At 41.2% G+C, this 72,089-nt stretch overlaps 2 protein-coding genes across 4 annotated transcripts in view; one reads left to right on the plus strand and one right to left on the minus strand.

The window, feature by feature from the left end:
• Positions 1 to 2,013, minus strand: part of babam1 (BRISC and BRCA1 A complex member 1) — a 4,621-nt gene extending 2,608 nt beyond the window's left edge. For all 3 annotated transcript variants that reach the window (XR_007968416.1, XR_007968415.1, XM_052101724.1), the window contains exons 1-6: positions 1,895 to 2,013; positions 1,077 to 1,481; positions 572 to 630; positions 367 to 487; positions 197 to 275; positions 49 to 73 (exon numbers count right to left, since the gene is read on the minus strand). Coding sequence is in view for 1 of the 3 variants with exons in the window: in XM_052101724.1 (XP_051957684.1) it covers positions 49 to 73; positions 197 to 275; positions 367 to 487; positions 572 to 630; positions 1,077 to 1,475 (683 nt within the window). In the remaining 2 variants the exon portion in view is untranslated. The remainder of the gene's footprint in view (positions 1 to 48; positions 74 to 196; positions 276 to 366; positions 488 to 571; positions 631 to 1,076; positions 1,482 to 1,894) is intronic.
• Positions 2,014 to 19,836: 17,823 nt separating this feature from the next.
• Positions 19,837 to 48,913, plus strand: ushbp1 (Usher syndrome 1C binding protein 1). Its single transcript, XM_052101895.1, has 14 exons — positions 19,837 to 20,008; positions 21,848 to 21,966; positions 23,092 to 23,240; positions 24,453 to 24,613; positions 24,919 to 25,128; positions 31,954 to 32,174; positions 32,578 to 32,718; positions 33,171 to 33,238; positions 33,355 to 33,466; positions 38,917 to 39,139; positions 44,746 to 44,904; positions 45,882 to 45,979; positions 46,084 to 46,206; positions 47,958 to 48,913. The coding sequence occupies exons 1-14, from the start codon at positions 20,000 to 20,002 to the stop codon at positions 48,121 to 48,123; spliced, it is 1,959 nt and encodes a 652-aa protein (XP_051957855.1). The 5' UTR covers positions 19,837 to 19,999; the 3' UTR covers positions 48,124 to 48,913.
• The last annotated feature ends 23,176 nt before the right edge of the window (positions 48,914 to 72,089 follow it).

Here is a 72,089-nt window from a genome sequence, read left to right on the forward strand (position 1 = left end):
AACACATGCATACAAATTAGGAGATGAGCAGTTAGAAAAGTTACTCACATTACATTGAGGAGATCCTCCAGATCTATTGTTAACAGTTAGGAAATTAACAGTGATCATTACAAATTCTTTGTTCCCAGTCCAAACGATAATGTATAATAAAAAAAGAAGAGATAAATATAATACTCTAAATAGACAGTGAGGATACTGAAGGACTCGCAGACGTTGGTCTCAAGGTCATACAGAAAGCTGCAAAGCTCTCGTGGATCAGAGGTGAATCCTGATAACTGTGAGAAAAAGATTCAGTGTAAATACAGATGAAATGCAAAGTGTAAGAGAGAAATAAAACAGCTCCATCCTGCTGTTTTGTCCACTCACCCACATGGCATCATCATTAATCACCACCAGAGCAAACTCATGCCTCTTGTCTATCTTGTGCTTGGTTCTCACAAACATCTCGATCATTTTCTGTGAAATATTTAACGCATTTGTCTTGGATCTGCAAATAGAAATGATTTACAACACATTAATACAAACATCAATTTGTCTACCATAGAAAGAAACTTGAAACATGCTAAATTACCCATTGAAGGACTCCAGTTTTTGTAGAGACATCTCTTCTGAAAGGTCTAAACATATGATCTGTTTAAATGAGATATTATAAGGTAAACTAGAATGACATTAAAATGTAAAATGAAACCAAAACCTCAAAATGTAGTATTCTTATAAAATTTGTATGAACTGTTTATATACATGACTCACTGTCATGCCACTCCAAAACCATATAATTTTACCCTTATGAGAGCTACAGTAGGGAACATATTCTGTTAATACCAACTTAAATGTCTCTCTGTTCCACCTCGTATGGCTTCAGACAACAAGAGGCATATGGACTAGTTTTTGGTGCTTTGGTCATTATATCTTTTCATTTTATGGAAAGGAGCTGGTTTGGAATGACAGGTTATAAATGATGGCATAATTATTTTTTTTTTTGATGAACTAACCCTTTTACAAGCATACATTCCCTTGTCTATGAGACCAAATCTCAGATGGATGTATTGTGCAGCTGTGTTTACTGACTAACATACCACTTTCTCTGGGCAGTTGACACGTGGTGCACGCAGGTGCAACTCTGCAGACGGGGGTATCTGGGTGGGCAGGGATGGCTGAGATGGTTTAGGTCTTTCCTTCGTTGTAGATGCCATTGCAGGCATGCTGATCGTGGCGTTTCCTGCCGCAGAGACGAGGGCAGGTGCAGTGGTCGTGATTGCGGTGGCAGAAGTCGGGGGGGTATCAGAGCTGGCTGCCTCTCCCTCCCCCTCCACACGACTGCCCACGGCCGGCTGCGGGGGGGACGGAAGGCTGTTATTGAGGCTGCCATTGCTGCTGCGCCGGTCTTCTGCGCCCTCTGGGTTTGACCGGGTTCTGGGCCTTAGATCCATCATCCGCTCCTCACCATCTGCCTGACTGGGCTCAGGGGTCTCCATGGCAACCTAACAACATCACACAACAGAATGTGACAAATCTTAAAAGCTCATACTACAAGCAAACAGTTTAACAAGAACATACAAACACAAAAAACCATGTATATGCATATAAGGAGCAGACTGTACATACATTTTCCATGCAATATTTGAGAACTCTGCAATATTCGACTGAATTACAGCAAAAATTCTTGCAGATTCAGCATGAGATATATCGATAAATATACAATAAGATAATGTTTTAGCATTCAAATACAAGCAAATAAACAAAGCTATCATTAAATCCTCTAAATCTGTTTAGAGCATTCGGGTATATAACTGAAAACATCAAGAATCGTGATTTCTCAGGAGTGCAGATTTAATACATATAAAATACCTCTTCAGACAAATAATACAGGTAAAATAGAAAAACAATAACTTACCAAACATTCAACAGATGCAAATATGAGTTTATTAGAAAATCTCGGATCTAATTCAATGATTCGACAATATTATTTTCCAGCACTTCCTCATTCGATTCTGCTTCTGTGACAATCAAAACCACGTGCTTATGAGGGTTTGTAATCATCAGCGCCTCTAGCGGACTGACTCTGCGACTCTACATTGGAAATTAAATGAACTGTTTCATAAACCCTTGTATTCTGTTCTAAAGGTTACAGTACGTGCTACGTGTTAGAGGTCAGTTTTGACCCCAACACACTAAGAGTGTAATTTGTACCAAAATCATGATTTTTTTTTTTTAAACAAATTGTATATAACTAACTTCAATTATTTAAAAACTTTAAAGTAGTGAAGTATTTAGATTAAATTCACTTTAACTACGTCACAATTTTCTTCAGAGATATATTGTCATGCATTGGGGCATCTGCCAGCTGTTTTTTGTAAAAACTTTAGACATTAAATTACATCATATAACCAGCAGATGGATACAGAGGTCAACTAATTTGCCTGATTTTAGCTAATTGATTTTAGTTTTCAGACCTTATGACTTGTTGTGTATTTCTATATATATATTTAATATTTAAACATTAAAAAAAAACATTATTTTTGGCCTTATTTTGTCCTGTGTTCTTCATTGTGGACAGAGTTGAGAGGGTTACTTTTGAAATGTATTCCACTACAGATTACAGAATACATGCTGTAAAATGTCATTTGTAATGTATTGCGTTAGATTACTCAAGATCAGTAACGTATTCTAAATACTTTGGATTACTTCTTCAGCACTGGTAGATTTTTTTCACTTGTTTTGACTATAAAATACATGTTAAAAATACATTCTCTGAAAAACATAAATATCATATGCAGTGTAGTTTCTAAAGTAAGATAAATCAAATTGATTTTTAGATATTTTTACAAGAAAAAAATAAATAAATTATTATCAGTAATAACAGAAAAATTGAAATTATGATCCAACATGAATTTTCTTGATAAAAAATATGATTGTGCCTGATAACATGTGCATATAAAATGTCTATAAAAAGCATTTTATCTTAGCATAAATATTTACACAAGGTTTATTTCTATTTCTTCTGCTCCAAACTTACTTCAAACTTACTTCTCTGTCTGCTCGTATGAATGTAACACATCATAAGAAAGTGTTTCACTGCTGTTCAAATGCACTTTGGATAGCATCATTTATATGTATAAATGTTTTCCATCTGAAAGGACTAAATATTAATTGAAACAAATAACAATAAAATGAAAAGTAATCTCTTCAGTAATCAAAATGATTTTTGTATGTAACTGTATTCTAATTACCAATGATTTAAATTGTAACTGTAGTGGAATATATTAAATTGTAACTGTAGTGGAATATAGTTACTTATAATTTGTATTTTAAATACGTAATCCTGTTACATGTTATTCCTCAACCCTGATTGTGGATGTGTAATGTCTCACCCTTTCATTTCTGTGTGTGTGCATGTTCTTCGGTGTTGATGTGCAATGTCTCACACTTTCATTTGTATGTGTGTTTTTTTCATAGTGGATGTGTAATGTCTCACCCTTTCATTTCTGTGTGTGTGTGTGTGCGGGGTTCTTCATTGTGTACGTGTAATATCTCACCCTTTCATTTCTCTTTCTCTCTGTGTGTGTGTTCTTCATTGTGGACGTGTATTGGTCTCATGCTTTCATTTCTGTGTGTGTGTTCTTCATTGTGAATGTGTAATGTTTCACCCTTTCATTCATTCATTTCATTCTTTTTCCACTCCACTACACATCCAGATTCCAGCCCTGTTATGTGTGTGTGTATAGATAGTAAACGTAGGAAAAGTCACCAAACCTCATCACACTGAGATGAAGGGAACCATGTTTTCAAAAGAAGCAAATTTCAAAAGGGTTAAAAAAAGACAGAAAATCAGGGTGAAGGCTGAAATAGATTTTCAAGGGATTATGTTTTATCCTCCAAAAATAAATAATGACTATTAATATATAATGAATATTAATATATATATATATATATATATATATATATATATATATATATATATATATATATATATATATATAATAAATACTTTGTTGTAGCACCTTTTGGCACTAATTACTGCCTCAAGTCTTTTTGTGTATGATGCTACAAGCTTGGCACACCTATTTTTGGGCAGTTTCTCCCATTCTTCTTTGCAGGACCTCTCAAGCTCCATCAGGATGGATGGGGAGTATCGGTGCACAGCCATTTTCAGATCTGTCCAGAGATGTTCAATCAGGTTCAAGTCTGGGCTCTGGCTGGGCCACTCAAGGACATTCACAGAGTTGTCCCGTAGCCACTCCTTTGTTATCTTGGCTGTGTGCTTAGGGTCGTTGTCCTGTTGGAAGATGAACCTTCGCCCCAGTCAGAGGTCCAGAGCGCTCTGGAGCAGGTTTTCATGAAGGATGTCTCTGTACATTGCTGCATTCATCTTTCCCTCGATCCTGACTAGTCTCCCAGTTCCTGCCACTGTAAAACATCCCCACAGCATGATGCTGCCACCACCATGCTTCACTCTAGGGATGGTATTGGCCAGGTGATGAGCGGTGCCTGGTTTCCTCCAGACAGAAGAATTCAATCTTTGTTACATCAGACCAGAGAATTTTGTTTCTCATGGTCTGAGAGTCCTTCAGGTGCCTTTTGGCAAACTCCAGGCGGGCTGTCATGTGCCTTTTACTGAGGAGTGGTTTCCGTCTGGCCACTCTGTTCCATACAGGCCTGATTGATGGAGTGCTGCAGAGATGGTTGTTCTTCTGGAAGGTTCTCCTCTCTCCACAGAGAAACGCTAGAGCTCTGTCAGAGTCACCATCAGGTTTTTGGTCACCTCCCTGACTAAGGCCCTTCTCCCCCGATTGCTCAGTTTGGCCAGGTGGCCAGCTCTAGGAAGAGTCCTGGTGGTTCCAAACTTCTTCAGTTTACGGATGATGGAGGCCACTGTGCTCATTGGGACCTTCAATGCTGCAGAAAGTTTTCTGTACCCTTCCCCAGATCTGTGCCTCAATACAATCCTGTCCCGGAGGTCTACAGACAATTCCTTGGACTTCATGGCTTGGTTTGTGCTCTGACATGCACTGTTAACTGTTGGACCGTATACAGACAGGTGTGTGCCTTCCCAAATCATGTCCAACCAACTGAATTTACCACAGGTGGACTCCAATCAAGGTGTTAAAACATCTCAAGGATGATCAGTGGAAACAGGATGCACCTGAGCTCAATTTTGATTGTCATGGCAAAGGCTGTGAGTACTTATGTACATGTAATTTTTTTCGTTTTTATTTTTAATAAATTTGCAAAGATTTCAAACAAACTTCTTTCATGTTGTCATTATGGAGTATTGTTTGTAGAATTTTGAGGAAAATAATGAATTTAATAAATTTTGGAATAAGTCTGTAACATAACAAAATGTGGAAAAAGTGAAGCGCTGTGAATACTTTCTGGATGCACTGTATACACACACACACACACACACACACATATATATATATATATATGAAAACACACAAAGTGTTGTCCATTTAAGTAAAACTTAATTAAGTAATTAAAATAAATTCTCAATCTGAACTTATTAAACCAAATTATTATCAAATCCAAAAGTTGCTGTATGTAATGCACAAGATATTGTAATACAATAAACACTTTGCTAGAAGAATACATTTGAAATAATCAGGCCAGTCCCTATATTAGATGAATTCACTATGGGAATTTTTGTTCCAGTTTTGACTATATTATTACCAGCAAAGGATAACTCGCTGTGGACCCATAAGAAAACTTTCTTATCATTGCTTACACAAGTATCCTAACCAGTGGCAAGTGAATACTTCAGTATTACAGACAGTACATCAGGGTCATTTTCAATATTTAAGTTATATCATTCATAATTCTAACACCATGTTTGCATGTTACATTTTTGGAAATCCAGCATGGCAACATAATTAATTATTCATAATTCACAGAGAAAAGATTTTACTTTTATATAATTGTTTAAGGAATAATCTGACAAGGGGGTCACGTGATGCCATGCGAGGTTCAGACGTTTGAATGGCAAGCTCTGCGCACTTTGCTTTTTTTAACACTATTAATGTCATAAACCGGTGAGATTCGATACACTCTGTTTCATAACAGTTCTAGGAGGACAATATGTCAAAGAATTATCCGCTAGCGACCAAGGTGGATTTAGAGCTTGTCTGGGAGAAGTTGGAGGACTTGGAGAACCGTATCTGGCTGAATAATGTCCGTATTGTTAGAATTCTGAGGCCAAAGAGGGTCAGGATATGGTGAAATTCCTGAAAAGGCTCTTTCCGAGTCTGCTTGACATAACAGGCCATATGCTGGAAATCAAGCGAGCTCACAGGGTTCCGGCTTGGCGATTCACTGAGAGATTCTAGTCAAATTTCTTAGATCATCCAATAAAAACCTTACGTTACGCGAGGCAAGGAATAAAGGAAGGCTTTCTTGGAAGAACCACAGCATTTTCTTGTGTACATTTTCTTGCACTGAAGTAAAGCAATTATTGTTAATTTACACTTTACAAATTGATTCTGTTATTTAATTACATTTAATTTAATTATAAAACTCCAATTTTATATTAATTTGACTCATTTAGTCATGTACATTCAACTTACTAAGACAAGCGGTGAGCAGTGACTGAGAGTCTTTATATGGCTTTTATTCCTACCCGGTTGTCCTAGGTGGCTGTCCTACCTGGTTGTCCTGGGTAGTTTTCTCCTATATTATAGTTAATGAAATTCATATCCTACCTGGCTGTCCTGGGTGGCTGTCCTACATGGTTGTCCTAGGTGGTTTCTCCTATAATGAAATATAAATCCTACCCGGCTGTACTAGGTGGCTGTCCTACCTGGTTGTCCTGGGTGGTTTCTACCCTATCACAATGATTCCAGAGATATTCAGAATAAATAAAATAATGACAATTTATTTGTCAGGTATGATATACCTTGTTACAGAAATTCAAATCAAAGCCAATTTCACACATGATCAGAATAAACAAGCATTACTATAAATAAGATGTCAACCTGACAATGGAAAAACTACATGAAACGGCAAAGCATGGGAGATCTGGCATACAGATTCCACAAGCACTGGGCCAGCTTTCCTTAAATATCCAGACAGAATAAACATTGTGTACCAAATAGTTTTATCCTTTGAACAATGAGAATTAAGGGTTGAATGGGTTCTTGGCTTCCTGGGGTTTAACTTTTTTCTTATTAACATACAGGCAAGGCAAGGCAAGGCAAGTTTATTTATATAGCACATTTCATACACAATGGTAATTCAAAGTGCTTTACATAGAAGAGATTAAAATAAGAATAATAAAAAAAAAGAATAATTGAAACAGTTTAGAATATAAAATAAAATACAGTACAAACAGAGGGACACACAGTGGCACAGTGCTCATTCAGTAAATGCACAGCTAAACAGATGTGTTTTGAGTCTGGATTTGAATGTGACTACTGTAGGAGCACATCTGATCTCTTCTGGAAGCTGGTTCCAGCTGTGGCTGGCATAATAGCTAAAAGCAGACTCTCCTTGCTTAGAGTGAACCCTTGGTATTTCTAGCTGATGTGATCCTAATGATCTGAGTGATCTGTTGGGTTAATATTCAGTGAGCATATCTGCAATATATTGAGGTCCTAGCCCATTGAGTGATTTATATACCAGTAATAATACTTTAAAATCAATCCTAAATGTAACTGGGAGCCAGTGTAAAGACCTGAGGACTGGTGTGATATGTTCAGGTTTTCTGGTTCTGCTCAGAATCCTGGCAGCAGCGTTCTGTATGAGCTGCAACTATCTTATGGTCTTTTTGGGAAGGCCAGTGAGGAGTCCATTACAATAATCCACCCTGCTGGTGATGAAAGCATTCACAAGTTTCTCCAGGTCTTGACTGGAAACAAAGCATCTAATTCTTGCATTATTTTTCAGATGATAGTATGCTGATTTAGTTATTGCTTTCACATGACTACTGAAACTAAGGTCTGACTCTAGAGACACACCAAGATTCCTGACTTGATTTTTAGTTGTTTGACCCCTAGCATCAAGGTAAGCATTCACCTTGAGAACTTCATCTTTGTTTCCAAACACAATGACTTCAGTTTTGTCTTTGTTTAACTGAAGAAAGTTTTGGCACATCCAACTGTTAACTTCATCAGTGCATTGGCACAGGGAGTCAATGGGGCTGTAATCGTTAGGTGATAGGGCTAAGTAGATCTGTGTGTCGTCTGCATAGCTGTGGTAAGCAATTTGGTTCTTTTTCATTATTTGGCTCATTGGGAGCATATACAGTTTGAACAGGAGTGGCGCAAGAATTGAGCCTTGAGGGACTCCGCATGTCATGGACGTCCACTCAGACTTATAGTCTCCTATACTCACATAATATCCTCTCCCTTCTAAGTATGACTTGAACCATTTTAGGACCATTCCAGAAAGCCCCACCCAGTTTTCCAGCCTGTCAAGAAGTATGTTGTGATCGACAGTGTCAAATGCAGCACTGAGGTCGAGTAGTACCAGTACTGATAATTTGCCTGTATCAGTATTTAAGCAAATATCATTTATTATCTTTATGAGCGCTGTCTCTGTGCTGTGATGCGATCGGAAACCAGATTGAAAATTGTCAAAGTATCCATTTGAGTTCAAGAATTTGTTCAGCTGATTGAAGTCAACTTTTTCAATGATCTTGCCTATGAAAGGAAGATTTGAGATCGGTCTATAGTTGCTTAATATGGTCTTATCCAGATTGCTCTTTTTCAAGAGGGGCTTGACAACTGCAGGTTTCAGGGAGTTTGGAAAACTCCCAGAGAGAAGTGAGGAGTTTATCACTTCTAGGAGATCTGCTTCTAAACAGTTGAACACACTTTTGAAAAAAGATGTGGGAAGTGCATCAAGGGCACAGGTTGAAGTTTTAAGGTGCTGTATGGTTTCTTCCAAAATTTTGCCATCAATTTCTTTGAAATCAGACATAGTAACTACTTTCTCAGGTTGTGGTTTGATTTGTCTGACCCCAGCACAACTCAAGGATGTGCTGATCACCTTTCTGATATTATTGATTTTTTCAGAGAAGAACAAACTCACTGCACTTGCTGTCTGACAGCATTTCACTGGGAATCTGGCTTGGGGGGTTTCTCAGTCTCTCTACAGTCGCAAAAAGAGTCAGTGTGTTGTTTAAGTTGCTGTTTATAATATTCGAGAAGAAAGTCTGTCTAGCTTTGCCTAGTTCCATATTAAAAGCATGGATGCTGTCTTTGTAGATGTTATAATGGACTACAAGTTTTGTCTTCCACCACATGCGCTCTGCTTTTCTGCATTGTCTTTTCATATTTTGCACAGCTGTTGAGTTTCTCCAAGGTGCTTTTTGTCTGCCACTCTTCTTCCTGACTTTCACAGGAGCAATATCATCAATTACACTTTTAACTTTTGAGTTAAAAGAATCAAGGAGAAAATCAACAGAGTCAGCAGATATACTTGGTGTTAAAGATATAGCCTTCATAATAGTACACTAGTGTTCTCATTTAAGCATCTCTTCTTGACAGACACAGATCTAGCTTCAATGACAGGAGAGATCAACATATCAAAGAAAATACAGAAATGATCAGACAGTGCTACATCCTTAATAACCCCCACCTCTCCTACCTTCTCTGCAGACACTCAAATAAGTAAAGTTAGGAGGGGATATTTTATTAAGGACTGTTGCACTACAGCTGTCTTCTAGCCAAGTTTAATTTAGAAACATAAAATCAAGGTTGTATGTGCTTATTAAGGTGTTGACTAGAAGTGATTTATTTTTAAGTGAGCGGATGTTTAAAAGTGCTAACTTAACAGTTTTTGTCCCCACAGCAATCTTAGTTTGGCGTGTAATAGGCACCAGATTAGATCTGTTTGCTGAACGGCTTTTGAAAGCCTTAGACTTTCTATCATGTAATCGAACAGCAATAGAGAAAGATACAGGCATACTGGGTTCCCGCTTGTTTTGTAAACATTTGAGAAAGTTACTGTTATCATAGCGGGGACCAGACACATATCACTGAGAGCAAGGAGGGGAATAGACCTCCAGAATTATACAGTATTTGGCAAAGTCTTTATAACTTTGTTACCATTTGTTTTATCAACATGGGAAAGAGACCACTATACCAGTCACATAGATAACTTCTCAAATGATAACAAACATGCCTAGGTACATTATTTGTTTTCATGGTTTTCTTTGTTACAGTTTCACATATACATCTTGTGTGTGCCTTGTGGGGGAGAGAGAACAGCTGGAGTTTGTGGGGGCAGAATGTGGATGGCAGGATGTCTCAGGTGGTCAAATGTTTGTTAAGAAGGAAGCTGGGGTTTTCACACAGTGATGTCTTTGTTTTCTCAGGTGTAGACATTACTTGTGAGAGAGTTTGAGCATTGCTTTTCCCGGAAGTCTTGTTGTTCCATGCGGACATGTGCTGGGTTACAGTTCACTTGGCACCTAGCCTTACAGTTGCATTCACGTAGCAGCCAAATGGGCCGGCTCACTGAACATTCGCTTGACTATACAAGGAAAATGAGCACCTTTTTTGTGCTGGTTCTGCCTAGCAGCTGGAGTTTGTTTTGTGGAGGATCACACCTTCGGGTCAGTTATGTGGACGAACCTACTCCTTCTTTGAGTTTATTCCACCTGTTGGCTGAAGTTTGTTTTATAGATTATCTTTTGTTGTGTAATTCTGTCTCACAAAATCTATATAGACACATCGGCCTTGAGTAATCCAATGGCAAAGTTGTCGTGGGGGCTCTCGTCGGTGTACATGGACTGTTTGAGTTTGGGGGGATGGATGCCATTTGCCGCTGTAGTGCACTGGGTTAATGTGCACATTTTCCTTTTTGATGTTTGTTTGGTTTTGGGGTTTGATTGTTGCACTAATATTGGAATGTGGTCTTTATAATGTAGTTTTTGACACAATCTATTTTTTATTATATGTCAAAATGTCAAATGTTAATATGAACAGATTTTCTCCATGTGGAATGTGAATGGGTTGGGGAACCACATAAAAAGAAGGAAGGTTATTTATTTTCTTAAACAAAAGAAATATGATACAGTGTTTCTTCAAGAAACCATCTTTCCCCACAGGAAGCTGAACATTTTTGGAAGATATGGGATGGACATGTTTTCTTTAGTACTGGCTCAAGTAAGAGCAGGGGTACAGATCAAAGATAAATTACGACGAGTCATTATTGTTTTTTGCAGAAATTCAGGGCATAGTCTTAGTTTGGCTAATATTTATGCACCTAACATTGATGATCAGGTTTTTTTTACAGCTCTTGAAGGGATGTTGCATGCTGCTGGCACCCCTCATGATATAATATTGGGAGGAGACTTTAATCTTTTGATGGACTCAGTACTTTATCATAGTGAAGCAAAAGTGTGTAAGCCCCCTAAAGCAACATTGATGCTTCACAGGATGTGTAAAAATCTTTTGAACCAGTCTGGTAGGGACAATACATGTTTTTTATCATTCCATAAGATTTACTCTAGAAATGTTTTATTTTTTTTATATCTAAGTCCCTCATTTCATCTGTTGTTATTGCTCAATTGGAAACATTTAATCTCAGATCATGCCCTGGTGAGTTTAGTGGTGTTGCCACATATGGAGAAAAGGAAATCATATAGTTGGCACCTTAATGTATGTTTTTAGGGTTACCTTGTCTTGTTTCACTGTTGCCCTTTTGTTTGCCATTATTGTCACTTTTGCATTCCTTAGTTTTCACTTTTGTCCTTTGTTTAGCTCCACAGTCTCCCTGTTAGCGTTCTTGTTCTCTGTCATTGTTTTCACCTGTCCTCATTAGTTTACCATTGGTTTCTGTTCATTCACCTAGTTATCTTGTTTGAGTCCTGTTTGTTCATTGGTTCCTGTCTTCCCATGTCCATGTATTTAAACCCTGTCTGTTTGTTTAGTCACTGTCTATCGTTGTATGTTGTTAGCCTGGTATGTATCCTCCTGCCCGAGTTTTCTAGTTTATGTTTTGTTTCCCCATTGTGGGCTTTCCTTTGTGTTTTGCCTGTCTACTAGTCAATAAAGATAACTGCGTTTGGATCCTCAACCTTCGTCTGCCTTCGCTGCCTCATTCATAACAGAACGATAGACCAAAACAATGGATCCAGCGGTTCTGCGAGCAAGCTGCCATCTGCTCAGCCTTAGGCAGGGAAACCGTCCGGTGGAGGACCACATCCGCGATTTCCTCGCGATTGCGAGTGCCACCGAATTCCCTGACTCCGACCTGGTGGTGTTTTTTCAGGCCAACCTGAATTGTGCGCTCCAGGAGCGGTTACCACCGTCGACGCGCGGCTGGACGCTCCTCGAGTTCATTAAAGAGACTCTGCTGGTCTGCGCTTCACCGTTCACTGTGGGCGTCATCGAGGAGAACCCTGCCACTCCTCCCACAGTGGTAAACCTCCATTCGCCCGTGGTTCGTCCCTTCATGCCTGCCTTGGTCAGGGAGCCAGCGCGGCCCTCTTCATCTGCCTGGAGGAGGGAGAGAAGACTGGCTTCCGCCTTCCGGCCCACGCCTGCCCCGGTCTTCGAGCCTGTGCCCAAGCCTTCCACGGTGAGCGAGCCAGCGCCTACGCATGTCACTGTGAGCGAGCCAGCGCCTACGCATGTCACTGTGAGCGAGCCTGCACCTACGCATGTCACTGTGAGCGAGCCTGCGCCAACGCATGTCACTGTGAGTGAGCCTGAGTCCTCGTCAGCCACGGTGAGCGAGCCTGAGCCCTCGACCGTCCCCGAGCCAGCGCCTGTAGCCTCAAACGTCAATGAGCCAGTGCCGATAGCCTCGAATGTCCCTGAGCCAGTGCCTGTAGCCTCGACCGTCCCTGAGCCAGCGCCTGTAGCCTCGACCGTCCCTGAGCCAGCGCCTGTAGCCTCGACCGTCCCTGAGCCAGCGCCTGTAGCCTCGACCGTCCCTGAGCCAGCGCCTGTAGCCTCGACCGTCCCTGAGCCAGCGCCTGTAGCCTCGACCGTCCCTGAGCCAGCGCCTGTAGCCTCGACCGTCCCTGAGCCAGCGCCTGTAGCCAGGACCGTCCCTGAGCCAGCGCCTGTAGCCTCGACCGTCCCTGAGCCAGCGCCTGTAGCCTCGACTGTCCCTGAGCCAGCGCCTGTAGCCTCAACCGCCCCAGAGCCAGCGTCTGTAGCCATGACCGTCCAAGCGGCAACGCCTCCCGAGCTTTCCAGAGCTCTGCCTCCCGAGCTTTCCAGAGCTCCGCCTTCCGAGCCACCCAGGGCTCCGCCTCGAGAGTCTCCCGAGCCTCCTACGGCTCCACCTCTCAAGCCTCTCAGGCCTTCCAGGGCCCCGCCTCTCAAGCCTCTCGGGCCTTCCAGGGCTCCGCCTCTCAAGCCTCTCGAGCCTTCCAGGGCTCCGCCTCCAGAGCTTCTCGAGCCTTCCGGGGCTCCTCCTCTCGAGCCTCCCAGGGCTCCGCCTCTCAAGCCTCTCGAGCCTTCCAGGGCTCCTCCTCTCGAGCCTCCCAGGACTCTGCCTCTCAAGCCTCTCGAGCCTCCCAGGGCTCCGCCTCTCAAGCCTCTCGGGCCTTCCAGGGCTCCGCCTCTCAAGCCTCTCGGGCCTTCCATGGCTCTGCCTCTCAAGCCTTCCACGGCTCCGCCTCCTGAGCCTTCTATGGCTCCGCCCCAGAGACTCCCGAGCCTCCCACGGCTCCGCCTCCTGAGCCTCCTACAGCTCCGCCTCCTGAGCCTCCTACAGCTCCGCCTCCCGAGCCTCCTACAGCTCCGCCTCCCGAGCCTCCCACGGCTCCGCCTCCCGAGCCTCCCACGGCTCCGCCTCCCGAGCCTCCTACGGCTCCGCCTCCGGGACCTGTTCCTGTCCGATGGCCTCCTCCCAGGTCCCCTGGGCCGGCCCCTGCTCTGCGGCCATCTCCCAGACCACCTAGACCTGTCCCTGTCCAAAGGCCGCCTCCCAGGCCTCCTCGACCTGTCCCCGTCTTGTGGCCGTCTCCCAGGCCTCCTGACCCTGTCCAGTCCTGCGGCCTCTTCCCAGGCCCCCTGACCCAGTCCCTGTCCAGTGGCCTCCTCCCAGGTTCACCAAAGCAGTCCCTGCCCTGTGGCCAGCTCCCAGGCCTCCTGAACCTACCCTTGCCCTGTGGCCAGCTCCCAGACCACCTGAACCTGTCCTTGCCCTCTGTGCCCCCCTGGACTTCCTGCCTGCCCATTGTGCCCCCCTGGACTGCCTGTCTGCCCTTTGTTGCCCCCTGGACTGCCTGTCTGCCCCTCATTGTCCCATGGACTGTCTGTCTGCCCCTCGTTGCCCCCTGGACTGCCTGTCTGCCCTTCGTTGCTCCCCTTGGTCTGTCTGCCCACCACAAGCTTCCCCCCCCAGTCAATGGACATTTGTTCTTCCTGTTTTTTGTTTTGTCACTTTTGATCATCTGGAATCCGATCCTTGAGGGGGGGCTATGTTAGGGTTACCTTGTCTTGTTTCACTGTTGCCCTTTTGTTTGCCATTTTTGTCACTTTTGCATTCCTTAGTTTTCACTTTTGTCCTTTGTTTAGCTCCACAGTCTCCCTGTTAGCGTTCTTGTTCTCTGTCATTGTTTTCACCTGTCCTCATTAGTTTACCATTGGTTTCTGTTCATTCACCTAGTTATCTTGTTTGAGTCCTGTTTGTTCATTGGTTCCTGTCTTCCCATGTCCACGTATTTAAACCCTGTCTGTTTGTTTAGTCACTGTCTATCGTTGTATGTTGTTAGCCTGGTATGTATCCTCCTGCCCGAGTTTTCTAGTTTATGTTTTGTTTCCCCATTGTGGGCTTTCCTTTGTGTTTTGCCTGTCTACTAGTCAATAAAGATAACTGCGTTTGGATCCTCAACCTTCGTCTGCCTTCGCTGCCTCATTCATAACAGTATGCCTTTTGAAAAATCCTGAATTCCAACAAATGTTAAAGGCTGAAATCAATGTTTATATGGAGACCAATTGCTCCTCAGTATCCTCTGTGGGCGTGGTTTGTAAGGCACTTAAGATGCCTTAGGGGCCGGATCATACATTATGCCTCATTCACCAAACAATCCAAAGCACGAGAACTTGTGGAATTGGGAGGGAATATTAAAAGTGCTGAGGCAGAACAGAAGCACCGAATGTCATCTGATAACCTCAGAGAATTGACCCAATTGAAATACAGATATAATACTATTTTGTCTCGGAAGGTGGAGTTTTGGCTATTCAGGGCAAGACAGTCAGTACTTGAGTCGGGGGACAAGGCAGGAAAACTTCTGGATATATATATATATAAAACAGAGAGTCTTTTTCTACCATGCCCTCAGTGAAATCTGATGAGGATATTAGAAACTTTGTGGAACCATTAGAACTTCCTAAACTGACGGCTGAGCAAAACAATTCTCTTAATTCTATGTTAACCTTGGAGGAGCTTGGTGAGTTAATTAAGACCTTGCCTACAGGCAAGTCTCCGGGGCCAGATGGCTTTGCTGGTGAGTTTTTTAGATCTTAAGCTACAGAACTGGCTCCACTTTTGTTAAAAGTTTATACAGAATAATTAAAGAATGGAAAGCTTCCACCAACCACGACGCAAGCCCGGATCATTCTGATTCTTAAAAAGGACTAAGATCCAAGTGAGTGTAAGAGTTACCATCCAATATCCCTGATCCAGCCAGATGTTAAAATATTGTAAAAAATGTTGGCAAACCTATTAAGAAAAGTTATGACATCTCTTATACATATAGATCAGGTGGTGTTTATTTTGGCCGTAGCTCTTCTGATAACATTAGGCGTTTCATCAATATCATGTGGTCAGTGGCGAATGATCAGTCTCCGGTCGCTGTCATCTCACTTGAAGCTGAAAAGGCATTTGATATGGTAGAGTGGGATAATCTTTTTAAGATTTTGGAAATGTTATGTTATGTTAATTATTGGTTGGATTAAGTTACTTTATAGACACCCGGTAGCAGTGGTACAAATTAATGGAATCATTTCAAATTATTTTACTCTGGATAGGGGCACCCAGGAGGGTTGCCCTCTTTCCCCATTATTGTTCTGTCTTGCCCTGGAACCATTAGCAGCCATGATAAGAAAGGATGATGATTTTCCATGGGTGGTGGCGGGAGGTGTGGCACAGAAGCTTTTGCTTTATGCAGATTATATTTTATTATTTGTCTCCGACCCTGCTAGATCTATGCCTTGCCTCCACAGAATTATTAAATCCTTTTCTAAATTATCGGGATACAGAGGTAATTGGTCTAAATCTGAAGCTTTGGCTCTGACAGCGTACTGCCCGATTATAGCTTTTAAGCCGGGCGCCTTTTAGTGGCATTAAGGCATTAGAGCATTAAGTATTTGGGTATTTTATTCCCAGCAAATTTGTTAATTTTGACCCTTTAATAAAAGGTTTTCGAGCGATGTGGGCTGTGGGCTTTATTCCATTTATCTATGATTGGAAAGGTTAATGTTATTAAAATTAATTGTATTCCAAAATTCAACTACCTGCTACAGTCTCTCCCTGTAGATGTCCCACTCTCTTATTTCAAGCAATTTGATAACATAGCGAAGTCCTTCATTTGGAATGGTAAATGTCCCAGATTACATTTTAGTAAGTTGCATATGCCGATTGCCACAGGTGGTCTAGGCCTACCCAAAATGTTGTTTTATTATTATGCATTATGTCTCAGACATTTTGCTTATTGGTCGCTTCCACCTGAGGGAGCCCCTCCCTGGTTTTGTATTGAACAGGAAGTTCTTGCCCCTATTTCACCATTGCAAAGCCTTTCTGTCAAATTAATAAGAGAAGTTAAGTTACACCCCGTTATCTCGCATTTGCACTCAGTATGGACAAAAGTGTCCAGAGTGTTTAATACTGACATTTATTTAAATGTTGCCTCGAGCATATGGTTGAACCCAAAATGTTATATTAATAAGTCCCCTTTCTGCTGGTCATAGTGGATTGTGAGGGAGGTTAATACACTTGGTGACAACATATTGGGATTCCCAGATCTCAGTTCATTAGTTATTTACAGATGCACCACCTGCTTTGTACTATTTTTTTGGGAGTAGCATACACTCCCCCTAAAGTGGCAGATACTCTCGGAGTGGCTGCTTTTGGAAAAGGTCATGAGGCATCAGTGTATTACTCCCTGCTAATTCAGAGTCTGGTGGACGGAGCTTTAACTTATATAAAGAGATTATGGAAGAAAGATTTAAACTTGGGATTGGAGGAGGGAGTGTGGACTAAGATTCTAAAAAAAATAGAGCTAGAGATACAAGGGTGCGCCTTATGCAATTCAAGGTTTTACAATGATTCTATTGGACCCCCCCTCTAGAATGTATAGGCTTGGTCTTAAAGACACACCACCTGCTGGCGATGCCAATCGGAAGATGGAGACACAACCCATGTTTTTTGGTGGTGTGTTAATATCCAAGAGTTTTGGTTGAAGGTTCAAAGTTTTGTGAGACCAGCAGAGTCTCTTTGTTTTGTGTGTATTGGGCACTGAAATTTCATTTTGCCCCAGACTCTGGTCATCAATATTGGGAATAAACACATAAAAAATTGGGTTCTAACCAGTGTTATGATCGTCAGACAAGTTGTTTTAAGGGGATGGAAGTCGGTTGGAGTTCCCCAGTTTTTGAGTGGTACACGGAGATGAGGAGGGTGGCAGTTTTCAAGGAAGCATCATCTAGAAGACTGGGGAACTTGGATGCATTTGTTGGGAAATGGGGCAACTATTTAGTGTTCTTGGAGGGCTCTCGGAAAGGGGCAGTGGAGAGAGAGGTGAAGTTATAAATGTATGTGATTATTATATATTTGTGGAGCGGAGGGGGGCGGGGCCGGGGGGCTTTTCCCTATTCCAACCTATTTTTGTTGTTGTCTTCCCCTGCTGTCTCCTCCCAGGGCGAGGAAGGTGGGGGTGACCACGCGGGACGCAAGATACACCCCGTCCCTGGGATGGGGGGTTGTACGTCATGCCGGTGGCACCCCGGCCTGAGATAACGGCGGGAGGAGTGTGGAGCGGAGGGGGGCGGGGCCGGGTCGGAATATCGCGCACCCGGTCCCCAATCGGCCTAATGAGGCGCGCGAGGGATAAATGCGGCCGGTGACGATGGTTCGAGAGAGAGAGAATTACGGGCATGTCCGCCATGTGTTTATGCTTTTGGTTTAAGTTTTCATTAAATATTATTTGTATTGACAAGCCAGTTCTCGCCTCCTCTCTGCCCATCCTTTAACTGTGTTACAATATTATATATATTTATATATATTGTGTGTGTGTATACTCATGTGTGATCATAGGAATGTTTGTTGGGGTCAGGGTGGGATCTGGGATTGGGAGGGGTTGTGGCGGGGGTAATGTTAAATGTTGATTGTCATGAACTCAGTTTCCCAGCAAGCAACACAGCCTCCAAACATGACCGCCCCGGACTCCAATTCCCACAACTCAATGCAACTATCTCAATCACATGACTTCTGATTACACACAACTGCATGCAATCCATCTTGATTTTCTGCTATTTCATTGTTCTTTGCCTATTTTCAAGAAAACATTGCAACCTCCTAACAAATCCATGGAACCCTTGAAAATTGGATATGCAAGACTCAATACATTTTTGGGGGGGCTTATAACATCCAAGCTCCGGTGGTCGATTTCACCATCGCAGTCAGCGGTAATGACCATGAAGCATACTTCGTTGTTTTCAGCACTATCTTCCAAAGTGATTGATCCCCCACTGATGTCGATGCGTTTGGCCATGAAGGTAATTCCTCATGGGGTATCAGCGCCCACGCCTGCCACGGCCAACGAGCCAGCGCCTGCCACAGCCAACGAGCCAGTACCTGCCATGGCCAAAAAGCCAGCGCCTGCCACGGCCAAAGAGCCAGCGCCTGCCATGGCAATGGAGGTTGTTCCCCAGTCAGTGCCAGTACTCATGACCATGGAGGTCATTCCCCTGTCACTGCCAATGCTGACTACCATGGAGGTCAAACTCAGTTTCCAAGCAAGCAACGTGGCCTCCAAACATGGCCGCCCTGGACTCCAATTCCCACAACTCAATGCAATGCTCTCAATCACCGGACTTCTGATTACACACACCTTTATGCAATTTCAGAGGCTTTATAACTTTCAGACAGTCACATTGCAAAGTATACATTCTATTCCCTTGTGTTTAATGGTGCCAAGCCTTCATAGTCTGCCTGATACTTTGTTATAGTTCCTTTGCCTGTTTTGACTGAGTTTACTTGTAGCCCTGTTATGTCTGTTTGCTGATTGCCTGACCTTCTGCTTGTACTTATTGTCATCTTTATTGGATTGTTGTCTAAACTTCATTTAACTGCCATACTGCACTTGCATCCTACTCTCCTGGTGATATTTCATGACATTGATTCTGTGTATATATGTTTAGCTTTTTTTATTTTATGAATCAAAAAATTTTATTCATAAAAAATAATGAATGATTAATAAAAAACTGTGTAAAATAAACAAATTAGCAAACCTAAAACAACAACAACAAATGGTAGTTATTTTGACTGTGGTAGTAATGATTCACAGGAAGGCATTAAACTTCTTCAACTTAAATCATCTCAATAACAAGGACTAAATAATAATGCAAACACCATATTTTACAGTAGTTTTGCATTTTTGTAAAGAATATTTTTAATTCCTGTATTTATATCTAAAACAATAAAAATCATTTTTATTTTATTTTCACTATCATCAAGGGAGAATTTATGTAGCAAGGCCATTTATAAACAATAAAGATTTAACAAACCATATTTTCCACTGTAGTCACATGCAAACAAAATAGGAAAAGACCTAAAGTGAAAATGGGTGTGGATGACAATCAAGGAACCTATTTATGATAGATCTGGTTTAACTAATGTAACTAGTGTGGAGCAGTAGTTTGTGCCATCTAGGCACTGGCTTCTCATGCTCACTGTGTGTAGAGGTGGAGACAGAAACTCTGCTGTCTCACAGCACAGCACACTGGATCATTTTGAGCTGGACAGCAAACACTGTTCAAGCTTGAAGCATTAATGTATCTTCTGCTGATTTTCACTGTACCTGAACCAAGATAGACAAATGATGGAGGTGAGTCTCTTGCTCTGCAATTATGATACTATGCACACTACGAATACGATCCAAAAGGCAATAAAAAAACGATTTGTTTGTTTTTCAAAACTCTGACAGATTGAAGGTATGTATCTTTGTACAGTGCAAATAAGTGTATTCCTATAATTCTTATCTAAACTTTATATATTTAACTGTATTTGAGAATCCTATAACATTTTTGTGGAAGACATTAGATTTATTTTATATACAAAATTTTATAATAGTGTTGTGACTTCATAATAGTCATTATGTTTAAACTAAACCCAATTCTTGGTAGACTTTTCTAAGAAAGGTCTTAAAGCCATATATTTACAGAAAATGCATAGCTAAATACTGAGAACAACAACAACAGGAGAGTTTATTTTCTGACATTGTGCTACATAATGTAGCGACAGGAAGTGCAGTTACAGGATGTGCCTGTTTCCTCATTTTCCTCTCCTCAAAACAAAAGGGTGATGTAAAATAAAAACAACACCCATATTGTTTTATGTGGCACATTTGTTATAGCAGAAGAATTTGCAAATCAATATGGTTTTTATTATTATTATTTGATTTGGAAGTATTACAGTATTTAATTGCATTAGATGACAAAATATCTGCAATCAAACAATGCTAGAGTTTTTCCTTTAGAACTAATTTAACTTTTTGACAATACTTTTAACAAACTTGTCACCTGGTGATTTTTTTGTGGCTGTATGAAGTCACATTCTCCAAAGTTCACAGGTGTCCTGGCAGATTAACCACAGGTGTAGTTAATCACATTTACTATGGAAGTATTTCACTAACATTTAACAACCAGAAAGTGTCCAAATATATTTTGTCTTCATTTTAAAGGGATATTTCACCCCCAAAATTTAATTATCTCATCATTTACTCACCCTTATTACATCCCAGATGTAAATTACTTTCTTACTTCTGATGAACACAAATATTTTTTGAAATATTTTAGCTCTGTAGGTCCTCACAATGCAAATTAATGGTGAACAACATTTTGAAGCTCCAAAAGGCATATTAAGGCAGTAATCCATAAAAGTATATAAAAGTAATCCATATGACTCCAGTTATTAAATCTATATCTTCAGAAGTGATGTGATAGGTGTGGGTGAGAAACAGATCAATATTTAAGTCCTTTTTACTAAACATTCTCCTCCCTGCCCAGTAGATGGCGATATGCACAAAGAAAGTGAATCATATATATATATATATATAGAGAGAGAGAGAGAGAGAGAGAGCGAGAGAGAGAGAGAGAGAGAGAGAGAGCAGAGAGAGAGAGAGAGAGAACCCACACTTATGTCACTTCTGAGTATATGAATTTAACCACTGGAGTCTAATGGATTACTTTTATGCTGCCGTGCCTTTATATGCTTTTTGGAGCTTCAAAAGTTTGGTACCCATTCACTTGCATTGTATGGACCTACAGAGCTGAAATATTCTTCTAAAAATGTTTGTTTGTGTTCAGCATAAGAAAGAAAGGCAAACACATCTAGAATGCATGAGTGTGAGTAAATCATGAGATAATATATATTTTTGGGTCAACTATCCCTTTAATTTTAAAATACGAAAATTTGTGGCATTTATTTAAAAATTACAGCAAGAATATTTTTTTAAAGCAAACCATTAAAAAGATGTTTGAAAGAGTTTCAAATTATTGAATCAAATTTGACATTGACACATTGCTTTATTCAAAATCAATTACATAAATAAAGCATTTTTAAGTGTGACTAGAGTATTTAAATACCTTTTGGGGCCATTGAACTGTCATACCACTTTACATCGCTTTTACTTTATTTTCTCACACAAGTGACATGTTCTCAACAGAGATCAGACAGTCTGGTATCGGCTGACTCTGAACTGGCGCAGTGTGAGACGGAGGTGAGCACATTACTGCAGACCATCTCTGACCTCAACAAGAAGATGGACTCCTTACAAATAACACGGTAATACCTGTCCAAACAATTACAGTTAAACTACTTAATATTTTATGTGCTCTTATTAATGTCCGTCCAGACTTTACATTGTACCCCCCCCCCCCAAAAAAAAATCATTTTTAAAGGAACATAGCACAACATTTCACAAAAATAAATTGTTATGTTTTAATGACAACACAAAACATACTGTACACAAAATAAGGACACATTCTTGTTGTTAAAGGAATATTCCGGGTTCAATACGGACAGCATTTGTGGCATAATGTTGATTACCACAAAAAATAATTTCGACCTTCCTTTAAAAAAAGCAAAAAGCAAAATGGTGTTACAATGAGGCACTTACAATTTTTGATGGGTTGTAAGGTAAGAAAATGAAGCTTATAATTTTACATTGCATTAATTCTTCTGTTAAAACTCATGTATTATTTGAGCTATTACGTTGTTTAAATGGTAATTCTTACAGTCATTTTAGGATTTTAATGCTTGTTGACATTACATCATCATGGCAACGAAGTTGTAAAATTGGCTATAACTTTACACAGAAAAGGTTAGTAAGCAATTTTATCACACTTAAATCATGTTAACACACATATTGTTTACGTCTTGTGGCTATTCTTTTGAAATAGTGAGTATTTTAACATTTACGGATTGGCCCCATTCACTTCTATTGAAAGGACCTCACGTTGACCAAGATTTTTGCTTATTTTAAAGAAAAGGAGGGGCAAGTAAAATTGTATTTTTGTGGTAATAAATATTATGCCACAAATGCTGTCAATTGAGCTTAACTTGTATTTAACCTAGAACATTCCTTTACATGTACGTGAAACATGTCCATAGATAATGTAATGAATTACACTTGTGGTTACTCTTATGAACTTGCACCCATGTGTGAACTTGAGGAGAACTGAATTCATACATCCAATAAATATCACCTTTGGACATTAAGGAAAAATCACAAATTATATCACTTCACAGTAATATTTCAGTTGTTACATTGGACTCACTGAGAGACCAGTTAGTGAAAAGTAATTGCAGAAATGTCCTCAAAAGTGGCATTTATAAATTTTTAAGTTTAGCTTAAGTGACCATTACTGTTTGCTGCCATTATATGTGAAGAGATCTGTGTTCTCATAGAGAAATGAAAACATCTGAAACTCAAGCCCAGGCCAGTGGGTGCATTCGGCAGCAGGGTTCAAGCTCTCCAGCATGTAGCCTCACAGTGGTGGAAGCTGGCACATCATCTCTGGAGTCTGAGACCAAGAGAGTCTGCAAGGACACTAAAGGCATGTTCTGTGTATACAATGCCTCAACATCAATCACAGTAAATGCTGCATCAGAATAGACAGGCTGCTATTTACTGCACTATTCATCCTGCCAGACTTTTGTTTTCACATGCAAAGCTACTTATTAAATTTTTTTTAAATTAGTATCCTCGTTTCACTGGGCACATCATTATGTTTCTTGAATGTGAAAGTACGTTTCATTCTAAATCAGGACTCGAGAGAATTCTGGTGAGTTTCTTTGTAAGAATATTTTACTTTAAATCAAAAACAGATGTCTAAACAAGTAATCAATTAATTCTGAAGCTTTCATAAAGGGGTACAAACACTCTACAAAAAGTTTTTTAGAAGTTAAATGTCATTAGTAGTGCTCAATAAGGCAATTACTATTAGGCTACTATTGCTTTTGCTCACACTCATTTGAACAAACCTCTTAAAGGGTTTATGACATGCATTTTTTAATTTTTTATTTTTACATGTTTCTTAAGGTTCTCTTATGAAATATGTAAAGTTTTTAAAACAAAAGTGACCCATCTGAAAATGCTCGGTTTTGGTGCTAGTTCTCCTTTAAGACTTGACAGTAAACACCCACTGTTTGCTCTTGACTGACCTGCTTTCTCCTTGCCATCTCATTGCTCACTGATGCTGGGCAGGCTACAAATGTGACTCAGTAAAGTAGGCATTTATGTGTTGTTGTAGAGGGATGGAAGTTTTGAGTTCTGAACCATACAATATGTTTTTTATAGTAAAATAATCTGTATTAAGAAAAAAATGTATTGCTCTTTAAGTTTTTAAGTCTGTAACTTGTCTCACATGTTTAGGGCTATAAACATGTGATACCTCAAGTCATACGGCTAGTTTAGAAAAGGTGTGCTATTGCTTTTCTAAGCGTCTGGACTTACAACCAGTACCAACAAGCTAAAAACTCCTTAGCAACCACATGATAGTGAGATAAAACCACTAGAACACCTCATCAACTCAATATCAACGTGCTAAATCCTACAGTGAACACCCTAGCAAAGAATAGCAATGCTCTGGCAAGCACAGAGAAGACCCTAGCATTGTGGAGGCTACTTTCACACGGGCAAGCACCAAATACATTTCTAAACAGGAAATAATCTTATTTTTATTCCTTACAATTTAATTTTCTTCAGAAAATTAAGAACAAATGTAGCTACAGTCAAACTGAATTATATGGTCATTGTTTTCCCACAGGGGGCAGTAGTGAGCTTTGGAATGAACTACAGAAGATTATCTCTGTTCTTGAGACCTCATGTGGTCAAGGGAGGAAAATGCTCTGGCAAACTCAGAATTCTGAGAGAATCCAGGCCAATCATCTTTCTGCAGCGAGGGAGAGCTGGGTTCAGACCACACAGGTGCTCATGTACATTCCTGATGCAATGTCCTGCATATACTACATAGGCGGAAATCGCGGGGGGTCAGGACCCCCATCTGAGGGTTGTCCCCCCCTAAAATATCATTAAAATATGTGTATTTTAAATAATATAATGATATATTCTTAAAATAATTGTTTAAGAAATAAAATAATACAAATGCAAACGGGGCAACAAAAAACCCCTTGGTGTCCCCCCCCAAATTTCATCAAATTTGATGAAATTTTCGCCCCTGACTGTACTGCATCTGAACTTTCTCCAGCTTTGATTAGTGTAATCTGCCCCAGGTGCTGGACGAGATGGAGAGGGATTGTGGAATCTCGTACCCATCTGCTCTGCCTCCTGAGGAGAGACGTCTGTACCAGCAGGATTTGCTCTCGCTGTACAAACAGAAGCAAGATCTCAGCGCCACATTAAAGAGCCGACAGGAAGAGCTCACGAGTGCTGAAAGAAGACTAGTGGATTTTGAGGACGAGAAGAAGTGGCTGCAGGAAAAGGTTGATAGGGACACTGTCACAAGTGCAAAGAACTAGTGAACTAATATGATTTGTGGCATTATGCTGATTACCACAAAAAATAATTTTGACTCGTCCTTCATTTAATTTAATAAAAGCAAATATTGCGGTTAAGGCATTTGCCGTAAATGGGCCATTTAAAGTAAATGGGGCCAGTCCATAAACGTTAAAATACCCATTGTTTCAAATATATAGCCGCAAGAATTAAAAATGTTTCATGTTAAGATGATTTTAGTTACGCCTTTGACCAGACTATAAAGTAAAGGTTTTACCTGATGTTATGACAATGACGTTGTAATATTGAATAAGTCTTTATACAGAAAAGGTTAATAAGTGATTAAATCACTTTAAAGTCATGTTAGCACATATAATGTTCATGTCTTGTGGTTATAATTTTGATACAGTGTGTATTTTTATGTTTGTGGACTGGCCCCATTCACTTTCATTGTAAGTGCCTTACCGGAACTGCATCTTTTGCTTTAAAAAAAAAAAAAAAGAAAAAAAAAGGGACAAGTCTGTTTTTTGTTTTGTAATCAACAATATGCCACAAATGCTGTCAACTGAACTTGTATTGAACCCAAAATATTCCTGGTAAGACCCCATGAAATCACTTGATGGGTATAGTTTTCTTCCCTGTGTTCTGTTGACATATTTCCTTTTTTTTTTTTTAAACTTTATTTTTTTGTTTTTTGACAGAAAAAAAAAAAAAACAGACAGACAGACCAAGGAATACCAGGCAAATACGTCATAGATTAACAGAAATGCTCAACATCATGTAAAACGGAGAGAGAGAGAAAAAAAAAAAAAAAAAAACAAACAAACAAGACATATACATCTCAATTTGTATTCAGATAAGATATCCATTTTTCCCAATATGCTTCACATTTACTCCTGGCATGTCTCAGAGAGAAAGTCAAATATTCCATAACATAAATTTCCCACACTATTTCTATCCATTCAGCAATTGTCGGGGATTATTTACTTAGCCATTTCCTAGTTATTGTTTTCTTGCTACCTGCTAAGAGTATTTGTAACAAATATCTATCTGCCTTTCTCAGTCCTGTTGGTAGATTTCCTAAATACATAACGCTGAAATTAAACTCAAGCTCTGATCCGATTATTGACCTAATTGCCGTCACAACCTCTACCCAATACAAGGAAATAATAGGACACTCCCAAAAGATATGATAATGACCAGCCGACATATTACCACACACTCTCCAACACTGACCATGTTCAGGATTATTGCTCTGTGACTTTTTTATATTGGGGGTTATAAAGAATCTTAAAGTGTTTTTCCAAGTGAATTCCCTCCACAGACCTGAGCTAGAGGTGGTAGATTGTGTTCTGCATATATTCAACCAGTCATCCCCACTTATCTTTATGCTAGCTTCTTTTTCCCACCTCATTTTTACATACATTGTTGAGAGTCCCCTGTCCAACTGTAAATATGAATATAACTTGGAAATCAGTTTTCTGCTGGTATTACCCTTATATGCGTCGATGAATATTCTAATCAGGTCTGTTCCCTTCTCTCCAGTAGTTTTAATATGTTTATGAAAGTGGTGTCTCAATTGAAGGTATCTGAAGAAATCTTCCTTCCCTAAATAGTATGTATCTATGAGTTTTTTAAAGGCATCCAAACCATCAGTAGAGGATATCATACAGTACGAAGTGATACCTGAATTAGTCCATTGCTTGAATCTACTGTCCAGACTAGCTGGTGCAAATTCTGTATCATATTCCACCCAACGTAATATTCGTGTATTTCTTTCAAATTCCTTATTTTTAAGTAGTTTGTGCCAGACGTTAAAAGGGGCTTCCATCCAATTAGTTAGTTTGTTCAGATGTTTCTTCAGGAGAGTTTTTTCACCCAGTATAGATTGAAGAGGTATGCTTATTTGATTTTGCTCTAAGTCCTTCCATTTGGCATCACACTCAGGGTCACACCAACAAACCAGAGAACGTAACTGTGCTGCTCTATAATAATCTTCCAAGCACGGTAGATCCATACCACCTTTGTCCTTGGAGAGTTGTAATGTTTGAAATCTAATCCTTGGTTTTTGTTTTCCCCAAATAAAGGATGAGATAATTCTATTCCATTCACTGAATTGTTTGAGAGGCACTTCCACAGGCAATGATTGAAAAAGAAAAAGCAGCCTGGGTAGTATATTCATCTTTATAGCATCTATTCGGTTATGCATGTTCATTGGTAATAATGACCAACGGTTTAAGTCTGCTCTATTATCAGCTGTTATAGGAATGTAATTGTGGTTATAAATGGCAGAGACCTCTTTAGGTATATGTACCCCTAAATATTTAATAGTATTACCTTTCCATTTAAATTGACAGATTTTATAAATGTTTTCTTGTGGTTCGTAGTTGAAAGTAAGCGTTTTCATTTTATGCAGATTTAATTTATAGCCGGAATATGAACCAAATTCTTTAAGAAGAGATAATAATTTGGGCAAACTTGCATTAGGATTGGTTAGTGTCACGAGTATGTCGTCCGCATATGCACATATCTTATATTGTGTGTCTTCTATCAATACCCCCGTTATATCCTTATCATCTCTGATTGCCTGCGCCAGAGGCTCTATGAAGAGGGCAAATAGAGTGGGACTGAGGGGGCATCCCTGTCGACATCCCCTTTCAAGAAATATTGTTTTGGATAAGTCCCCATTTATTTTAATTCTAGCCATAGGAGAGGAATATAGGGAGTTCAAACATCTAATTACCTGGTCATCGAAACCAAAACGCTTAAGGACCAAGTATAAATATTCCCATCGGACAGAATCAAAAGCCTTTTCAGCGTCAAGACTTATAACCACCGATTCCATGTCACTGTTTCTCATATGATCAATGAGTTGGAGAGCCCGTCTTACATTGTCCTGGGTTTGCCTGTTTTTTACAAAGCCTGTCTGGTCTGTGTCTATCAGATCCGGGATTATGTTTTCCAATCGTTTTGCTAGTATTGACGCATATAATCTATAATCTATATTTAAAACTGACATAGGTCTATAAGAGCTGCAATCCGTTTTGTTTTTACCCATTTTAGGGATCACTGAGATTACTGCTTGTCTCCAGGACAGCGGGGTCTCGCCACCTCCAAGAACATAGTTCTATAATCCTTGAGCATTGGTGTTATTGTTTCTCTGAGGATTTTATACCATTCAGATGCGTACCCATCGGCACCTGGCATTTTATTCGCTTTCAGTCTTGATATTGCCTTGTTTATTTCATCGTCTGTTATCTCCTGGGTTATTATTTTATTTTGCTCTGTCCCTAAAGATGGTAAATCCAAAGATGTTAGAAAGGATGACATGACAGCTGACTCTGTTGTCCGAGGTTGAGCATATAATTTTGTGTAGTACGTTTCAAAGGCATTTTGTATGTCTTCCAAATTATGGTACATCTCATTGGTTCTGGGGTCCTTCACTTTATGTATAGATCTCTCGGCCTGTTGCTTTCGTATTCTCCATGCAAGTAGTTTCTTAGATTTTGGGCCATTTTCATAGAAATTTTGTTTAATTAGTTTAGCTCTCTTCTCTACTTGGTTTTCATATAGGTCATTTAAGGTTTGTTTAGTCTTCGTTATGTCATTTAGAATATTAGGGTCATTATACTCCATATGTTTACTCTCCAGTGATTTTAACTTTTCAGTCAAGTCCTTAATTTGTCTCTCTTTTTCCTTTTTCTTCTGAGCCGACCACATCATAAGTTTACCTCTAATAACAGCTTTTGCAGCATCCCATAATGTACTAGAGGATACTGCTCCATTATCATTATAGGTCATATAATCTTTAAATTCTTATATACTTTTGACATTGAGGGTCATTCAGAAGGCTAGTGTTAAATCTCCACAAAGTCTCTTTGGGCTTGTTGTCTAAATGCAATGTCAAGTACACCCCTGCATGGTCAGAAATGTCTCTTACCCCTATGTCGCAATTTATAATCATATGTCTATCTGAATTTAGCATAAAAAAATAGTAAATTCTTGAGTATGCAGAGTGAGGGTGGGAAAAAAAGTAAAATGTTTATCATATGGGTGGAGTTCCCTCCATATGTCTATCATTCCTATTTCTTTAAGCAGTTTTTTAGCATATAACGCTTCAGGTCTTATGTTTTTTATTCTATTTGAGGAGTCCAAGGTTGGCTGTAGCTGGATGTTCCAGTCCCCCCCACATATCAACACCTCTGACGTTTCCGTAGAGATCATATTAAAAACTTTCTTGATCAGCTGTTTATCATGTCCTGGTGGTCAGTATACATTCATTAATGTAACTTCTTTATGGTCTATAAGACCTTTGACCAGTAAGTACCACCCTTCTTTGTCAGTAATTTGTGAGGAGAACTGGAAATGTACATTATTTGAAATTAGGATAGCTACCCCCCTCGCACTTCCTCTTTTGAAGGAGGAGTGATATGAGTTTTTGAAACCCATTTTCCGCAACTTTTCATGTTCAATATTTGAAAGATGTGTTTCTTGCCAGAAAATAATGTCTTGTTTTTCTCTTTTCATTTTGGCGATTACTTTACTTCTTTTTATAGGATTATGTAATCCATTTACATTAAGGGTGATTATTCTATATTTTTGATGAGGCATTTTAGTCAATAGAGAAGAAAAAAAAGTTTACCAAGACGTTTAAGTATCCCTGAAAGGCCTGAACAAATGAACTTCTGTCTGTGATTTGAAATAAAACTTAACACATGAATACAAACATTTAACATTAGTGACTTCCATCTCTGAAGTATGAATTCTACTTCAAAAACATGAGGGAAAACCCTACATCTGGAAGGGGCCCCTCTAAGCATGGACCAAAATCTCTGACTACATGAAATCAGAACAGTCCACATAGAAAAAACAGACATAAATTCCCAGATGTTGTCAGTTTAAATTTCTCTAGCTTTCATAAATAGGAAAATTCGCCTGGTGTTATGGAAATACAGTTCGACGTAGAAATGTGGAGGCTATACTCTTAACGGCCTTTTCAAAAGTTACTCAGTCACTCATAGCACCTTCATTGCGTCGAAATCCCTTTAGTTTCTCCTGGATGTGTTTCATGCGTGCATCTCGGTGACGACGCGATGTAGCACCTGTCGTTTCCCAGGCAGGTTGTCTCCGTCTCATTGTCTCTGTGGCACGTTCTCCCGCCGGGGTCCCGATTCCGCCGTTCGGCATCAGTCCCCTTTTCTTCAGGTCCTCCATCGCCTCTGATGCGCTGTTGTATATAACTGCACCTGTGTCGAGAAACACTCTAAGTCTCGCTGGGTGAAGAGTCTGAAAACGGAGCCCCTGTTCTTTAAGTGCCTTTCTGATGGTGGAGTAAGCCTTTCTTTTCATAACTATTTTGGTTGGGTAGTCTTGCTCGAAAAACACTTTTCTTCCATTGTACTGGGTGTTATTCTTTTTCCAGGCGGTGCGGAGCACCAGTTCTTTGGTTTTATACTCCAGGAAATAGACAACTATAGACCTCGGGTTAGCGCCTTGCAGTGGTTTGGCTCCAAGGGACCGGTGACAGCGTTGTATAGCAAAGTTGACATCAGGGAGGGACAGCTCCACTTTAATAAATGTCTCTAAGAACTCCTGTACGTTGTCTCCCTCGGCTCCCTTTGGGATCCCGTGGATACGTATGTTGTTTCTGCGTGAGCGCGACTCCAAGTCCGTCAGCTGGGCTTGTAATTTGTCTTGGAGCTCCAAAGTTTGGGAAAGCAACTCACTGTTTTCTGCACCCCGCTCCTCCATGTCAGCCACTCTCTGCTCCGTCTCCTCGACTCTGTTGGTTATTTCTTTAAAATCGGTAGCAATCGCATTTAGCTTCTGGTTAACGTCTTCCCTAAAGTCTACCAGCTCCTTCTTTAGTGGCCCCATTGTTTCGGTAAATTCTTTTTTCAATTCCAAACGAACCGCCTTTATCTCGGCAATAATGTTAGCTTGGATGGCTTCCATGGTCTCGTGGTTAGCTTGCTTGCTAGCACCGTCGTCAGTATCTCCACTTTCAATCGGAGATTTATCATCTATCTTCGGGTTTTGTTGCGATTTTCCTTTTGTCTTTCTCCTGTTTCCCCCTCTCATGCTATAAATGAAAACTTTTCCTAACTGGATAACCAGTATTTATTTCAGGGGAGTAAGACCGTCTGGGAGCCTCTAACTTATGCTGCTGATCGCGTCCGCGCCATCCGGAAGTCCCCGACATATTTCCTTTTTAAACAGTAGGTTGGGAGGGAAATTTGAAAGGATCATCCTTACAATAAATAAATATAATAATAATAATAATAAATAGCAAATAGGCTTTAGTTCCAACACAGACAGATCTGCTACTTGCTGGTCCATTACAGGGGAGATAATTCTTATTCAGGAAAACATTTGACTGGACAAAATTCTGTATAGTATTTTTGGTATAGTATGCTAGCATGTAGATGACCTCAAAGCAAAACACACATGGACTAAAAGCCACAAAATTCTAATTTGATTTAATGGGGTCTTATTGGAGTATTATTTTGGGAATAATTGTAATTGTAACTTGTGATAGAGAAACATTTTGAGACAGTACCCATACTGGAACTTAAAGGGATAGTTCACCCAAAAATAATATTTTTTTCATAGTTTACTCATTATTACATTTCTTTTTACTATGGAAAACAAAAGATTTTAGGGACTGAGAGTCTCATTAATACATTGCACCTTGAATGCAATGAAATTGCATGGGGACTGAGGCTGTCAAGTACTTTTTTTTTTTTAACCTCTTGAGATTCGTATGAATCATAAATGTTTTGTGTTTATCTGTACTCTGTATCTTTTGGCAGTTAGTGGACCTGAAGAGGAAATGGCTTTGTGGAGTGAGTTGTTCTCCTCCTGTTAGCCCATCATTGTCCTCTAGTCGAACCTCAAGCCCGTGCTTTTCCTCGCCTCCATTTCCCGGATCTCCTTTGCTGCCCTGCAAGCTGCCCAGCTTCACCCCGGACTTCTCTCCATCTCCCTGCACCTTTGATTCAGTGCTGCAGTCCGAGATTGAAAAACAGCAAAGGTGAGAGATTCATAATCTAAACTTTTACTTATTCCTCTATAGTGACTCTGGTTTCCAATGGCCTTGATCTGCATCCACAAATCACACACTGAAACCCACCTAAAATTGTTGAGTTCTGATTCTTATGCTTGTTACTGTGTTCTGTATGGTTTTGAACCACAGGTTTTGGGTGGTTGCCAGGGCATTGCTCTGCGGTTACTAAGGTGTTCTAAGATGTACACTTTTTAGCATGATGCTGTGCGGTTGCTAGGGTGTTCTGGGTTTCATTCATGTCTAAACAAACAACACAGGACAAGTTACATGCCAAAATGTATTCCTTAGTGTTAGGGGTTTCAACAAACGTGGCTTAGTAAAGAGCTGGAAAAGTTAAATAAATTCTGACAGGTGTATTTTCTCTGAGCAGGTGTCTGGAGCGTCTGAAAGCTCGCAATGAGCGTCTGAACGTGGCTCTGGTCAGGAGGAAAGGAGAATCGGAGCAGCTGAGTATGAGTCTCAGCCGGCAGGAGGCAGACAGCTCGGCTCTACACATGGCTCTCACATACTGGTGTGCTTTTGCCTCCCCTGTTTCACACTGCATGAGTCTGGATTCACTAGGAATATCAACTGATCCAGGATCATTCACTTAATAAATGGGGTCCAAAAGTCTCAGACCACATTGAAAACCAGATTAAAACCTGTAAAAAAAGCACATTATTCCATGCAACTGCATGAAGTACCATTTATTACGATATTCTGAAATATATAGAAAATGATATTATGATGACAATGTTTGAAATTATATATTTTGTAATAAAGTTGACAAATACATAGAAGCATTTTCACTAGTGGTTTCAGACCCTTGGGTCCCACTGATCCTATTACTTTTTGTCTTGCAAACCTTGACCCAATGCATCCTTTCAGTGTTTGTCTCATGTTCAGACACCTTTGGCTTCTCAGATGGGCATGAAGTGTGTGTTCGTGTGTGTGGCTTACTGATAATGGCTCTATGATTGACAGTGAGGAGTGTGAGGAGGCTTACAGTGACCTGCTGTCCCTGTACAAGGCCAGAAAACAACAGAACGCAGGTGCCACACACTCTCTGATTTACAACTCATGTGACACACACACACACACACACACACACACACACACACACACACACACACACACACACACAAATTCAGTCCTTCTCTTTTTTCAGAAGCATTAATCAGACCTCAGCCTGACCTCTCAAAGTCAACTTGTGAGAACTTTATAAAGGAAACGCCATCCTCCTGTACATCAGAGGGCACTACTGAGCACAGACCGAACAGGTAGTTGCATCACATGTATTCTCTTGAGTCTTAAAGATTACCTAACCAGGTGCAACAAGTTTCCACTGACAAGTAATCGGTATATTTACTCCGAAATGCTGAGTGACGTGACACAATTGCAGCCAATCAGAACATTTGCCTATTCCATGTTTAATATATTGTTATACGCCGTAGGATTTAGGATCAATGAGACTTCACTGAGGACAGGGTTACCCAGCATGGCACATCAGAAATAGAAATTGTATACATGCTGCTAGCATTTAAGCATTAGCATATGTATTACCTTAAAATTCATTATAACATTTAGGTTAAAAACTGCTGTGACAACTTCTGCCTCATATTCCACAAAATGTTTTCTATATTTCTTACATTGAAAGATTTGAAAGAGAGCCACCATAAAACCCCTCTACTTCGAAAGCGCAAGGGGGTGTAGGAATAATGAACCAAAAAAGCATGCATGGATACATATTTCAAAAATCCACCAGAAATCGGATACTACACAGGCTCCTTTCACATTCTGTTTGCAACTAAATCTGGGATGTAGTCACTGATATATAAATAGAACTGGATGCAACGTTAAACTGCCAATAGGAGGTGAAGCCGACAGAAGTGTTCGAGCAGCCAGCTTAGTATGCCCAACCTCTAATAGTGCGTCAATGACTGACAGGAGAAAACACCCCCATTTCACCCTCAGTTGCATTTCGCCTTCTAGAGACAATCTTGTTAATTGTTTGATTTGCACCTTATGGATAATATTCGTTAAGAGGGAGAAGATATACGCTGATTGCGATGTCAGAGAATTCACCTGCCCCGGTGTTCAGTCTATCGGTGCAGCACAACAGTCATCAAAGGAAGTGGGAAAACTGTCCACAAGTTGTAATGTTAGTTGGAAAAGCTGTAATATCTGCTTGTATAGGGTGACAATATATCCTTACTCCAAGACTTTAAAAAAGTCAGACCGGGATTTCTAAATCACCTTAAATGCCCGGGATTGGCTTGTTAGTAGTAGTCAGTTTAATTCATTGTCCTCCAGTCGAACCCATATCAGTTTCATTTTAACCAGCTTTGCTTTGCTTGTCTCCCACAATCTCAGTGCCTGCTGCTTGTGTGATAAGGGAGAGAGAGCATTCACTGTTATTTAAGTGACCTCAAGAACAAGGCACTGATGAAGTTTGTTAGAGGTGGATACTGTTTGATACACAGTAGATATACATAACTTGCTCGAGCTTTCAAGAAACAGGAAAAATTCCCTATTTTAAATAAATAAATAATTACATGTGTAGGACATTTGTGTTGTAAGGATGTACAATGTGCAAATTTCAGATATAAAATCAGTGATTGAATGATTAATGTTTATTCACTGAAATCAGATGATTTCCTACAGATATGTCAATAGGGACATTGGAATGTTTTATGACGTGATAAGCAATCCAATTCCCCTTCTGTCAATCACTCGACGTTGTGTCGATGTAGTGACACTAAGGGTCTCTCTTGAGAGCCTCGGTTGCCTCTGAACTTTGAGAAAAGGCCAATGAAAAATTGGCGAACAGAATTTACATGTCCCTCCCCTGGACATATGGGTATAAAAGGAGGGAATCACACATCTGTTTAGTCCGATTTTTTTCTTCGGAGCCGAGTGGTTGTGTGTTCAGCAAGCTGACGTTTCCACTACTGTTCCGCTCACCTCTACAGAGCTTTGCTGTTGGATCTTACGGCGCGTTACCAGCGGCTTTTCTCTTCTCTGCACGCCAGTGCAGTCTACGCCCCTCTGCGCTTTGACAGCGCTTCTAAAAGAGAAAACCTCTAAAATAGTATTTTCTCTAAAAGAGTACAAATTGGCGTTGAACGTCTTTTTGAAAATGCCTTTCCGCCTTTGTGTAGTTCCTGATGCGGCAGATATCTCTCCTCTTCTGATGGTCAAAGATGCTGCTTCGTGTGTCTGGACCGCGATCACACCGAGGCAGCATTTGTGGATGGCTCTTGTTCTCACTGTGAGAATTTGACCATGGCAACGTTGCGGTTGCGGCTTTCCTTTCTGAAAGGAAACGCCACTCCAGCCGCCCCCCCCCATCACACCTTCTTCCCACTGGATTGAGGACACTTGCCCGGGCCACCATGAGCGTGGGGCTGGACTGGAACTCTCCACCCCCCCAGCCCTCACGGCTACAAAATTCGTTTCTTCAGAACAGGGCGGTGCTCACAGCCACGAACCCAGCCGGTTCTGACGAGTCCAGAGGATGTGTCCACAGGACCTCCTCCTCAGTCACCAACCTGCCCCCTGCCGGGTATGTGGAGCAAGGTAAGTGCTTTGAGTCTTTCCTCAGTACAAATGCCTTGGGACACAAACTTACCTACCTGCTCCCCCCCGCTGCGAAGCACCACCAGGCACGTCAATTGCTGTAGTCCCTTTAGTGACCCTCGCGCGGAGTTTGGACTCGTGGCTTTCGCTCTCCAACCCGTTCAAGATGCATCAAGATTGGTTCGCAGCAGTAGACCTGAAGGACGCATACTTCCATGTCTCGATCTTGCCCCAACACAGACCCTTCCTACGGTTTGAGGGCCGGGCGTATTAGTACAAGATCCTCCCCTTCGGCTTGTCCCTATCATCTCACGTCTTCACGAAGGTCGCAGAGGCAGCCCTTGCCCTGCTAAGGGAAGTGGGCATCTGCATGCTCAATTACCTCGAGGACTGGCTGATTCTAGCTCACTCTCAAGAATTACTGTGTGCCCAAAGGGACCAGGTGCTCAAACACCTCAGCCGTTTAGGGCTTCAGGTCAACTGGGAAAAGAGCAAGCTCACCCCGGTTCACAACATCTCTTTTCTCGGCATGGAGTTAGACTCAGTCTCTATGAGAGCGTTCCTCACAAACGAGTGCACGCAGTCGATGCTGAATTGAATCACCTCATTCAAACTAGGCACCACGATCCCTCTAAAGCAGTTCCAGAGGCTCCTGGGGCATATGGCATCTTCAGCGGCGGTCACGCCACTCGGGTTGATTGCATATGAGACCGCTTCAGCATTGGCTTCAGACTCGAGTCCTGAGATGGGCATGGCGCCACATCACATACTGTGTGATCTTCACCCCTTCCACTCATATCCCGGGCAGCCTCAACACGGAAGCGGACGCGCTGTTGCGACAGGCCACCCTCAGTGGAGAGTGGAGGTTCCACCCACAGGTGTCCAGGTGATTTGGGATCAATACGGCGAAGCACAGGTAGACCTGTTTGCTTCCTAGGAAAACTCTAACTGCCCGCTCTGGTACTCCTTATCGAAGGCTCCCCTCGGGACAGAAGTGTTGCACACAGCTGGCCCCGGGGCCTGCGCAAATAAGCGTTTCCCCCAGTGAGCCTACTTGCACAGGTGCCATGCAAGGTCAGGGAGGAACGAGGAACAAGTAATTTTAGTGGCTCCTTACTGGCCCACTCGGACTTGGCTCTCGGACCTCACGCTCCTCGCGACCACACCTATCTGGTGGATTCCCCTGAGGAAGGACCTTCTTTCTCAGGGACAGGGCACCCTCTGGCATCCATGCCTAGTCCTCTGGAACTCCACGTCTGGCACTTGGATGGGAAGATCTAAGTGGCCTACCACCAGCTGCCGTAGATACAATCAACCAAGCCAGAGGTTAAATCCTCCCAGGCCATGCCTGTTCCCCTAATGGGATCTCTCTGTGGTCCTTGCGGGCCTTCAGAGCGCCCCTTTGAGCCACTAGAGTCAGTTGAGCTAAAAGTCCTCTCCCTGAAGATGACCCTCCTGATTGCGCTCGATTTCATCAAGAGGATTGGGGACCTGCAAGCGTTCTGTCAGTGACAATTGCCTGGAGTTCGGTCAGGCAGATGCTCATGTCATCCTTAGACCCCGACCGGGCTATTTGCCCAAGGTTCCTACGTCCCCCTTCAGGGACCAGGTAGTGAACCTGCAAGCGCTGCCCTGGGAGGAGGCAGACCCAGCCTTATCGTTGCTGTGTCCGGTGCATGCTTTGCGCACCTATTTGGACCGAACACTGAGCTTTAGACATTCCGAGCAGCTCTTTGTTTACTTTGGCAGACAGCGGAAAGGGAATACTGTCTCCAAACAGAGGCTTGCCCACTGGGTCGTCGACACCATTGCATTGGCCTATCAGACCCAGTCTGTGCCCTCCCCCTTGCGAAGATTGTGGCATCCTCATGGGCACTGGCCAACAGCACCTCTCTAGCAGACATCTGCAGAGCGGCGGGGTGGGATACACCCAATACCTTTGCGAGATTCTATAATCTCCGGGTTGAGTCGGTCTCGTACCGTGTTTTGTAAGGTCCGAGCACATAGAACTCAGTAATACGGAACAGCTGACCGGGTGTACCGCTTGCGCATAGCGTCTTTCCCCTCCGCTGAGGTGAACACTTGCGCTCTTACTCCCAGGCGAGTCCACAAACTGGATGCTACCTGGATGTCCTTCCTCCCTAGCCCTCTGGCTTGCAAATTTGGTGCAGGAATTCCCGACCAGACCCACTACAGGTACTCCACAGGTGTTGGTTATCATGGTAACCCCCTGTGTCGTATTACCATGGCCCCAGCCGCATCTAACACTCTATGGAGAGAAAACAGAGAGAGAAAAGGCTGTGGCTGGCGCATTCTTGTCACGTCACTTGTTACCCCCCTCAGGGATGCCTAAACCTTAAATGTATATGACATCTTATGGTGGTGTTGAATTAAGGTTACGTGCAGCCTTATGTGGTCTGCTCCTTTGGCACACAACAGCTTGCTTGCACCCGCATCAGCAGTCCACTTAACACGGTTCAGTGTCGTGGCATTATTGGATAGGGACCCCTAGTGTCACTACATCGACACAACTTCGAGTGAGTGACAAAAGGAGAACGTCTGGGTTACTGTTGTAACCCCCGTTCCCTGATAAAGGGAACGAGACATTGTGTCCCTCTTGCCACAACACTGTATCAACGGCTGTAACGGCAGAACCTTATTCTCGGCTCCTCAGTGCAAAACCTGACTAAACAGATGCAAGATTCCCTCCTTTTATACCAGTATGTCCGGGGGAGGGACATGCAAATTCTGTTGGCCAGTTTTTCATTGGCATTTTCTCAAAGTTCAGAGGCAAACGAGGCTCTCAAGAGACCCCTAGTGTTACTACATTGACACAATGTCTTGTTCCATGATATATATATATATATATATATATATATATATATATATATATATATATATATATATATATATATATAATCTATATATATATATATCTCTATCTATCAGTGGATGTAGCCCAAATCTGAATTTGAGCATCCCGACAAACATTTCACCCAATTTTCAGTAGCTAATCGGATTAATTAAGATGGCTTAACATGCAATAACGCTCCCAAATGATTAAATACAGTTATTTAATTCTGATAATAAAACAGAGGTCATCTTGGATTTGAAAAGCCTCTTTTTGTCTCTCTCTTTCTGTATTCACCAGCTTACTCCAGTTTGAGGATAAGGCAGGTGTAATTCTGCAGAGGATCTCCCGGCTGAAGCAGGACAGGGCGGCTGTGTGTATCCCGCAGCAGAGTGAAGCTGGCGAGGGCAAGATCAGTCCTGACACTGGCACGCTTGCAGGTGTCAGAGGTCATGGCAGTTTACTATCCAAAAACACCAAAGAGGAGAAAGCAGCTCTACTGTATGAGCTGGTGACAGTCAGGGTGGGCTATCATGACAGATTCATCTTTAAACTCTAAATTCAGAACCAATTTTATACTTTTGACACTATAGTTTTATCATATATAAATTACAATCACAAGTGTAAATTACTTGAATAATTGTACTCCATTACTATACTTAAATGGGTCATGATATACTCTTTTATTATCTTCCCTGAGGTCCACTTATAATGTTAGTAAAGTTTTTTTGCACCAAAACAGTCATAATTTTGTAATAAATCCCACCCTCTCTCTGGCCCTATATCTGAAACGCTCAATTTTAAGCTGTCTGGCCCTTTAAGACTTTAATGTAAATGCCTACTGTTATGATTGGCTAACATCATGCAGCCCTTCCAATACAGCCATATTTGAAACTCAATTTAAAGAAAATAAGTGAACTCCACACAACATTATAAAGCTACATTTCAGGGCTAACACATCATTTACACCCAACACATTTCATTTGAATCAAACTGTTCACTCAAGCAGCACCATCAACTATCAAACAGTCATGACATTAAAAAATATTTATGAATGGAACTGGTTACTTACGGTTTTTCGTCCAATTTTTACCGCATCATCTTTCAGTACCAGTTTCTTTGCAAAGCTTGAATCACATTGTGACTGTTTCACAAGCAATCCATGCTGAAATCTTCTGATTACGCAAATGTAATACAATCCACGGTGATGTTTGGTGCTTCAACCTGCTTCAACAGGCCAAAGCAGAGGTCTTCACATCTCACATTTTACCAGTTTGTTTACACAGAGGACTGCATGCTTTCTCCCAGTCAGTGGCAGCAGCAGAATGAGACGCTTTTTAAAAAGTTGCGCTTGTACCGCTCTTTTTTATTTATTTATTTATTTTCTCCCCATTTCTCCCCAATTTGTAATGTCCAATTCCCAATGTAGTGACTTGCCTCAATCCGGGTGGCGGAGGAGGAATCCCAGTTGCCTCCTTATCACGCCGCTTGTTGAGCATGTTACCGCGGAGACCTAGCACGTGTGCATTCATGCTATTCTCTGCGGCATCCATGCGCAATTTACCACGTGCCCCACTGAGAGCGAGAACCACATTATAGTGACCACGAGGAGATTACCCCATGTGACTCTACCCTCCCTAGCAAACGGGCCAATTTGGTTGCTAAGGAGACCTGGCTGGAGTCACTCAGCACACCCTGGATTCGAACTTCTCTCCTCTTCAACTGTATGACTGACTGAGCACCAGTAGACAGGGCAAAGGGTGCATTGATGGAAAAATAGACATTGATTTCTTGCTGAAGAGGCAGTCAAATACAAATGTATTTGGTCCTTGTGATGTAAAAAGTTCCATAAATTCCAAATGAGCCGTTTTTGTAGCCTGGTTAATTAATGCTCTTTTTCTATTCAGAACAGTTCTGAAACTTACAGTACGTTTTTTATAGTACAATGACCTCTTATATGTCAAAAGATGAATGCCTCATGTCATGACCCCTTTAAGTGTCATTTGGGGGAATTTACTTTACTTGAGTACCACTGAAGCTGAAGACTTTTTTTTAAAGGATTAAATCATACTTTTTACCCCTTAATCCTAATTTCATCTAGACCTTCAAAGTATGGCTGAATGATTAATCAAATTAAATTCGAAATTGCGATATGACCCAGTGCGATTATCAAACCTTGAGGGCTACGATTTAATCAATTAAATATATAGTCTGAATGTGCTGCATGCTGTTATGTTTATAGTGTGTAGTGCCAGAGATTATTTAGCAGAGACAGGCCACTTTTATTGAAGTGAATGGGAGAAATTGAAACGCTCAACCAAGGAGTTCTGAGCACCCAAAGGGCCAATTGATGTAGAAACAAAGTCCCGCCTTACAGTTAAAAGAGCCAATCACCAGTCAATCAACTCTAGAACGTGCAAACGCATTAGCTATACAAGATGAGAAAATTGTGTCAATATGAGGTAAAGAACCACAATTTATGATATTAATATTGACAGAATTTATTGCTGATTTGAAATATGTCAAGATCAGTCTTGACCAACTGTTTTTGAGATTTCTGTGTTTCCCCATTCAAGTAGATAGGAGCTGCACTGACATGACTGGAAACAGCCTCCAGAGAGCATCCATCCATCCATCCATTGTCTGTCTTAGCTGACAAATAGCTGTTCCCTGTCTACCTATCATTGTAGGCGATTTAAAAGAGCACGCTCATAAAATGTGATGTCATCCATAGCAATAGCAACAAGGTCAATTCTGCCTTACTTTTATCTTAAGAGTTCCTTAGTAAAAGTTGCTCTTAGCAGTTTTGTGTATAGGTTAAGCAAAAACTCCTAGCTATGAACACTTTGGAGAACTCTTAGTGGTAAGATAAAAATCTTTGTGAATACGGGCCCCAAATTGTGTCATTCTTAGAATTTTGACACACTTTAAACTTAAATGTGACTCTAAGCGGCTTTATGCCTACGGCCCCAGATTTTTATGGACTGCATTTTTGCTGCATTAAAAGGCTGTTGTCAACTTAACTTGAAATTTCAGTTACTTCCGTTTTCTGCCAAAATAAAGGCTTGAGAGTTTTACAGGCCATGCTACGAGCAAATAAAACATTTTTTAGAGAAAAATTACTATTGAATAATAATAACAATGTTTTTTATAATTATAATTAAACAATAATAATATATTTATATAATAATTTCTTAACTTATTATTATTATATAACAACAATATTATATTCAAGTTGACTGTGTTTAAAAAATAGGATGAAAATTTTTCGAAACTCTTAAATCCGGAAGTCACATGACACCATGCGAGGATTGGACGTGTGAATGGCGAGCTCAGTGCACTTTGCTAGTTTTAATATTTGTTATGACATAAACCAGTGAGATTCATTACACTCTGTTCCATAACTGTTCTAGGAGGATAATATGTAAAATAATTCAAAATCCTCAGGCTCTGGAGACATTAAAAAACACTTATGTTCTCAAGCTGACACACCTGAGCAGGCAGCGGTCCCGGGAATCAATTTGGTTGGAGAGATGCAGGAAATGCGGCAATAGATGTTGAACATGTCGGCAATGCTGACGAAGGTCGTTGCTGACTTGGAGATTCTTGCTGTGATACATCGATTGATCCCTGCCATGGAGGCGAAATTCACTGGTATGGTTACAAGAGTGGGGGATGTCGAGAAACTGATCGATTATCTGGAGTCATCGGAGAGGGAATTATCTGCTAATCCGCTAGCCACCAAGGTAGATTTGGAGCATGTCTTGGAGAAGTTGGAGGACATGGAAAACCGTAGCTGGTGGAATAACATCTGTATTGTCAGAATTCCTGAGGGCAAAGAAGGACACAATATTGTGAAATTCCTAGATGGGCTCTTTCCGAGTCTGCTCGGCATAGCAGGCCATAAGCTGGAAATCGAGCAAGCTCACACGGTTCCGGTTTGGCAATCCGTGGAGGGAGACAATGGCCAAATTTCTAAGATCATCCGATAAAGATCTTGTGTTACTTGAGGCGAGGAGTAAAGGAAGGCTTTCTTGGAAGAACCACAGCATTTTATTGTTCCCAGACATTGCAAACTCGACAAGAGAAAAACGTGATCGACATCAACGGAAGGTTGCTTTTATACTGATATTCCCGGCCAAATTAATAATGGATGCTAAGGATGGCCGTAAAACATTCACATGCCCACAGCAAGCGATGTCCTTCATAAAGTCAATGGAGTCACCTTGTGGTACTCATATTGCAGCCAAGTGGACCGGCTCACTGAACATTCGTTTGACTGTCTGAAGAATCTGCGCGCTCTTTTTGTGTTGGTTTCACCTAGTGGCTGGAGTTTATTTTGTAGAGCGACACACATTCGAGTTGGTTTTATGGATGAAGCTACACACTCTTTGTGTTTATTCTGCCTACTGGCTTGAGTTTGTTTTATAGATTATCTTTTGCTGTGTAATTCTGTCTCACAAAATTTGTATAGAAACACTGGACTTGAGCAATCCGATGGCAGAGTTGTCACGGGGGCTCTTGTAGGCCTGCAAGGACTGTTTGAGTTTGGAGGGATGGATGCCAGTTGGCGCTGTTGTGTGCGGGGATAATGCACACTTTTTTTCCCCGTTTTTTCTGTTCTAGGGGATGTTCGGGGTTTTGCTCTTGCACTAATGTTTTAATGTGGTCTTTATAATCCTATTTGTGACACAATCAATTTTTTCTAACATGTCAAAATGTAAAATGTTAATAAGAGTGGATTGTCTCTCTCCATATGGAAAGTGAATGGGTTGGGGCATCCCATAAAAAGAAGGAAGGTTATTTCTCTTCTTAAGCATAAGAAATATGATATAGTGTTTCTTCAAGAAGCGCACCTTTCCACACAGGAAACTGAAAAATTTGGAAAGATATGGGGTGGGCATTTTTTTTTATAGTGCTTGCTTGAGTAAGATCAGGGGAGTCATTACATTGATAAGTAAACATCTACAATTCAAATGTCTCAAATAGAGTAAAGTTAAATAAGTCATTATTGTTTTAGCTGAAATTCAGGGACAAAGTCTTATTCTGGTGAATATGTATGCACCTAACATTGATGATCAGGGATTTTTTTTATAGATCTTTAAGGGATGTTGCAAACTGCTGGCACCCCTCATGATATAATATTGGGAGGAGACTTTAATCTTTTGATGGACTCAGTCCTTGATCATAGTGAAGCAAAAGTGTGCAAGCCCACTAGAGCAACAATGATGCTTCACTGGATGTGTAAAAATCTTGGTCTTAAAAATATTTGGAGACATTTGAACCCATCTGGTAGGGACTATAAATAGTTTTCTTCAATCCATAAGATGTACTCTAGAATAGATTATTTTTTTTATGTATCTAAGTCCCTCATTTCATCTATTGTTGATTGCTCAATTGGAAACATTTTAGTCTCAGATCATGCCCTGGTGTGTTTAGAGGAAATCATATAGTTGGTGCCTTAATGTATCCCTTTTGCAAAATCCTGAATTTCAACAAATGTTAAAGGCTGAAATCAATGTATATATGGAGACTCAGTATCCTCTGTGGGCATGGCTTGTGTCCAGAGTGTTTAATTCAGACATTTGTTTACATGTAGCCTCGAGCATATGGCTGAACCCAAAATTGCTACCATCTTGATTGTTTTGGGTTGAATGGATCACATGACTATGTCACATGACAACAAATACTTCATCTTTTTCAGGAATCTCCATTTTCCATGTTTTCACAGCATGTAACCACTTGGGAGTGCGTTTTTAAAAATCTCAGTTTTCGCTGCACAGAAACTGTGTCTTAGTGTGGACAGAATGCACAAACATAGAAAATAAGTTTTCAAACTAAAATGTATTAAGTAAGGACGTGGTTCCCGGTCGGCAGTAGAGCATGGGCAAAACCGTTTAATTATGGTTAAATGTAATCACAAGTTTTTATTATTGTTTATCATATCAAAGCTAAAACCTCAATCACAACATTTTTTCAAAAATAATTGCAATCGTTCAGCCCTATACCTCAATGTACAAAGTGCATATTTCACTAGTCATTGTGACATAATTCTATCCTTTTACTGAGCTAACATGTCTAATTCATAAACATGTCCCATACTTTAAGTCAAGATCTCATATCACACAGGAGGAGATGTCAGACTTGCGAGGGGACCTCAGACTCATTGAGAAAGAGAGAAGGTGTTTGGAGCTGGCACTGATGGTCCAGTGTGCTCAGGATTCAGCAGGTGCCCTGATCTTGGAGAGTCTGCGAGAGGAACAGAGTGAGAGGAGAGCCGCCCAGCAGGTGCAGTATAGTACAGTAACAGTATAGCCTCTGCTTAAAATTACATTTAACATTTGGGAGAAAATCAAGTCTGATAAACTTGAAGGCATGAGCTGTGACAAAGTTAACAACAATTTAAAAGTCAGCAGATCGAGAGATCTTGACCTGTGTCGGCTAATGACCTTTGCTAAAGACCTGTTGGTGTCTGCAAATCTGTTCATTGGGTGTTGACTGTAAATAATGTTTTTGTTTGTCTAACTATCACTTTAAAGGAGTACAACGAGAGAGTGCTCAACAACAAATTCACCTATATAATATAATGTTTCAATAACACGGGAAATCACAAGAATGATCTTACTGGAAAATCAGCAACAGGAGGTCAATTGTTTTGCCTGCTAAGATCAGTCTATTTTTTCTGAATTTCCGAATTTCGGCCAGTGGCCAAAGCTGGAACTACAGTTGTTCATATGTGCAACAGTACTGAAACCCAACCTCCTCTCTTTCTCTTACTACTTTGAATGGATGTGATGTGAAAGGTGCAGCACTTCCGATTATCAAAAACATTTGGTTTGTTACATTAATATAGTCCAAAACCGAAGCCTAACCATAACAGTAATTAGACAAAAACAACAGCATTGTTTTACTTACTTGTTTGAATGGATGTGACATGACAGGAACAGCAGGTTCGATTTTCGAACTATATATACTCCAAACACAAACCCTAAACCTAAACCTATTCCTAACAGTGCAGAGACCAAAACAGTGTTATTTTGCTTACTGTACTTCTGTGCATAGATATAGGATGTGATGTCAAAGGCACAGTTTTGGTGATATTCGTGGTATGAACTTTCGTCACATGTTGGCGCTTGTCCAGAATTTGCCACATTTGCCAGCTTTAGATGGAATAACATTCAGAACTAACAATTTCCTGTGTATTCATGTTGAAATCACAGAGTGATTTTAGCATGAAAGTTACTAGTACCTTGTTTCATTTGTAGAGGTTTGCTGAGAACCGAGCAAAACTGGAGAGTGGAGGAGGGATTCCTGGCCCTCGGAATCACTCTATCCTGAGAGAACTCCAAGCAGCCCTGCAAAGGTAGGAAAAAAATAAAGAAACCCAATAAAATAACTTAGATCAGCATGTTTACTTTATGAAAACTAAATTAATTTACCATTGAATGGTTCACAATTTGCTTTCAGGGAGCAGTCTTTGAAGAAGAGAGTGACATCTTTACACGAGTCATTGGACTCAGCGCTTACAGACTGCACCACCCAGAGAAGGATCAACAGAGAGGAGACCAGCCGTCTCTCCCACTACTTCAAGTACTCCAGAATTTAATTAATTATACATCACCTTATCAGGACCCACTTTAAATTAGGTGTCTTTAACTACTAATGTATATACTTGAATAAAAAATTAAGCAGTTGGTACAATGTACTAGCATGTAATTACATCTGTCTTTATACTTTTTAACATAACCTCTACCCAAGGTAGTAGCTAATGCAAATCTTGCCAGTTTTGCAGAACAACACATACATACACCTTTGTATCAAATGGGATACAGGTCATTGTATCAATGCTTATTTTTTAAATGTAACTACAATGTAGAGAAACACATCTAATATAAAGTGCTACCCACTATCATTATCATAATGGCTTTCAGAAATCACATGAATATGTAAATATTTATGCAATCACATGTAATTTTAGCAAATGACTATCATATGGCCATCCCATTTACAATCACTTGATCATCCTATTGAAGATGAAAAGTCGTGAAATTCAACATTTACAAAATACTAGCATCCCTTACAAAAATCGAAAGTTCGTGGCAAATTTGCCCCAAACTTGACGCAAATTTGGCACTGATAACTTTTACATGCAAATGAGCTTTGCGGCAAACATTCTTCATGAGAATGGTGTCTAATAAAATTAATTCTTAAAATGCTTTAAGTATCGCAAAATAAATAAATAAGTACTTTCAACATTCCTTTGCATTTTTTTATTATATTTTCAGTAAAGCTGCACTCTTGCTTGTAAAATACTGCTTAATTTGTATTATTATTACTATGAATCATTATTATTTATTATTATTAATAATATAACTACAGTGAACATTAAATTTTACAATAAAGTTGTAATATATTTCTGTTGCAATTTCTTTGATTTCAGGTGTCTCTTTAATTTATAATCGTGCTTTTATTTTGACATACACTGTTATTTATAAGTGTGCTTTTGATGGAAGCTTCACTTCTTCTGATGGATAAACAGTTCACTACATGGCCCAGTGTGATCTTTAAAATACAAATGCTGTGATTTATTTATATAAATATAAAGTCTACATGTGCTGCATGCTTCACAGTGAATTAATGCTCTGCTTTGTCATCTTATACAATGCAAATGATTCTCAATGTCTGTCGAGCGTCTAGTGTATGAGCGGTCTGCTTCACACATTAATTTAAAGCACTCAGCTCATGCAGGCTAATTGCAGCCTTTCGTGATTTAATAATCCCGGACATATCCCGATTTTAATTTGATTAATTGTGCATTTAAATTTAAAAGGAGTAACAGACAACACACTCAAGTAAGCATGTTAGAAATCGTGTGTCAGTCAAACAGTGTGCAAGTATTGCAGTCAGTGCTCAGTACGAAATGTACTGCAGAAACAATGGGATCATGACATATTTTTTATTTTAGTACTGACTTAGTATCGTATTTGACAACACTAGTTAGATGTATTACAGGATAAACATTATATCTGTACGTGAATAGCTAAAGGCTATATTAAAGTGAGCCATTGATAGGTTGGTTTCTTCAAAAAAATTTTATTAGAAGTTTCAGAATACTGTTTGCACATTCTGACTAGCCTAGACAAAGCATCATTGGATAAACCAGTGATCTGAGCCTGGGGTGTGACTGTTATTATCTGACCAATAGCAGATTGGGAGTGTTCTGGAAACCTGTCTGGAATCAATCATTATGTTTGCAATTTTGTTTGGTAAAATTACACACTTCAGCTTTAACGCAAATGTATAAAAATGGCTAGATCAATCACAGACATTTCTCTCTACAGTAAAGTCTCACACACCTACAGAAGTTCTCGTAAGAAGCACCAGGAGCAGCTGTGGCGACTGGAGAAGCAAATCACAGTCATAAGTGAACATCACGCTAGCCAAGAAGCTGAGCTGAGCGCCACACTGGAGGCTATGGAGTGGAAGAGAGAGGAAACTGTACTCTAGAACAGATTTTATAGACAAATATAAAACAAATAACATGGATATTTTATGAGACTAATTTGTAGAAATTAAATTTATTCCAGAGGATGGGTCATTTGGCCATTGAAAGGTAATTTTTGTGTATGCCAACAGTGGTCTTGGACTTTATACTAATATCAATCAGTGTAGCTACAGAGTCACTCAAAAGAAAAGGTTTTCAGTTAGTGGATGCCATTGCAAAAATATCCTATTTGCACGCATATTTGTTATCCATGATTGATTTTGGTATGTTTTATAAAGTGTAAAAAATAAAGAGTGTGTAGTTATCATGTACAAATTCCAGATTCTCTTTTTGTAAAAATAAATAAAATAAATAATAATAAAAAAAGAGTTAAAAAAGAGATTAAAAAAAAAACCTTTAAAAATGACCTCTTTAAATATCATAAAATATATATTTGTTTCTCTCAGATGTCTTTCTCATAAACAAATTTGAGCATGATTTTGTTATAATGCTTTCGCCTTTGCTCTTTCCGCTCGCATCTCAGCGTATTCATGATGGAGATCATTAAACTAGGTGTGAATACCTACCACACAGTTCGGATATTTTGCACTGAAATAGTCTGGTGGGAACAAAGAAATGAAAGACAAACTGCTCCTTGAGTGTTGCTGCAGTGGCTTAGTGTGTTAAGATGGTGAGGATGTGCTTTTTCCATGCGGATGACTTGGCCTAAATCTGCCTTTTGACACATTTTTCCCCATCCTGTTTCCTTTCTCCACTCTTAATATTTTTCTTGAATACTACTCATAATAATAAAGTAAATGAATATAAAGGTTGATTTCCTTGCAGTGATTTGGTCAAGATGAAGTTCAGAGAGTTGATAGAAAGGTTTGATCCGGGTAAAATTAACCATGGTTTTACTACAGTTATATGGTGTTAACATAGTAACGTCTAGGTACTGTCATAACCTCCGTTCCCTGATGGAGGGAACGAGACGTTGTGTCGATGTAATGACACTAGGGGTCGCTCTTGGGAGCCCCAAACACCTCAGATCTTTCAGAAAAAGCCAATGAGAATTGGCGATTGGAATTTGCATGCCACTCCCCTGGACATATTGGTATAAAAGGAACTGGAATGCATCCACTCATTCAGGTTTTGTGTTGAGGAGCCGAGACAAGGTCCCGGACATTTCAGCGGGTAGTACAGCGTTGTGGCAAGAGGGACACAATGTATCGTTATAACCATCATGGAACGGAGGTTACAACCGAGATGAACCTCTTCTGTACCTCACTCGATGTTGTGTCGATGTAGTGAAACTAGGGGTCCCAATACAAAACGCCACAACAGTTGAACTGTGTTACATGAACTGCAGGTGCATGCAGGCTACTGTGTGTGTAAAAGCAGATGCACTCGGACTGCACATAGCCTCCCCCAACGCCCCAAAAAACGTTGTATATTTCCCCACATGGCCGGGAGCGGCGCCCCGACCCCAGGCCAATTGACACATGACCGTTCGACTCCGAAGAACAAATCTGAATGAGTGGATGCATACCAGCTCCTTCTATACCCGTATGTCCGGGGGAGTGGCATGCAAATTCCACTCACCAATTCTCATTGGCCTTTTCTCAAAGATCTGAGGTGTTTTGGGCTCCCAAGAGCGACCCCTAGCATCACTACTTCGACACAACGTTGAGTGAGTGACAGAAGGGAAACCATGTTTTAGTGGTTACTATAAAATACCATGGTGATACTATGGTTACTGTATTAAAACCATGATTCTATTTTGTAAGAGACGGTTAGGTTTAGGTGTAGAGGTTGGTGTAGGGTGTCTGTGGGACTATAAATAAACACAATGCAGTGATGCACTGTGTTAGTATTTAATAAGGTGTGCAAATACTATATGTCTAACACTATTTGCACTTAGTGCAAAGAACATGTTGCTATTTACATTTAGTGCAAATAGCCTCTGCCTTTTTATTGTTATTGTTATTTAGAAATCCTGTTGACTTTAAATCTCATATAGCATCCCATGTTTCTAGGATATTGAAACATGGGATGCTATATGGACAACATGTTGATATCAGACATGATATCTAGGACAGTAATATTTTAAAAGAAGTTCATGTTTAGGTACATATTACTTTAAATCTTAGATTCCATTATTATGACTTAAATTACGTTAATAGTAATTTATTAACTAAAAAGAGCTTGTGTTTAAAAACAATAGCTGCTGTTTAAAGAAGGTTATCCCTTTTAGAACTGGAAAAAAACATCTTGTGGAGATTTTGTTTGTGTTCCGCAGCTCGCACTCCTTTCCAGTCGAACTGCAAAGAAAAATGGGAACAAATGTGTTCCCTGAGTTGCGGATGCAATCTTAGTGTATTAATATGTAAGGACGCTTCAATGTGGATTAGAACCAAGGGCCTCTATAAATGGGGCGAATAAATTATCACTAGACCACCCAGTTAAACTCTTTACAACAGAGCTGTTTGATGTACTTGTCCAGTGGCCAACAATATCTCATGATCAAAAGTAGCAGACATAGAGCTAAAGTTATCAAATGTATTATGTGTAAATTATGTTAATATTTATTTTAGAGCTTGAATTGATCATCAAAACTGACTGTTCATCAAAACAACCCCAACCCCACCCTGACCCTCAACAAACATTCCTGTGGTCATACAGGGGAATACACACACACACACACACACACAATATATATATATATATATATATATATATATATATATATATATATATAAAATCACACACATTAATAACTATACCTCTCTCTCCACTGCCCCTCCCTGAGATCCCCCCAACAACACAAAATATTTGCCCCATTTCCCCACAAACGAGTCCAAATTCCCCAGTTTTCTAGATGACCCTTCTTCGAAATCCACCACCCTCCCCATCTCCGACCACCAATCCTGAAATGGCGGTGCTCCAGCTGAATCCTGTCCCCTTAAAACAATTTGTCTGCCAATCATGACACTGGTTAGGACCCACTTTTGTATATGTTTATTCCCTATATTTATGACTGCTTAAAATACAGAGTCTGGGGCACAATTAAATTTGAGTGCCCAATACGTCACATAAAACTCTGAACATTCAACCAAAACTCTTGGATCTTAACACACCACCAAAAAACATGGGTTTTGTCTCCATCTTCTGATTGGCATTGCCAGCAGGTGGGCGTGTCTTTAAGACTAAGCCTATACACTCTAGAGGGGGTCCATTAGAATCAATGTAAAATCATGAATTGCATAAGGCACACCCTTGTATCTCTAGATGCAGACTTGATGTTTTCTAGAATCCTAGCCCACAATCTCCGCCAATACCAAGTTTAAATCTTTCTCCCATAATCTCTTGATAGAAGTTAAAGCTCCATCCCCAGACTTTGAATTAGCAGGGAGTAATACATTGATGCCTCATGACCTTTTCCAAAAGCAGTAATCACTGCTCCCAAAGTATTACTGCTTTAGGGGGGTGTATGCTACTCCCAAAAATAGTACAGAGCAAGTGGCACAGCTGTAAATACATAATGAACTGATATCTGGGAATACCAAAATGTTGAACCAAATTTTCAAAGGATCTCAACACTCCAATCTCATATAGGTCACTGAGTGTATTAACTTTCCTCACAATCCTCTCTGACCAGCAGAAAGGGGACTTATTAATACATAATTCATACCATATGCTCGAGGCAACCTTTAAAGAAATGTCAGAATTAAACACTCTGGACACTTTGTCCATACTGAGTGCAAATGTGAGATAACGGGGTGTAACTTAACTTCTCCGATTAGTTTTATAGAAAGGCTTTGCAATGGCGAAATAGGGGCAAGAACTTCTTGTTCAATACAAAACCAGGGAGGGTCTCTCTCAGGTGGAAGCGACCAATGAGCCAAATGTCTGAGACAGAATGCATAATAATAAAACTAAATCTTGTGTAGGCCTATCCCACCTTTGTCAATCGGCCTATGCAATTTATTGAAATGTAATCTGGGACGTTTACCATTCCAAATTAAGGACTTCGCTATGCTATCAAATTGCTTGAAATAAGAGAGGGGGACATCTACAGGGAGAGACTGTAGCAGGTAACTGAATTTTGGAATACAATTAATTTTAATAACATTAACCTTCCCAATCATAGATAAATGTAACGAAGCCCACCTGCCCACATTGCTTGAAAACCTTTTTATTAAAGGGTCAAAATTAACTCTAACAAAATCACACAATTTTGCTGGGAATAAAATACCCAAATACTTAATGCCCTGTTTGGGCCACTGGAAGGTGCCCGGCTGATAAGCCGATACCAGGTAGTACGCTGTAAAAGCCAAAGCTTCGGATTTAGACCAATTAACTCTGTATCCCAAAAACTTAGAAAAGGAATTAATAATTCTGTGGAAAAAAAGGCATAGAGCTAGTAGGGTCAGAGACGAATAATAAAATATCATATGCGTAAAGCAAAAGCTTATGCGCCACACCTTCCACCACTACCCATGGAAAATCATCTTCCTTTCTTATCGCAGCTGCTAATGATTCCAGGGCAAATCAGAACAATAATGGGGAAAGAGTAAAATATCCAAAGTAAAATAATCTGAAATTGTCACGGTATTTAATCCTATGTCTCTTCCTTGTCTCGTGCCTTGTTCTTAGTGTGTGTTGTGTGGGTGCGTGAATGTGTGGGCGTGTTGTTTGTACCATGATTAGCGCTCTGCCGCAATCACTCCTCTCACCAGCTGTTACTCATTCCCATTCCCTTTAAATTCTCACCACTCTCTCATCTCCTTGTCAGATCGTTGTTTGTGATGTCCGGTGTTGTTCGCTCTTCAGAGTTCCAGTCCAGGTCTCTCGTTGTCCCTGTTTCGTGTCCTGTTTGCTGTTACCCGGATTCGCCGTGTCTGTTCAACACTTCTCTTCACTCTTCTCACCACGATCATCTGACCATTGGAGACTCTGCGCCACTAGACCATCACCCCGGACTTTTCCCCTATCTTCTCAATTTGACTGTCAATAAACTAATTGTCAACTTGCAACTTGCTTCCTAGCTTCATTACGTCACAGAAATTAATCCATTCGTTTGTACTACCTCTACCAGGTGTCTATAACATTTTCCCGAACCTGTACATTTCCAAAATCTTAAAAAGATAATTCCATTCTACCATATCAAATGCCTTTTCTGCGTCAAGTCACATGGCAGCAACCAGAGTCTGATCATTCACCACTGACCACATGATACTGATGAAACGCCTAATGTTATCAGAAGAGCTACGGCCCCAAATAAACCTCACCTGATCTATATGTATAAGAGATGTCATATCTTTACTTAATCGGTTAGCCAAAAGTTTATACAATATTTTAACATCTAGCTGGATCAGGAAAATTGGATGGTAACTCTTACTCTCGCTTGGATCTTTGTCCTTTTTAAGAATCAGACTGATCCGGGCTTGCATCATGGTTGGAGGAAGCTTTCCATTCTTTAATGCAGGGGTTCTAAACCTTTTGCAAGCTGGGCCCCCCCAAAGCTGGTTCATTGCAGTTGGGGCCCCAGTGCCCCCCGCCCCGCGCTTTATTGTTGTTATTATTATTATTATTATTATTATAATTGGCAGTAGCACCAGACTTCTAATGTGAGCTTGCAGGTATTATTATTATTATTATTATTATTATTATTATTATTATGAGTAGTAGTAGGCCTATCATCATTACTAGGCTATTGCTATATAATTATATGAGGTTACATGCTTTATTGTTGTTATTATTATTATTATTATTATTATCATCATCAGTAGGCCTATTATCATTTCTAGGCTATTGCTATAATTGGGAATTGGCACCAGACCTCTGATATTAATTTATGCTTTATTATTGTTATTATTACTAGGCCTAATAGTAGGCATCATCTGCATTTTTTACAGAAGCTTGCTGGTAGGTGATGTTAATGTGAGACCTGAGCCTGCTTTGCCTTGCAAAGATCCTCAATTCTTGGCTCAATGTTTGATAAACATAGCCTCAAATGATCCTCGATTTGTGCACGATTGCAGTATTTCGTTTTGAGTGCAGTCATTTTTGAGAATCCTGCCTCACACAAATATGTCGACGCGAAAGGAAGGAGAATCTTCAAGGCGACGTCACAGAGTTCAGGGTATTCCTGCATCAATGCTGCCCAGAATGACGAAAGAGGGCAGGAGCTAAAGAGTTCCTTCAGTCTACTGTCACTCTTCAACTCAATAAGCTGTTCCTGCATATCAATTGATAGCTCGTTTGCTGTGCACACAAACGGATCTCGAACCCACGCAAAAGAGCGATAATCCTCTTTAAAGTACGTCGCAAATTGTTTTCTCATTGCCGACAGGTGCTCAGACACTGATTGAAATAGGGAGGAGAAATCGTGTGACGTGCCTGCATCAGTGATAAAATCTGCAAGGCTGGGGAACATGGCGCAGTTCCCTCGACTGGGAGACCTCAGTCAGTCCGGATCGGGAACAGCATCTCCACCACCACCACACTGAGCACTGGGGTCCCCCAGGGCTGTGTGCTCAGTCCACTGCTGTTCACTCTGCTGATTCATGACTGTGCAGCAATGCACAGCTCGAATCACATCATCAAGTTCGCCGATGACACGACCGTGGTGGGTCTCATCAGCAAGAACGACGAGTCAGCATACAGAGAGGAGGTGCAGCGGCTGACGAACTGGTGTAGAGCCAACAACCTGTCCCTGAATGTCGACAAAACAAAAGAGATGGTTGTTGACTTTAGGAGAGCACAAGGTGAACACACTCCGCTGAACATCGACGGCTCCTCTGTGGAGATCGTCAAAAGCACCAAATTCCTTGGTGTTCACTTGGCGGAGAACCTCACCTGGTCCCTCAACACCAGCTCTATCACCAAGAAAGCCCAGCAGCGTCTCTACTTTCTTCGAAGGCTGAGGAAAGCACATCTCCCAACCCCCATCCTCACTACATTCTATAGAGGGACTATTGAGAGCATCCTGAGCAGCTGCATCACTGCCTTGTTTGGGACTTGCACCGTTTCGGACCGCAAAGCCCTGCAGAGGATAGTGAGGACAGCTGAGAAGATCATTGGGGTCTCTCTTCCCTCCATCAAAGACATTTACAAAAAACACTGTATCCATAAAGCAACCAGCATTGTGGACGACCCCACACACCCCTCACACAAACTCTTTACCCTCCTCCCGTCTGGCAAGAGGTACCGAAGCATTCGGGCCCTCACGGCCAGACTGTGTAACAGCTTCTTCCCCAAGCCATCAGACTCCTCAATACTCAGAGACTGGTTTGACACACATGTGTCCTGAGTTGCACTTCAATTACTGTCACTTTATAACTGTCTGCTACCTCAATAACTGCTATGTGCATAGAACACTATCTCATAGTATGTTATGTTTACATTTTAGAAACTATCATCTTTTGCACTACTGAGTACTGGTCGGCGCTGCACTGTCTATTGTCCTGTTCATTGTCAGAAATTTGTTGTACTGTCCCGTACTTTTTGCACATGTTTGCATGTGCACTTTATATAGGTATATATAGGTTTTTTATATAGGTATTTTATTTCGTTGTGTTGTCTCATGTGGTCCTGTGTTGGTCCTTTGTTGTTTTTATGTAGCACCATGGTCCTGGAGGAACGTTGTCTCGTTTTGCTGTGTACTGTACTAACTGTATATGGTTGAAGCGACAATAAAAACCACTTGACTTGACTTGACTGATGCGGCCATGCCAGAGGTCTAATTTTTGTGTGAAGGCGTGCACTTTGTCTGCAAGGAGCAAAATATGAGTTTCGCGGCCTTGCAAAGACAGGTTGAAATCAAACAAATGAGCGCCGTTTTCTAAAGTCTATGAGCGCAGCACACACAAATAAACTAAATTGACATACTGCAGTTAAATTTCAAAATGTGGTGTTTTTATATTTATAACATTTGAATACAGTTCAGCAACATACATCACACCGACCTGATCGACCAAGAGAGCTGACAATTGACCATCACTTAATTTACCATCACCTCACGATTGAAAATGTGACACTGATTTCATATGACAGTTCAACAAACAAGTTAATAATATTAAGTCACTTACATTTTAGACGAAATAATTACTGTTTTGGTCTATTTTAGCAGCGAAAATAGATCCGATGAATCCAAACAAAGATCACAGCATAGCCATAGCGCATCTAACAGCAATACTCAATCGTGTTTTGAATGATTCAGTGTTGTGAACGAATCGGTTGAGTCAAAGATTCAATGACCTATTCACAAACATCTGTCTCATTCTTGATGAATCGGCCGTTTGAACGAATCGTTTGAAAGAACGACTCAATGACTCGCTTAATGAAACCGCTTATGCTTATCACCTGCATTTGCGCTCACTATCGACAAACCAATCAAATTTGTTCAAAACTTTTTTTTTTAAATCAGTCCAAACACATTTTAATTTTTATTCAGGAGTTATGTATATACAAAACTATAACTATTTATGACAGAAGTTTAGTGATAAAAAAAATGTGCCCCAAAAAAATTTTTTCTCCAGTTTTTTTTCCCTTCCATCGTAGCCTACTCGCGCCCCCCCCGTGTCCGAACCACTGCTTTAATGATTCCATATAAACTTCTTGCAAAAGTAGAGCCAGTTCTGTAGCATAAGATCTAAAAAACTCAGCGGCAAAGCCATCTGGCCCAAGAGCCTTGCCTCACCAAGCTCCTCCAAGCTTATCTCAGAATCAAGATAATTTTTTGCTCAGCCGTCTGTTTAGGAAGTTATAATGGTTCCCTAATGTCTCTAATATCCTCATCAGTAGATGAAGACGTGGAACTATAGAGATCAAGATAGAATTCTTTAAAAGCATTATTTATATCATTGGCTGAGGTAAATATTTCACCACCAGCAGATTTCACTGAGGGAATGGTAGAAAAACTCTCTCTGTTTAACAAGAAGTTTTCCTGCCTTGTCCCCCGACACAAAGTATGACTATTGCCCTGAATAGCCAAAACCCCACCTTCGGCAACAAAATAGTATTATATCTGTATTTCAATCGGGTCAATTCTCTGAGGCCATCAGACGACATTTGGCACTTCAGCTCTGTCTCAGCACTTTTAATATTCCCTTCCAACTCCACGAGTTCTCGTGCTTTGGATTTTTTGGTGAATGAGGCATACTCTATGATCCGGCCCTTAAGAACCACCTTAAGTGCCTCCCAAGCCACACCCACAGAGGATACTGAGGACCAGTTGGACTCCATTTAAACATTGATTTCAGCCTTTAACATTTGTTGGAATTCAGGATTTTGCAAAAGGGATACATTAAAACGCCAACTATATAATTTCCTTTTCTCCATATGTGGCAACATCTCTAAACTGGGCATGATTTGAGACTTAAATGTTTCCAATTGAGCAATAAACAAAAGATGAAATGAGGGACTTAGAAATAATAATAAAAAAACTGTTCTACAATAAATCTTATGGACTGATGAAAAAATGTGTAGTCCATACCGGATGGGTTCAAAAGTCTCCAAATATCTGTAAGACCAAGATTTTTAAACATCCTATGAAGCGTCAATGTAGCTCAAGGGGGCTTAGACATTTTTGCTTCACTATGATCAAGGACTGATTCCATCAAAATATTAAAGTCTCCTCCCAATATTATATCATAAGTGGTGCCAGTGGCTTACAAAATCCCTTCAAGATCTATAAAAAAGCCCTGATCATCAACGTTAGGTGCATAAACATTAGCCAAAATAAGACTTTGCCACTGAATTTCTAATAAAACTATAATGACTCTTCCTAATTTATCTTTAATCTGTTTGAGATATTTGAATTGTAGATGTGTGTAATGTGTAAAGTGTAATGGCTCCCCTACTCTTACTTGAGTCAGCACTAAAGAAAACATGTCCACCCCATATCTTCCCAAATTGTTCATCTTCCTGCAGGGAAAGATGCATTTCTTGAAGAAACTCTACATCATATTTCTTATGCTTAAGAAGAGAAATAACCTTCCTTCTTTTTATGAGGTGCCTCAACACATTCACACTCTTTGTGGAGAAAGACAATCCACTCATATTAACATTTGACATTAGAACAAATTGATTGTTTGTCAAAAACTATGAAGACCACATTCCAACATTAGTGCAACAATCAAACCCCAAACTTCCCCCAAACCAAACAAACAGAAAATAAGAAAAACATGCACATTAACCCCGCGGACGACAGTGCCAACTGGCATCCATCCCTCTAAACTCAAACGGTCCAAGTACACCTTCGACAGCCCCTGTGACAGCTTTGGATTGCTCAAGTCTGGTGTTTCTATACAAATTTTGTGAAACAGAATTACACAACAAAAGATAATCTATGAATTAAACTCCAGCCAATAGGTGGAATAAACACAAAGAACGTGTAGATTAATCTACATAACTGTCCCGAAGGTGTGTTCCTCTACAAAGAAAACTCCAGCCACTAGGCGGAACCAGCAAACAAATAAAAGGTGCTCAGTTCCCCTTCTGTCGCTCTCTCCACGTTGTGTCGGAGAAGCGACACTAGGGGTCTCTCTTGAGCCACCGAATATACCTCTGATCTATGAAAAAAAGCCAATGAGAAGTTGGCAGTCAGTATTTGCATACCCCGCCCCCGGACATACGGGTACAAAGGCAAGGCAAATACTAGAGTTCATTCAGAAATTTTCTTCGGAGCCGATGGTCTTGTATGCTGTCTGCTACGAGTTACACACACACCCGTGTATTCCTCTGACGATCTGCATGCTGTTGGATTTGGTGCATAACAGCGGCTTTCTCCTATCCTGTGCACGGCTGTGCATTGTTGCCCCTGGGCGCTGCATCCAGACAGTGCAGATAAAAACTCGAAAGAGTTTCTTAAAAGAGTGATTTTATTTAAAAGAGTAATTTCCTCTAAAAGAGCAAACACAGTGAGCGTTGAACGTCCTTTTAAGGATGCGTCTTTATAAAGATGCCGTTCCGCCGTTGTGTAGTTCCTGGATGCGGTAGAGTGCTCTCCGTTTCAGACAGCCACAGGCGTTGTCTCGTGTGTCTGGGTAGCGATCACACCGAGGCTGCGTTTGTGGATGGTTCATGTTCTCACTGCGAGAACATGACCATGACAACGTTGTGGTCGCGACTTGTTTTCAACCGAGAACAAGCCACTCTAGCCGCCCCTCGTATTGCTCCTTCTTCCCACGGGATTGAGGACGGTGCGAGTGGCGCTGGGGGCGATTTTGGGGGCGGCAGCGGGTGCGGCTCCATCGGGTACCAGAGACCCGCGTTGACTCCCGTCCGTGCTCAAGGCAACAGCGGCTCACCTCACAGCCAGCCTGCCTATCCTCTAGAGCTCGAAGCGGATGAGCTCGCCGCTGCATTGGAGAGCGCGGCTGGCCCACGGGGCTGCGCAAGTGTGCATTTCCCCCAGTGAGCCTTCTTGCACAGGTGCTGTGCAAGGTCAGGGAGGACGAGGAGCAAGTCACTCTAGTGGCTCCATACTGGCCCACCCAGGCCTGGTTCTCGGACCTCGTACTCCTCGCTACAGCCCCTCCCTGGCGAATTCCCCTGAGGAAGCACCTTCTTTCTCAGGGGCAGGGCATGCTCTGGCATCCGCATCCAGACCTCTGGAAACTCCACGTTTGGTCCCTGGATGGGACGCGGAAGATCTAGCTGGCCTACCACCTACTGTTGTAGACACGATCAACCAAGCCAGAGCCCCTTCCACCAGGCAGCTCTACGCCCTGAAGTGGCGCTTGTTCGCAAATTGGTGTTCTTCCCGGGCTGAAGACACACAGAGGTGTGCTCCTATTCTGCAGTAGAGGTTGGAGGGAAGGCTGTCCCCGTCCACCTTGAAGGTGTATGTTGCTGCTATCGTGGCCCACCATGACGCAGTAGACAGCAAGTCCCTTGGTAAGCACGACTTAATCATCAGGTTCCTAAGAGGCACCCGGAGGTTAAATCCCTCCCGGCCAAGCCTGTTCCCCTCCTGGGACCTCTCGGTAGTCCTCACGAGCCTCCAGAGACCTCCCTTTGCGCCGCTAGAATCAGTTAGACTCAGGGCCCTCTCTCTTAAGACTGCCCTGCTGATCGCGCTCGTCTCCATCAAGAGGGTCGGGGACCTGCAAGCGTTCTCTGTCAGCGACACTTGCCTGGAGTTCAGACCAGGTAGTGAACCTGCAAGCACTGCCCCGGGAGGAGGCAGACTCAGCCCCGTCGTTACTGTGTCCGGTACGTGCTTTGCATTCCTATCTGGACCGCACGTAGAGTTTTAGACACTCTGAGCACCTCTTTGTATGCTTGGGAGACAGTGGAAAGGAAATGCTGTCTCCAAACAGAGGCTTTTCCACTGGGTAGTAGATGCCATTTCATTGGCTTATCACACTCAGGCCTTGCCCCCCCCTTTGCGGGTCCGAGCTCGCTCGACAAGGAGTGTTGTGTCCTCGTGGGCACTGGCCAGGGGTACCTCCCTGGCAGACATTTGTAGAGCAGCGGGTTGTGCGACACCCAACACCTTTACGAGATACTATAATCTCAGGGTTGAGTCAGTTTCATCCCGTGTTTTCTCAGGTCCGAGCCAGTAGAACTCGGTAACACGCTGATGGGCTGGCCGGGTGAATCGCTTGCATATAGCGCCCTTTCCCTCGCTTGAGGTAAAACTGTGCATCTTTTTTCTCAGGAGATTCCACTCAACCCGAATCCCTGGTCGATTCCTCCCTAGCCCTCATGGATCCGCAGTTTGGCGGAGGAACTTGCTGACCCAATCCACTGCGGGTATTCAAATCTACCCTGTACTGGAATAGGTGCTCCACAGGGTGAGGACTCCTACGCGGACTCCCCCTGTGTGTATTTTCCGTGATACGGTCCCCTTACGAGCGGACCCGCGTTTTCCTTGGGTAAGTTTCGGCTGCCCTTTGGTCGCCGTGTGTAGCAACTCCCCCCTCGCTGAGGCTGGATCTACCACCGCGCCACTTCCACGTGTCGCCTAAAAACACATGTGATGTATTCACCACCTTACCTCCCCAGCTGGGTAGGGGTGGTCTCCGCAGGGTCTTTTCCCCCTGAAAGAATAGGAAATTGGGTAAGACCCCCTTCCCTCAGTGCGTGTAAGGGCCCCGGCTGTCTATTGCTCTATGCGAGAAACATAGAGAGAAAAGAGGCCCAGCCAGGCTTGGCCCGTTCCCAGGTTGGCAAGCGTCGCCTTGTTCCCCTGTCAGGGTAACCAAAAGGATTCCGACTACTTTTTTGGGGCATTGGGGAAGGGTACGTGTAGTCTGATACAGCTGGTCGTCTGGCACGTAAAAAACACCTGCCCGCTCCTGTGTCAGACCACGTACACGGCTCAGCGCATGGCGTAATTTAAATTGGACCCCTAGTGTCGCTTCTCCGACACAACGTGGAGAGAGCGACAGAAGGGGAACGTCTAGGTTACGAATGTAACCTAGACGTGCTGAGCCGAGCCGCTGTAGTGGCCAGACCATTTCCGGCTCCTCAGAAAAATCCTGAATGAACTCTAGTATTTGCCTCGCCTTTGTACCTGTATGTCCGGGGGCGGGGTATGCAAATACTGACTGCCAACTTCTCACTGGCTTTTTTTCATAGATCAGAGGTATATTCGGTGGCTCAAGAGAGACCCCTAGTGTCGCTTCTCCGACACAACGTCTCGTTCCCTCCATCGGTGAACGGAGGTTACATTCGTAACCTAGACGTTTCCTCGGAAAGTCAAACGAAAGCTCAGTGAGCTGGCCTATTCGGGTGCTACATGAGTGCAACAAATTACCTAATCACTCCAAGGACTTGCCAGAAATACTCCACAAAACAAACTAGGCAGAATTCAGCCGCTAGGCAGAATCAGCACAAAAAGAAACAAAAAAGGTGTTCAGTTTCCTTGGACAGTCAATTGGATGTTCAGTGAGTCGGTCTACTTGGCTGCAACATGAGTACAACAAAATAACTTATGAAGGACATTGCTTGCTGTGGACATGTGAATGTTTTACGGCCATCCTTTGCATCTATTCTCAATTTGGCTGGGAACATCATTGCAAAAGCGACCTTCCGTTGATGTAAGAGTTTCTTGCATTCCTTGGATCGATCACGTTTCTCTCTTGTCAAAATTTCAAAGTCTGGTGAACGAAAAAATGCTGTGGTTCTTCCAAAAAAGCCTTCCTTTACTCCTCGCCCTGTGTAACACGAGATCTTTACCGGATGATCTCAGAAATTTGGCCAGAATTGGTCTCCCTCAGTGGATCACCAGCCGGAACCCTGTGAGCTTGGTCGATTTCCTGGCCTGTTATGTTGAGCAGACATGGAAAGAGCCCATTCAGGAATTTCACCACATCCTGACCCCCTTCGGCCTCAGGAATTCCAACAATTCAGACATTATTCTGCTGGCTATGTTTTTCTATGTCTTCTAACTTCTCCCAGACACTCTCTAAATCCACCTTGGTCACTAGCGGATTAGCAGATAATTCCCTCTTCGATGACTCCAGATAATCGATCCATTTCTCAACATCCTCCTCTCTTGTAACCACCTCAGTGAATTTCGATCGACGTATTACAACAAGATCCTCCAAGTCAGCAACGATGCAATCAGCATTGTGGACGTTCAACATTTCTCGCAGAATTTCCCTAATTTCTCTGACCAAATCGACTCCCAGGCTAGGGGCCTGCTGCTCGGGGGTGTCAACTTGAGCACGTAAGTGTCTTTTAATATCTTCAGAGCCTGAGGATTTTGAATTACCTACTATAACAGTTATGGAACAGAGTGTATCAAATCTCACCGGTTTATGACTTTAATAGTGTTAAAACTAGCAAAGAGCGCAGAGCTCGCCGTTCACACCTCTGAACCTCACATGGCATCACATGACTCTATTATAAGTAGTATTAAAGAAAATAGTAAGAGTAGAGACAGGATACAAAATGGAAAAAAGAGTGTGTCATATGCGGAACCGAACCAAGGTCAAAGGGCACATTCGCACTGGCGTTACACCCATAGCAAATTTCTATATTTCTAATAGACAATTGGGGTGCAAATAGCCATGCTGTGTGGCAGGTGCTATTTACACCTGGGTGCATATATTCACTCTGAAAAAATACTTGCTTTGTGGGTGCTCTTGTGGTAATTCAGACACAACAGCTGCATCTGTAAGCTGGAAATGCTGCTTTCTGAAGCTGTATAAGGAGGTAGGGTGAAAATAAGGGTTTTTTCAAACTGTTCTGAGACCAGTTTACTTATGAGGTCCATTCATGCCTTAGCTTTATAGTAGGCAGTATAGTATTAAGCTGGTCATGTGATCTCAACATGGCTGCCACCATAAGGAGGACCCACATTATCTAGAATTAAACAGTTTATTCAAGGCCTCAAATATGACTGTAGTTTTCATCTCATGTGAGTGTGCTTGATTTTAAAGATATTTTTCTAGGCACTAGACCTCTCTTTAGGTGTAAAGGTTTGTTTAAGTGAAACAATTACTTGGTGCTGTTTTAATTAAATAATTTTAGTTTATAATTTTAAAGTTATATATATATTATTCTAAATTCTAAATAAAAAAAAATCATTGTTTTATTGATGTCAATTAGAAGCTACTGTGAACTGGTAGTTTGTTTTATAAATGTAGGCTACAACAACAACAATAGGTGCATGCACAAGCTAACAACACCTTGTCAGACTTGTCCAGCAAACAGAATGCCCCCCACCCAACCAAATCCACTCTCCTTTTACGATCAAAGCAGCTGCATAATCATTTTCATTTAAAAGTATTTTCATTGAGAGTGGCAGAAAAACTGAGATCACAGAAAATGGGAAAGTGTGTGCCAGAGGTGATGCGTATTTCCCAGCGCAGATCACGATTCCTGTGAAGATCTGGCCCCACCATCGCTTTCATAGTAGAAATAGGGGGCAGGGAGGAACACACAATAGAGAAAGAGGTCAGAGGAGCCTGACTCACACGTTTGTCTTCTCTTTTCACTGATCCACGTCTTTCAGTGTTGCCCGGGCCAGCTGACTACAGCTGTGGCAAAGGTTAAGTGTCACACCCCCGAGGTTAAAAGATTTGCTCTCTGTTTCAGGAGCGGGTGAATAAAAGGGGTCAGGGGGTCATATTAAACACAGACTCAGTCCTGAACACACCTACTGGGGAAGATCCGAGTTTTAGTGATCAGTGTGGATAAAGATAATGATTACGTCTCAAATCATCAATAGCTCTGAGCTAAATAAACTTGGCACTTAGTCCTTGTTTATTTTGACAAATATTTCTGAAAAGTTTGAGACTGTTTCTCTGAGAGAAATACTGTATTCTTGTCTCTCCCCAAGCAAAAAGAAATTACAAATAATTGCTAAGCATAACTATTATCATTCTTACTTGTGTGCTATAATAGTAATTTTCTAAGTGCTCTGCTTTAAAAACTTTCTCCAGGCAAACAATAAAATGGTCGAAAAATCCTATAGAGTGACCAATTCATATTTAGGGACAAGAATGTCTTTAGGCTCTTTCCCAACAACTGTCCTGTACATTTCTTTAGTAACTTTCTAGATGAGAACTCTTACGAGGAATGGAAAACCTGAGTAGACTTTTCCCGTTGCATTAGCATTGACAAAAGTTACCACCGTAGTGACGTAATGTAGTATCGACCATTTTTCCTCTGATGTGGTTTCAATGCACGATTCAGTATAAACAACAACAACAAAATCAACAACACCGACATCAACAATGGATGCAGAGTTACACTTTTGTTAGGGTTGTTTTACATGAGCGTTGGCTTCTGAAAACAGGCAGCTGCCTAATCAGTTAATGGTTTAAACAACATAATTTTTGGATGAATGGAACTATAACGGAAACTGGTCTCTGAACAGTTTAAAAAGCACCTTATTTCGCACCTCAGCCCCCAAGGTAATGTTAGGAAGGGATCCCTCTTTCATCAATCTCACGAGACTCTTCAATTTACCGATTATACGGGTTTGAAGTCGCACAGCAAAGATAAGCACTTTTAATAGATTATTTAAAATTGTCTGTTTTGATAAATAGACATACTTGATGATCAATTCATGCTCTAAAATAAATATTTCACACAATAAATTTGATAAATTCATCTCTACGTATGTGTGCTACTGTTGGTCATGAGATATTGTAAATCAGAGGAGGAGAACATCAATCAGTGCAGGTAGTAAGATTCCAATTTGGAATGCTCAATTCCCAATGCGTTCTTAAGTCCTCATGGTGGCATAGTGACTCACTTCAATCCGGGTGGCGGAGGACGAATCTCAGTTGCCTCTGCATCTGAGACCATCAATTTGTGCATCTTACCTTGTGACCACGAGGAGGTTACTCCGTGTGACTCTACTCTCCCTAGCAACCAGGCCAAATTGGTTGCTTAGGAGACCTGGCTGGAGTTACTCAGCATGCACTGGATTCCAGTATGCTAATCAAGGGTTGGTAGTCCGCGTCAATATGCTGAGCTACCAAGGCTTTGTGTCGATCTTTTGATAAACATGGTTAACCAATGAACGTAGTTACACATGCTTAGACTATACAAAACACACAGGATGTGTGAGAATTTGACGAAAGAGGGATCCCTTTTAGACTAGACCTGCCCCCGAAGATAGCATCTTTTGCAGTCTGTGTCTTCAGTCACAGTGAGAGATGAGATTAGCGGTCAGACTACCACACAGCACATGCTGAACTCAGTGGACAACATGTTGAAAGCAATATAAACCTATTTATCAACACAATCTTTTACAATAAAGGCTTTTATGACTCAACATAAATTACTGTACTGAAATGCTCACTCACTGACTTAAAAAAATACATCTTGATGCAAGTTACCACACAGTAACAGGCACACAATACTTCCCTCATGTGAACAAGATTTCATGATGATTTAGTGTATACTAGAGTTCAATTACAACCTCTCGATAAATATCTGATTATTTATATGGTCATATAAAGAAAAATGTTATGTAGTAATAGAATTATGTTTGTGTTTTTTTGTTTAATTAAATATTACTTTGATGCTTTGTCCAGTTCTTGCCTCCTCCTTTCAATTTTACACTGTTACATAGCCCTAACAAAAGTGTAACTCTGACCCCGGCGTAATCTGTCAGTGTTGTTGATTTCATTGTTGTTGTTTATATTGAATCTCATTCCAAACTTGTCAGAAGAAAATGGTCACTACATGAATACATCACTATGGTGGTAACTTTTGGCAGTTTGAATGTAACAGAGGAAAAGCCTCCTTGGGTGTTCCGTTCCTTGTATGAGCTCTCATCTAGAAAGTTACTGAAGGAAAAGTACAGGACTATAGGTGAGAAAGGGCCTATAGATGTGGAGATAGGCTCTTTTGGCTTGGGCTATAAAGCAAACACCCAAAACACTTTAGCAACACCACTGGAACCACCCAGAACAAAATCACAATCACATAAATAGGCTGAAACACACACAGACAAAACATTCAGAACACCACAGTATCTGCATAGCAAAGCTCTGGGAACCATACACAGCACACAAGCATTGTGGCGGCAATGTTTTTTAAAGGGAATAACCACTCACATTTTCTTCAGAAACTAAAAATCTAGTTGATTTGTAGAATTCTGTCTGAAAACATTACTAGACTTTTTTTGACATTGAGATTTGAAATTACATTTTAACATTTTTATGCAATTTTTCACTCAGGAATTTGAGCTATGACCATTTATTTATAAGTAATTAACATATGTGCATTGCTAACTAATTCATAGATATACAGATGTCATACAAGGAAGCCAAATCAGGAAATTCTAATTTGATAATGGAAGAAGTGGAAAGTAAAGTAACTTGTAAAAGAAGAGGATCTCACAAATCCTGCTGCATGTGTGTTGTGTAAGTTGATCTGATGCCTGGGAAAAATCTAACAAAAACAGGAGCTGTCAATCACAGTATGGGGGATGGGTTATTAGGGGTCTTCTAAAGCACACATGCTCAAACAGTGGGCTCTGACGGTCTGACCCATGGGGTGAAGGTCATCACATTTACCCCAAACATCATGTCACATTTAAATATGCTTCCCGTGAACAGCATGAGCGCAATACAGTGACTGACCGATGCTCTTTTTTTTCTCACAGATGTCAGTATTCTCTTTCTCCTCTCATACGCCATTTCTGTCTTTATGTTTTGTTTCCTCTTACCTCCTCCCTCACTCTTAACCTCTCACATGTAGTACTTAGTGGAAAAACATGCTGCTATTCAGATATAAAAAGAGGTTTGACCCTAATCAAACGACCCAACTTAACTGTCTCTGTCGCACACATAAAACATTTTTTAATGGCATAGTTCACCCAAAATAAAAATGATGTCAAGATTTACTCACCCTCATCTGGTTCTAAACTTGTATGATTTTCTTTGAACTGGAGAGGTTTTGTTTTTTTGTTTCAATAAAGTGGACGTAGATTTATTCTGTCAAGCTCCAAAATGAAAAAAAAAAAAAAACACCATAAAACTATTTTAAAAGTAGTCCAACACTTGTGTGTTATAATTCAAGTCAAATTTCACATCATTGGTGCTTGCGTATCTTGTGACTATTTGCGGCTGCTATGTTTTGAATTAAACCAAGAATGAATGCAAATTCAAGTTTTCTGCATTATTTGCGGTAGTGGAACAAGAGTTTTAGCCAGTAGTATCTCATCCTTATATTTAGGTGGGCCAAGTATGATAATCTCAGATTTCCCTTCATTAAGCTAAAGGAAGTTATTGGACAGCCAACACTTAACATCTTTCAAACAAGCCATAAGGGACTCATGATGGCGCCGAGTATGGCTGCTGCGTTGCGAGCTCCGTTACAACACTGCGGATTATTGTTTGTTTTGTTTACAGTTCTTTGTTTTTTTGTCTTAGATGTTGTCTGCCTTATTGTTTATGACAGACAAATGTTTTTGGACATTGGTTCTACAATTTCACATCGAAAACCGGACTTCAAATTCCTTAATGCCGACCCGCTGTTTACAAACACGCCGGCGGACCCCTTTGTCTGGGCTGCTCGGCCGCGGAAACGCAGAAGGAAAAGAGGAAAAAGAGCCAGCGTTCTCATCAGAGTAAGACGTCGTGCAAATCGACCCCCGTTACCCAGTATACTACTGGCAAATGTTCAGTCTCTGGACAACAAGCTCTGCAAGCTGAGAGCGCGGATCTCTTTCCAACGAGAGACGAGAGATTGCTGTGTTATCTGCCTTACAGAAACCTGGCTGGTTGCGGAGATTCCAGACTCGGCCATCGAAATCACGGGCTTCTCCGTGCACCGAGCGGACAGAGCGAAAGACCTCTCCGGTAAAAGCAGAGGTGGTGGTGTATGTTTTATGATCAACAAATCATGGTGTGATCAGAGGAACGTACATTTCATCAAGTCTTTCTGCTCTCCTGATCTGGAATATCTCATGCTTCTGTGTCGACCATTCTGGCTACCGAGGGAATTCACAGCGGTCATCATCACAGCTGTGTACATCCCCCCACAAGCCGACACAGACCGGGCACTCAGGGAACTGTATGGGAGTATAAGTGAGCAGGAAACCGCGCACCCTGAGGCTGCGTTCATTGTTACCGGGGACTTTAACAAAGCCAACGTCAAAACAATCGCTCCAAAATACCACCAACACATAAAGTTCAACACACGAGGGGACCGGGTTTTAGATCATTGTTACTCTCCTTTCCGGGATGGCTACAAATCCCTCTCCCGCCCCCCATCTGGCAAATCGGACCACACTTCCGTTCTGCTTTTGCCCGCTTATAGGCATAAGCTGAAATGGGAAGCACCCACCCTCAGAACGATCCAGTGCTGGTCGGACCAATCAGACTCTGCGCTACAAGACTGTTTTGATCACGCGGACTGGGAGATGTTCCGGTCCGCCTCTGATGAAGACATCGAGGTTTACGCTGACAGCGTAACGTGTTTCATCAGGAAGTGCGTAGAGGATGTTGTTCCGACCAAAACAATACGGATATACCCCAACCAGAAACCATGGGTTAACGGCGAGGTTCGCGTGGCACTCAATGCGCAGTCCTCCGCTTTTAATTCTTCTAACATGGAGGAGCGTAAACAAGCCAGTTATGCCCTCCGTAACACTATCGGTACAGCCAAACGCCAGTACAGGCACAAACTTGAAGGTCAGTTCAACACTACTGACTCTAGAAGTATGTGGCAGGGAATTAATACCATCACGGACTACAAACGGAATAAAGACTCCGCTGTGAACACCGCTGCATCTCTCCCGGACTCGTTTTTCAATCTGTCCCTCTCCCTGTCTGTAGTCCCCACATGCTTCAAAACATCAACCATTGTGCCTGTACCGAAGCAAGCCACAATCACTTGCTTAAATGACTGGCGTCCTGTTGCTCTGACCCCCATCATCAGCAAACGCTTCGAGAGGTTAATCAGAGATTACATCTGCTCTGTTCTGCCCCCCTCTTTGGACCCATTGCAGTTTGCCTACCGCAACAACCGCTCCACTGATGATGCCATTGCATCTACACTACACACTGCTCTCTCCCACCTGGAGAAAAGGAACACATATGTGAGAATGCTGTTTGTTGACTACAGCTCAGCATTCAACACCATAGTGCCCTTCAAGCTTGATAAGAAACTCCGGGCTCTGGGATTAAATATCTCGCTGTGCAGCTGGATCCTGGACTTCCTGTCAGGCAGACGTCAGGTGGTTAGAATGGGCAGCAACATCTCCTCATCACTGACCCTCAACACTGGAGCCCTGCATGGCTGCGTTCTCAGCCCCCTCCTGTATTCACTGTACACACATGACTGTGTGGCAACACATAGCTCCAATGCCATCATTAAGTTTGCTGACGATACGACGGTGGTAGGTCATTTGGAAATTGGGCAAAAGTTATTTAAAACTGTGGGGTCAAGATTTGGTTTTTTGATAAGGGGTTGGACTACCATTAAATAAAGAGCTATTCACAATATATTGAACACTTGGTCCTATTTTGTCAAACAGGTCTTTCAAACGACGAGAAGGAATAGGATCAAAAGGACTAGTCGTGGGTTTCATATTTTTTATAATGTTTACTAAGGCTGCTAGAGACACAGGCTTAAATGTATGTAATAAACAAGAGCCAGGGATAGGCTTTGCATAAGTGGAAGGTGTTATTTGAGATCTAATAAGATGGATCTTATTTATGATTTTTTTTTTTTTTTAATCTTCACAGGCATGGGGGGTTGTGTGTTCTTGAGGAGTGGTAACTGGATTGAGCACCTTGTTTATGGTATTAAACAAAGATTTTGAACTATGTGCATGTTTATTTAAACAGTGTGAATTAAATCTGAAAAGTAAGTAGTTTTAGCAGCTTTTACCACAAGCTGGTAATTGCTGAGATAATCTCTAAGCATATCAAAAGAAATCTGAGGCTTGTCTCTCTTCCACTTGCACTCAGCTCTTCTAAAGACCAGCATAAGAACACAAATCAACCCTAAACCTTGGTATAATACTTGGTATTATAACAAGGTTGAGGGAGAGACTTTTAATGTATAATTCTATGTGGAACAACAGCATTCATGATGTCCAGACATGCAGAGTTAAGCAGGGCAGTCAGCTCCTCCGTACCTAATGAGGGCTTGGGGGCCTCAATAATACTGGAGAGTGAGCATGCTACATAAGCCTCAGCAAAAAGACTGTCTATAGAATGATTAATAAAATGAGAATAATATTCACCCTGTGGAATTTGGGTACAAGAGGAGGAAAAATAGCATTAAAAAACACAGGTTTATGGTCAGATACATAATTGTCTTCTGCGAACACATTAATAATGGACAAACCCAAAGACAAAACAAGATCAAGAGTGTGACCATACTTATGTTTAGAAACACACATTAATTGTAATAGATTAAAAGAGTCAACAAGTTCAGAGAACTGACTTACCAGTGGTTTAGAAGGGCAGTATTCATGGATATTAAAATCCCCGATTATCAGAAGATTATCGGTTGAGGCAACAAAAGCACGAAAATCTGAGAAATCCTGTATAAAGTCCTTATTATATTTAGGTGGATGGTAAATTAGGGCACAATATACTATGTGAGTAAGTTCCAACTTAAGGAATATTAGCTCCTAAATTGAATATTTCTCCATTGGGAGTAGATGACATTTAAAATAAAATTGTAGCTAAACCCCTACTCCGACCAGTGGTTCTGGGGGTGCTAAAAACATTACAGTCCTTTGGCAATAGTTCAGAAAGAGGGCAGGGATCAGCAGTGTCGAGCCATGTCTCAGTTGAAAATAGAAAGTCCAGTTCTTGAGATACCATAAAATGGTTAAGTATAAAAGTTTTGTTGGAGAGCGATCTCACTTTTTAGAGTGGAGCCTTAACTGTGATTGGGTTCGAGGTCTGTGTTGATGTCGATGATGTTGAGAACTCCAACTATTTAAGAAAGTAATAGTCAGCTGCTCCACGATGTGTGTGCGTTCTCTTCGAGAGTCACCGGAACTGGAACAGGCTGAACAGGGAGCACAGGTAAGATCCATATTGGGAAAAGTGAAGCATTTTTTCCCAAGTCAGAAGTTGCGTGCCTGTCTTGTCTTTTAAAATGTTTCTTTTTCAGTCGGGAACCACAATGTAGGTAACATAAATCAGTTGGTATTGTTGAGAGGAGCTTGGAGCTCTGGCTACCAAAGTTTTGGCAGCACCCAAAGATCATGGCAGATTGATGTCTGTCAGAGTTTGGCGATCATAAACCATCAAAAATAAAATAGTCTGAGTAAACATGTACTAGTTTAACAAAAAGACATGATGACATGTCTCGCAACAAACCAGCACCATCTTAAGCATCACTCCCAGCACAAAAGGTGGTGTTTAGCAAAATGTTCACACTCCTCCTTTGATGTCACCAACATACAGATGCATATATCATTCAAATGTATTACGCACTCTCCAATAACAGTCTCTTTTCTACAAATTAAATAAAAAAATATTCTAAACATTTTTATTTTTGTATTTACTATTATTTATCCATATAATTGTTTATGTAT

The sequence above is a fragment of the Xyrauchen texanus genome, chromosome 32 (assembly GCF_025860055.1).
Source record: "Xyrauchen texanus isolate HMW12.3.18 chromosome 32, RBS_HiC_50CHRs, whole genome shotgun sequence".
Classification (NCBI taxonomy): Eukaryota; Metazoa; Chordata; class Actinopteri; order Cypriniformes; family Catostomidae; genus Xyrauchen; species Xyrauchen texanus.

Excerpts from the sequence above, each read along its gene's own strand:
- ushbp1 (XM_052101895.1), top strand. Across the intron at positions 33,467-38,916 it reads ACTGAGCACAGACCGAACAG|CTTACTCCAGTTTGAGGATA; the intron begins GTAGTTGCATCA and ends TGTATTCACCAG. Across the intron at positions 44,905-45,881 it reads AGAGGAGAGCCGCCCAGCAG|AGGTTTGCTGAGAACCGAGC; the intron begins GTGCAGTATAGT and ends TTTCATTTGTAG.